At 47.5% G+C, this 68,341-nt stretch overlaps 9 protein-coding genes and 2 pseudogenes across 9 annotated transcripts in view; 4 read left to right on the top strand and 7 right to left on the bottom strand.

The window, feature by feature from the left end:
• The first annotated feature begins 12,948 nt into the window (after window positions 1–12,948).
• LOC123051711 (angio-associated migratory cell protein) lies at window positions 12,949–17,475 on the top strand. Its single transcript, XM_044474674.1, has 12 exons — window positions 12,949–13,336; window positions 13,628–13,858; window positions 13,945–13,995; window positions 14,551–14,595; window positions 14,741–14,860; window positions 15,158–15,306; window positions 15,418–15,565; window positions 15,999–16,082; window positions 16,187–16,302; window positions 16,641–16,699; window positions 16,813–16,903; window positions 16,992–17,475. The coding sequence occupies exons 2-12, from the start codon at window positions 13,759–13,761 to the stop codon at window positions 17,217–17,219; spliced, it is 1,191 nt and encodes a 396-aa protein (XP_044330609.1). The 5' UTR covers window positions 12,949–13,336; window positions 13,628–13,758; the 3' UTR covers window positions 17,220–17,475.
• A 288-nt stretch (window positions 17,476–17,763) lies between these two features.
• On the bottom strand, window positions 17,764–20,357 carry LOC123051708 (L-type lectin-domain containing receptor kinase SIT2). Its single transcript, XM_044474673.1, has 2 exons — window positions 19,579–20,357; window positions 17,764–19,352 (listed from the first exon to the last, which is right to left on the bottom strand). Exons 1-2 carry the CDS (start codon window positions 20,182–20,184, stop codon window positions 17,913–17,915), a joined length of 2,046 nt encoding a protein of 681 aa, XP_044330608.1. The 5' UTR covers window positions 20,185–20,357; the 3' UTR covers window positions 17,764–17,912.
• A 1,684-nt stretch (window positions 20,358–22,041) lies between these two features.
• LOC123051709 (L-type lectin-domain containing receptor kinase SIT2-like) lies at window positions 22,042–24,388 on the bottom strand (annotated as a pseudogene).
• Window positions 24,389–25,680: 1,292 nt separating this feature from the next.
• Window positions 25,681–27,835, bottom strand: LOC123048817 (L-type lectin-domain containing receptor kinase SIT2-like). The gene has a single exon (XM_044471845.1). It carries the CDS (start codon window positions 27,744–27,746, stop codon window positions 25,692–25,694), a length of 2,055 nt encoding a protein of 684 aa, XP_044327780.1. The 5' UTR covers window positions 27,747–27,835; the 3' UTR covers window positions 25,681–25,691.
• A 2,470-nt stretch (window positions 27,836–30,305) lies between these two features.
• LOC123048816 (L-type lectin-domain containing receptor kinase SIT2-like) lies at window positions 30,306–31,786 on the bottom strand (annotated as a pseudogene).
• Window positions 31,787–32,452: 666 nt separating this feature from the next.
• Window positions 32,453–33,140, top strand: LOC123051706 (cysteine proteinase inhibitor 8). Its single transcript, XM_044474671.1, has one exon. The coding sequence runs from the start codon at window positions 32,567–32,569 to the stop codon at window positions 32,936–32,938; it is 372 nt and encodes a 123-aa protein (XP_044330606.1). The 5' UTR covers window positions 32,453–32,566; the 3' UTR covers window positions 32,939–33,140.
• Window positions 33,141–35,353: 2,213 nt separating this feature from the next.
• On the bottom strand, window positions 35,354–36,917 carry LOC123055671 (uncharacterized). Its single transcript, XM_044479582.1, has 3 exons — window positions 36,555–36,917; window positions 36,270–36,473; window positions 35,354–36,120 (listed from the first exon to the last, which is right to left on the bottom strand). Exons 1-3 carry the CDS (start codon window positions 36,915–36,917, stop codon window positions 35,464–35,466), a joined length of 1,224 nt encoding a protein of 407 aa, XP_044335517.1. The 3' UTR covers window positions 35,354–35,463.
• Window positions 36,918–37,266: 349 nt separating this feature from the next.
• Window positions 37,267–39,489, bottom strand: LOC123051707 (uncharacterized). Its single transcript, XM_044474672.1, has 4 exons — window positions 39,332–39,489; window positions 37,888–37,927; window positions 37,715–37,806; window positions 37,267–37,619 (listed from the first exon to the last, which is right to left on the bottom strand). The coding sequence occupies exons 1-4, from the start codon at window positions 39,389–39,391 to the stop codon at window positions 37,533–37,535; spliced, it is 279 nt and encodes a 92-aa protein (XP_044330607.1). The 5' UTR covers window positions 39,392–39,489; the 3' UTR covers window positions 37,267–37,532.
• Window positions 39,490–41,252: 1,763 nt separating this feature from the next.
• On the bottom strand, window positions 41,253–44,280 carry LOC123051705 (uncharacterized). The gene is made up of 10 exons (XM_044474670.1): window positions 43,972–44,280; window positions 43,750–43,874; window positions 43,505–43,609; window positions 43,279–43,370; window positions 42,792–42,866; window positions 42,620–42,689; window positions 42,366–42,467; window positions 41,908–42,022; window positions 41,730–41,792; window positions 41,253–41,583 (listed from the first exon to the last, which is right to left on the bottom strand). The coding sequence occupies exons 1-10, from the start codon at window positions 44,132–44,134 to the stop codon at window positions 41,501–41,503; spliced, it is 993 nt and encodes a 330-aa protein (XP_044330605.1). The 5' UTR covers window positions 44,135–44,280; the 3' UTR covers window positions 41,253–41,500.
• Window positions 44,281–50,048: 5,768 nt separating this feature from the next.
• On the top strand, window positions 50,049–53,204 carry LOC123051703 (nucleolar protein 56). Its single transcript, XM_044474668.1, has 8 exons — window positions 50,049–50,336; window positions 50,449–50,663; window positions 51,056–51,213; window positions 51,543–51,730; window positions 51,816–52,068; window positions 52,194–52,342; window positions 52,427–52,573; window positions 52,666–53,204. The coding sequence occupies exons 1-8, from the start codon at window positions 50,132–50,134 to the stop codon at window positions 52,968–52,970; spliced, it is 1,620 nt and encodes a 539-aa protein (XP_044330603.1). The 5' UTR covers window positions 50,049–50,131; the 3' UTR covers window positions 52,971–53,204.
• Window positions 53,205–66,002: 12,798 nt separating this feature from the next.
• The window catches only part of LOC123051704 (nucleolar protein 56), a 3,755-nt gene continuing 1,416 nt past the window's right edge, over window positions 66,003–68,341 (top strand). Inside the window, exons 1-4 of the mRNA XM_044474669.1 lie at window positions 66,003–66,342; window positions 66,447–66,661; window positions 67,098–67,210; window positions 68,259–68,341. The exon at window positions 68,259–68,341 is cut by the window's right edge and continues 105 nt beyond it. Coding sequence (XP_044330604.1) covers window positions 66,138–66,342; window positions 66,447–66,661; window positions 67,098–67,210; window positions 68,259–68,341 — 616 coding nt within the window. The 5' untranslated portion in view covers window positions 66,003–66,137. The remainder of the gene's footprint in view (window positions 66,343–66,446; window positions 66,662–67,097; window positions 67,211–68,258) is intronic.

Genomic DNA, 68,341 nt, shown 5'->3' with positions numbered 1-68,341 from the left:
AATCTTCAAACTCTTTAAACATAGATTCAATTTCATAAGCACCCATAAAAGCAACAAATTCTTCTATTTGTTCCACATCATAGTAATCATATATACCATTAGCAGAAGAAGCTAAGGTTTTATTATCATTAAATTTGCATGAAAAGAGAAGGTGTGGAGCCTTCATCCTAGAGCAACAAGTATAATCATAACTCAGGCATACTTGCCGAGCATACCACTTCAGTATATGAATTTGATCCCATAATAGTTTCCCTTTTTGTGTCAGGTGATAATCCCTAAAGTATTCATGTTGATCCAACGTTACTCCCATTACATAGTTGAATGGGGTTTTCTCAGGATTATCAAAGTAGTACATAATATCTTTCACATAACCAGCATCGAGGGTTTTAGGAGGTTCCCCATCTCCATGAGCATCAAGTACACCTAATTTTTTTTTGGTATTTCGTGTTCCATATCCATAACTAAATATAAAGAACAACTAAGAACAACAAATAAAAATTACTTAGTGATAAAGCAAACAAGCACACATGAGAATATTCACCCCCGGCTATGACTCCCCGGCAACGGCGCCAGAAAAAGGTCTTGATAACCCACAAGTATAGGGGATCAATTGTAGCCTCTTTTGATAAGTAAGAGTGTCGAACCCAACGAGGAGCTAAAGGTAGAACAAATATTCCCTCAAGTTCTATCGACCACCGATACAACTCTACGCACACTTGACGTTCGCTTTACCGAAAACAAGTATGAAACTAGAAGTACTTTGTAGGTGTTTTTGGATAGGTTTGCAAGAATATAAAGAGCGCGTAAATAAAAGCTAGGGGCTGCTTAGATAAAGACACAACTAAATTAGTTTTAGTAAAGAGTTTGTTGTCACGAGAAAGTTATTTGTCCTTAGGCAATCGATAACTAGACCGGTAATCACTATTGCAATTTTATTTGAGGGAGACGCATAAGCTAACATACTTTCTCTACTTGGATCATATGCACTTATGATTGGAACTCTAGCAAGCGTCCACAACTACTAAAGATTCATTAAGGTAAAACCCAACCATAGAAGTAAAGTATAAAGTCCCCTTTATCCCATACTCAAACAACCTACTTACTCGGGTCTGTGTTTCTGTCACTCACGCCACCCACCATAAGCAAATCATAAACATATTGCAAACCCTACAGCGAGGATCCCTCACGCTTGCGCGACACGGAGATCACCATAGGACAACACCAATAATAAAACATGCAACTCAAACCAATCTTGATCATCAAATAACCCATAGGACAAAACGGATCTACTCAAACATCATAGGATAGCCATACATCATTGGGAAATAATATATAGCGTTGAGCACCATGTTTAAGTAGAGATTACAGCGGGTAAGAGAGAGGTTACACGGCTGCATAGAGGGGGGAAGAGTTGGTGATGATGGCGGTGAAGTTGTTGGTGAAGATTGCGGTGATGATGATGGCCACGGCGGCGTTCCGGTGCCACCGGAAGAGAAGGGGAGAGGGGGCCCCTTCGTCTTCTTCTTCTTCTTCCTTGACCTCCTCCCTAGATGGGAGAAGGGTTTCCCCTCTAGTCCTTGGCCTCCATGGCGTGGGAGGGGCGAGAGCCCCTCCGAGATTGGATCTATCTCTCTGTTTCTCTCTGTCTCTGCGTTCTGGGATTCTGCCCTGGCACCGTTTCTTTTATATCTGGAGATCCGTAACTCCGATTGGATTCAAACCTTCGCCCAGATCTTTTTCCAAAAATTAGCTTTCTTGTGGTCGAAGAAGGGCATCAACCGCCTTATGGGGGGCCCACGAGGGTCAGGGGCGCGCCTGCCTAGAGTGGGCGTGGGCCCCACCCTCGTGGCCACCTCGGGCACCGTCTCGCGTTGATTTTACTTCCCAAAAATCACAAATATTCCAAAATAATTCTCCGTCCGTTTTTATCCCGTTTGGACTCCATTTGATATGGGGTTTCTCCGAAACATAAAACATGCAACAAACAGGAACTGGCACTGGGCACTAGATCAATATGTTAGTCCCAAAAATAATATAAAAAGTTGCCAAAAGTATATGAAAGTTGAATAATATTGGCATGGAACAATCAAAAATTATAGATACGACGGAGACGTATCAGCAACTCAGGCAGAACAGCAGCCCGCCCCACCGCCTCAAAAAAACAGAGACAAAACAGCTCGGGACTATACATACGACCTTCGGCAGGACCTGGACAGTAGAGCAGGACACACCAGATCAATCTACAGATCACGAGGACATTTTTCGACTCGCAACGACGGCTACCTATTCGGACGTGACAAACCTAGTCACGCCCGGGCCGATAACCGCATGCGGACTCCATCGGAGGTGCGCCGTGACGCGGACCGATATAGAGGCGCCGCACACCCTCTTTGCTTCACAGATGAAGTAATGGATCATGAATTCCCCGAGGGGTTCAAGCCCGTCAACATTGAATCATACGACGGAACAACCGATCCCGCAGTATGGATTGAGGATTTTATTCTCCACATCCATATGGCCTGTGGAGACGACCTCTACGCCATCAAATACCTCCCACTAAAGCTCAAAGGGCCAGCTCAACACTGGTTAAACAGCCTGCCTGAAAATTCAATCGGCAGCTGGGAGGACTTGGAAGAAGCTTTTCTTGACAACTTCCAAGGTACTTATGTCCGACCACCAGACGTCGATGACTTAAGTCATATAGTTCAACAACCTAGAGAATCAGCCAAAAAAATCTGGACTAGGTTCCTAACCAAAAAGAACTGGATCGTTGACTGTCCGGATGCCGAAGCCCTAGCGGCCTTCAAACACAGCATCCGCGATGAATGGCTCGCCCGCCACCTCGGCCAAGAAAAGCCGAAATCCATGGCAGCCCTCACAGCACTCATGACCCGCTTTTGCGCGGGTGAGGATAGCTGGCTGGCTCGTAGCAAAAACACAGCCAGCGAGGCAGGCCCCTCCGAGGCCAAAAACAGCACCGGCAAGCTCCGGTGCAATAGACACAAACGCCGAAGCAATGGCGATAACACCGATGACACTACAATTAACGCTGGATTCAGTGGCTCCAAGTCCGGCCAGCGGAAAAAGCCCTATAAAAGGAACAGTGAGGGACCATCCAGCTTGGACCGCATACTCGACCGTCCGTGTCAGATACATGGCACCCCGGACAAACAAGTCAATCATACCAACAGAGATTGTTGGGTTTTTAAACAGGCTGGCAAGTTAAATGCCGAGAACGAGGAAAAGGTACCACAAAGTGAGGACGATGACGAAGAGCCCTGGCAGCCAAACACTGGGGGGCAGAAGAAATTTCCCCCTCAAGTCAAAACGGTGAACATGATATATGCTACACACATCCCCAAAAGGGAGCGCAAGCGCGCACTCAGGGACATCTATGCAGTAGAGCCAGTCGCCCCAAAATTCAATCTGTGGTCGTCATTCCTGATCACCTTTGATCGTCGAGATCATCCAACTAGTATCCGTCATGGCGGTTCGGCCGCACTGGTCCTCGACCCAATCATTGACGGATTTCACCTAACACGAGTCCTAATGGACGGTGGTAGCAGCCTCAACCTGCTCTATCAGGATACAGTGCGCAAAATGGGCATTAATCCCTCACAAATCAAGCCCACAAAGACTACCTTTAAAGGAGTCATACCAGGCATAGAGGCCCGTTGTACGGGCTCAATCACGCTGGAGGTGGTCTTCGGTTCCCCGGACAACTTCCAAAGCGAAGAGCTAATCTTCGATATCGTCCCCTTCCGCTGCGGCTACCACGCACTGCTCGGACGAACCGCGTTTGCTAGATTCAACGCGGTGCCACATTATGCTTATCTCAAGCTCAAGATGCCCGGTCCACGCGGCGTCATAACAGTCAATGGAAACACGGAACGCTCCCTCCGTACAGAGGAGCACACAGCCGCCCTAGCAGCAAAGGTACAGAGCGGCCTTTTCAAGCAGAACTATAATCCGGCTGCCGAGCCCCTGGACATCACTAAGAGGGTCCGGACCACACTGCAACAGGACAACTCGGCTCGTCAAGAGCTCGATTATCAATTCGTCCTCCGTCCCAGTCCCGATGAGGTAGTGGCATTCGTACCACGCGTACATAATTACGCACTCAAAATCCCATGGGCATCAACGGAGGCATAGCTAGCTTGTGGTCCACAGTTCGGCTACACCGATCCCGGACTCACTTGTACCTTTACTATTTCCTTTCCCCCCTTTTCAGGTCTCTTTTATACAGGCCTCCTTTGATGGCGTGATCACTGGTCCTGTCAAAGGACAAGTACACCAGATTGGCACAGAGCACAGGCATACAGGGGAAGCTCTAGAGGACAATCCAACGATTACTCTACCTGTTTTCAGGACCCAAACGCAGCTCGCCTTTGGTTACGGCATGTTAAATAGCCGGTGGCTTATCACACTATTTGTATCAATGCGCTTTAACGCATTAACCCAATTATAATGGAAACAGTTCACGGCCCAAGTTCAAGGGCCCCAGATACTACCTCTGCTCCCTTTCTGTTTTCCTTTTACCATTAATTATTTCTCTTCTAGCACCCATACACTTTGGTACGATTCATATTTGCCAGGGGCTCCCCATCGCCCCATAATACGGCAACAAAGTCCGAACACTTCTTATAGATAAGTTCGGCACCCCGAATTTAGCATTATATGCATTGGCTCCGAATCATGTCTTTGGTCAATAGTTGGGTTGCCCGGCTCCTGTGCTTGCTACCCTACCGCTACATCGGCTAGAGTAGTAAAGGGAGAACTACTGCGATTGTGCCCTGGTCTAAACCGGATGAGCACCTCAGTAGAGAAAGCCGAAAACTGACTGTCATGATGCGGCGAGAGCCGGTCAGCTGTTCGGAGGTTACAAATCGCTGGAGATTTTTTCCGCGACAGCACTCTGGTTCGTATACCAGGGGTTGCATCCATGTTTTATTATAAAACTCCTATAGCTAAGTGAGGGCGTTTAAGCCACATAGTCTGATTGCCTGGTTCGTTGCGCTAAACAACTCCTTCAAGGACCATATAATTGGATCAAGATTGTTTAGATTCCACCCCGAACACCTCCATACTACCTACGCGAGGGCAGAAGCCGACGACTGGCCAACCCTCAGATTCCATACAACACGGCCGCACAGGAGGAAACAATTAAAACATAACAAACATTATATTACAAACCGGCTTTGTTTTCATCATACAAGGCAAAGACAAACACGAATGTATTCATTCGAAAATAATGTCCTGCCCGCACCGCGTTGCTGCAAGTTGAGACCCCTCTAGGACATCTGCAAAATATCGCTCGGGTGTGCGGTGCTCCTTGCCCTCTGGCGGCCCCCTGGCCACCTCGACGGCGTCCATCTTCGCCTACCACATCTTGCAACGGGCGAAGGCCATGCGTGCACCTTCGATGCAGACTGATCGCTTGACAATGTCTAGCCGCGGACAGGCCTCCACCACCCGCTTCATGAGGCTAAAATAACTGCTGGGTATAGCTTCGGCTGGCCACAGCCGGATTATTAAATCCTTCATGGCCAGTTCGGCCACCCTGTGCAGCTCGACCAGCTGTTTCAGCTGATCGGCAAAGGGCACCGGATGTTCTGGCGCAGCATACTGCGACCAGAACAGCTTCTCCGTGGAATTCCCTTCTTTGGCTCGGAAGAACTCCGCAGCATCGGACACGCTACGTGGTAGATCCGCAAAAGTCCCTGGGCAACTCCGAATCCGGGTTAGTAAAAGGTACTTCCTCTCCGCATACTTGCTTTGCATGTTAAAAGCCTTACCCGCTGCGATCTTCTTGGCCTCCTGGATCTCCTGGAGAGCGTCCTGGGCCTCATTCCGTGCGGCCTCCGCGCTCTGGCGAGCCTTGGTAAGTTCGGTCTCTTGAACCGACGCCTCGCGCTCCAAGGCTTTGCACTTCTTCACCGCGTCCTGGAGCTCCTGCTGGACCTTGTTGACCCGGGCCTTGAGCTTCTTACGGGCGGCTTGCTGCTGGACAGCCTTCCCCTTGGCTTCGGCCAGGGCCTTTTTCAGGGCCTCGACCTCGGTCGCTGCTCCTACACATATTAAGACACTACGGTCAATATACACCATTTATTCTTCCCGAATACACAACAAGTCGTTACATACGTTGTTTCTCCTAGAGCTGAATCTTCACCTCGCCGAGCTCGTTCTCGGTCCGCTCCAGCCTTTGCTTCAGTTCAGAGACTTTGGCAGCATGCGAGGTCGCGGCCAACAGCGACGCTTGCTTATTCATACATATTAAGTTAGTCTCCCACAACAAAGGATTGATCCTCCGTCCGGTCTTTCTTTCCGAACACCGGACAGTGTCTCAGGGGCTACTGTCTGCATGGGTTTTTTCTCTTTGTATGTTGCTTACCTCAAAACCTGTCAACAGGTTGTTGCAGGCTTCGTTTAGACCGCTCTTGGCAGACTGAACCTTCTCGATCACCGTCCCCATAAGGACACGGTGCTCGTCCACAATGGAGGCGCCTTGTAGCACCTCCATCAGGTTATCCGGTGCCCCTGGTTGGACAGGGACCACCGGTGGAATTGGCGCACCCCCCTCCTTCGAAGGAGGCTGCTCACCGGATTCTGGAGCCGTATTGGTCTCCGGAATCGTATTCGGCTGAGGGCCGAACTGAATACGGCCCTCCTCGCCAGTCTCCATGGGGATTCGCTCCCCCATGTGTCCGGTAGCGGAGGTCTCGCCTTGTGGCGCCTCCTGGACAGCGTCCTGGGCCTCTCCCTGGCTCGGAGCGGTCCTCCAAGACAACACTTCGGTGTCATCCTTGGCATCGGGGGAGTGAGCGGTCGGTGGTGACACGCTGGCCATTTCCGCCTGATCCACGAACCTCCAGATGAGGATCGCTGGATGCTGCCGCGAGCCGGACTGCAATAGCACAATTAACCACTTCAACAAGATAAAGAGGAAAAGCCGGATATACTGGTATATGTGAGTCATGGTACTTACGATGCGGCCCGGGGCTTAGTACGGGGGCGTCGTTCTGGACTGCTGTCGACGTCCCACACGGTGTTGACCGCTGGGGTGCCCTTCCCCTTCTTGGGCGTTTCCGCCTCCAGATGCGCGGAAGCCGCCCTCTTCTTCTTTCCCTCCTCAGGGGGAGGGTTGTTCTCCTCCTCCTCCTCTTCCTCGTCGTCGTCCTCCTCAGGAACGGAGGAAGGGGTCTCTTCGTCTCCGGACGTCACGTCCGAAGTACCCTTGCGGCGGGGGTCTCTTTTGGCCCCCTTGGCCTTCTTCTCCAGCGCTTTATAGGGCACCGGCACCAGCATCTTCGCTAAATGCGGGATGACTGGTTCTTCAGGCAGCGGAGCCGGACACTTGATCAGCTTCGCCCTCTCCATCTAGTCCTGAAGAAGCAATTGTAAAAGCTCAGACATTATCCTCGAAACAAACAAGTAGGGGATACGTTAAAAATTACATACCTCGCTGGCGAGGTGTTTAATGTCGTGCCCACGGTCTGAATCTGTGGCCGGCGGTTTCTCGTTGCCCTTAAAGAGCAACTTCCAGGCACCTTCGTGAGTGGTTTCGAAGAGCCTCACCAGGGTCTGGTGCTTTTTCGGATTGAACTCCCACAGAGGGCGGCTTCGGTGCTGGCACGGGAGAATCCGGCGAACTAGCATCACCTGGATTACATCGACAAGCTTGACGTTCTTGCCTATCATGCTTTGAACGCGCGTCTGCAGCGCTATCAGCTCATCGGGTGAACACCAGTTCAGACTCTTCTCGACCCAGGAGGTGAGTCGCACGGGAGCGCCAGAGCGGAATTTGGCAGCTGCGACCTAGGTGGTGCCGCAGGGTTCTGTGATGTAGAACCACTGTTTCTGCCACTCCTTTATTGTATCCACAAAAGTGCCTTTCGGCCAGGAGACGTTGGACAGCTTACTCACCATGGCTCCTCCGCACTCCGCGTGCTGGCCATCCACCATCTTCGGCTTCACGTTGAAGACTTTGAGCCACAACTCGAAGTGGGGTTGGATGCGGAGGAAGGCCTCACACACGACGATAAACGCCGAGATGTTGAGGAAGGAGTTCGGGGACAGATCGTGGAAATCTATCCCGTAATAATACATCAGCCCGCGGACGAAAGGGTGGAGTGGGAACCCTAGCCCGCAAAATAAATGAGGGATGAATACCACCCTCTCGTTGGGCTTCAGCGTGGGGACGACTTGTCTCTCGGCCGGCAGACGGTGGGTGATTTCCTTCGCCAAATATCCGGCCGCCCGAAGCCCAGTAATGTCCTCCTCCTTGACGGAGGAGACCATCCACTTGCCCTGACCTCCGGATCCGGACATGGTTGAGTGCTAGATCGAGTGGAAAGGAGATGAGAACTTGGGCGCTGGAGCTCGAGATTGGAAGGGCGGAGAAAGAGAGAAGGCGTGGGAGAGGAAGGGGGAATCCTTATCCCCTTATAAAGGCAGTGAATATTGAACGCCTCCCCACTCGCCTTAGAACTCGCCTATTACCAAGGGCTGTGTAAACGGCATGGTTGGGTTACCCATACCCGTATTGACGAGAATCCTGTAATAAGGGGACACGATCTCTGCTTTGACAAGACGTGCCAATGGCAACCGTGTCTCGGAACGTGGAGCGGCGGACACAAAACGGTTCGGAATTATGACCGGTCAGACGTAATGTCGTGCTACAAAAAGTTGTCAACGGATTGGACTCGTATAAAATTATATTCTCTCTGCGGTTGTGTATGGTGTGTGTGACAGGTCCGGATACTATCATCGCGTCCGGAGATTATCTTGGAGTTCGGAAAGAAGGGAACCCGCCTTGCAATGCCGAAGACAATCTGCGCGCCGGACTCCTCATCATCGAAGCCAGGTTCAGGGGCTACTGAGAGAGTCCTGGACTAAGGGGTGCTCGGGCGTCCGGCCTGTTATCCATGGGCCGGACTGATGGGCTGTGAAGACACGAAGGCCGAAGACTGTACCCGTGTTCGGATAGGACTCTCCTTGGCGTGGAAGGCAAGCTTGGCGATCAACTATGAAGATTCCTTCCTATGTAACCGACTCTGTGTAACCCTAGATCCCCCCAGTGTCTATATAAACCGGAGGGTGTAGTCCAGAAGGGATATACTCATTACCATAGTCATATAGGCTAGACTTCTAGGGTTTAGCCATTACGATCTCGTGGTAGATCAACTCTTGTAATACTCATGTTCATCAAGATCAATCAAGCAGGAAGTAGGGTATTACCTCCATAGAGAGGGCCCGAACCTGGGTAAACATCGTGTCCCTTGTCTCCTGTTACCATCGACCTTAGACGCACATTTCGGGACCCGCTACCCGAGATCCGCCGGTTTTGACACCGACACACACGGCTAACAATCTTTGTTGTGTTTTCTAGGCTCCCCCTCCCTACGTATATATAGATGGGAGGGGGAGGGGAGCAGCAAGGGCGCGCCCAAGTAGGAGGAATCCTACTTCGGACCTTGTCCAATTCGGCCTCCCCCCTTCCAAAAGTGTTGGAGGGGGAAGGAAAGAGAGGGGGGAGAGAAGGGAAGGGGAGGCCGAATCCTCCTCTTTCCTTTCTCTCTTCCCCTCCTTCCTTCTCCTCCTATTTGGCATATATGGGGCGCACCAGCCCACTAGGGGCTGGTCTGTCCCGCCCTTGGCCCAATAAGCCCATATCTTTGCCCGGGGGGGAGGGGTGCCCGGAACCCCTTCCGGTGACCCGATACGTACCCGGTACCCCCAGAACACTTCCGGTGTCCGAATACTATCGTCCTATATATGAATCTTTACCTCTCGACCATTTCAAGACTCCTCGTCATGTCTGTGATCTCATACGGGACTCCGAACAATATTCGGTCACCAAATCACATAACTCATATAATACAAATCGTCATCAAAAGTAAAGCGTGCGGACCCTACGGGTTCGAGAACTATGTAGATATGACCGAGACACATCTCCGGTCAATAACCAACAGTGGAACCTGGATGCTCATATTGGCTCCTACATATTCTACGAAGATCTTTATCGGTCAAACCGCATAACAACATACGTTGTTCCCTTTGTCATCGGTATGTTACTTGCCCAAGATTCGATCGTCGGTATCATCATACCTAGTTCAATCTCGTTACCGGCAAGTCTCTTTACTCGTTCCGTAATGCATCATCCCGTAACTAACTCATTAGTCACATTGCTTGCAAGGCTTATAGTGATGATCATTACCGGTGGGCCCAGAGATACCTCTCCGATACACGGAGTGACAAATCCTAATCTCGATCTATGCCAACTCAACAAACACCATCGAAGACACCTGTAGAGCATCTTTATAATCACCCAGTTATGTTGTGACGTTTGATAGCACACAAGGTGTTCCTCCGGTATTCGGGAGTTGCATAATCTCATAGTCAGAGGAACATGTATAAGTCATGACGAAAGCATTAGCAATAAAACTATACGATCATTATGCTAAGCTAACGGATGGATCTTGTCCATCACATCATTCTCTAATGATGTGATCCCGTTCATCAAATGACAACACATGTCTATGGTCAGGAAACTCAACCATCTTTGATTAACGAGCTAGTCTAGTAGAGGCATACTAGGGACACTTTGTTTTGTCTATGTATTCACACATGTATCAAGTTTCCGGTTAATACAATTCTAGCATGAATAATAAACATTTATCATGATATAAGGAAATATAAATAATAACTTTATTTTTGCCTCTAGGGCATATTTCCTTCAGTTAACATTTATGCCATTCCCGCATTTTGTTAGTTGTCCCTAGTTGTTTGGACCGGAGGTCGTATTAGGGGAGATGACGCCATTATCACATTTTGTTTGCCCAACTCGATTATTACATGTTTTAAAGTACGTCACAAGATATCCGGGGATCAAGATCCCACTGAAAATCTAGACGATTTGAAAAGCTATGCCTAGCTAGCTCTTGGCCACTCTACTGGCTTCCATTTTTTTAAAGAACACAATGCATTCCATTAATATAGTAAAACGCTGGATATATCACCAAAAACAATACCTGATACAAACTTGGGAAATTGGGCTAGCCAATTTTCAGGACAACCTTCCATATACACGCCCTGGGTTGCTAAAAGTGCGAGCTGCTATATTACATTCACACTTATAGTTCACGATTGATACATCATGTGAGACCGCATGTATAAGAAATTTAACCTCCTAAAACAAAGTGCCTAGAATTGACAGGTCATATTCATCACTAACAATATAGCTTGCATCAGCACCATGCAATCTGTTTCAAACATCCCTTTTTGACAACCCTTTTGAATAGCAGTATGCACAACTTGTTGAAAAGATAAAAGTTCAGCATATAATGGGTTTGAAACATGCTCCAGGTTACCTGATCCTGTTGCCAGTAGCACGCCCAGGTCATTCTTGAGGGTGAAGCCCCATTCACCGGATTGTTTGCTTCTTTTTTGACTCGCTGTTTTTTTACTTGCAGATTGTTTGCTTCAATGAAGGCCCCATCAGTATTTTTTTAGGACTCCCGCTGGTGGCGCCTTCCACTTTTGGGATGTCTCCTTTGCTGGTGCTTGCTCACCTTCTATTTCTTTTTGTTGTACCGGCTTTCATTTGCAATGTTCAAATGTAGCATTCCTTCGTACAGATGATGTCATCCTGCAACCTTCAGAGATGTCCGCTCAATAAGTCCAGAGAGCCCCCTCAACTGCATAGTGTCAATGGCTGCCAAGGTATCAAGTTGGATAAAAACAGTTTACAAGGTGAAAATATTGTCCTAAACTTGAGATGGGTGCTCGTGTTTCCTTAGATTTATTATATGTTTTTCCGCGATGTCCATTTAGTAGGACACGACATTCCCACTGACTAGAAGGCGCATGAGACGACTTCGTGTATTTAAAGAGTTGTCAACTTAGTTTTTTGGAGGTGATCATATGATAAAGTGTGCATGTATTCGTTCATAAGGGTTAATATATGTGTGTATTTTCCCAGATATTGTGGTTTTGAGGTGAATTATTGTGACGTTCCAATACTTTTTTTAGGAGAGAAGGATTCTGTTGAAATAGTTTTAAGCACAACTCTCCTAATACCTTTATCGGGGAAAAGCGGTTTCTTAGGGCTTCTTTGATTCAAAGGAATTCCATGGAATTTTTGAAGGGTTAGAATCTTTAGGGTTTTTTCCTACATTGGTCGTTTGATTCATAGGATTGAATCATATAAGAATTTTTCCTGTGAAATCATGTGTACTAGATTTTACTAGAAATCTAGCATCCACTCCAATCTTTTTTTTTCACTTCCTTTGTTTTTCTGTGGCATCAAACACGCTGTGCTAATTTCTATGAGATTCAAGTGGGCATGGCGCTCCAATCATTTTTCTTCTATTCTTGCGTTTTGAGAATCCTACGAATCAAAGAGGTCCGGGATGCTTGTAGTACAGACCCTAACAGTGTGAAGTTCATGGACGAAGCCAAAGAAATAATACAATCAAGACTTGTGGAGCAGCAGAAGTCAGGCAAAGGAGTGTAGCAATTGTTCATTTTCCAGAGATCCACCAATCTGAGATCCCAAATTAGTGAACAAGGGCAACAGGTTGAAGCTTGACCCGGGATAACTCAACAAAGAACAATAAAGGCACACAGGCTTCAACACAAGGAATGCTGAACTGGAAAAAATCTGTTCGCCAGGCATTTCTTCTTCCAGCCACAAAAAAGAAGAAGAAACATACTCTCTACAAAGCTACCGTAGGAAGAAAAAACTTTTTTTTAGACAAGTATAGGAAGAAAAAATTCCGTATTCCACAGAGCAATGCTTTCACGCTAACGGGCTTATACGGGCCTTTTTCACGCAGGAGCAAAAACAGGGTTTAGCTGAAAGTACCCGTGGGCCGGTCCAGCAGAGCTAGGGCGATCGCGACGTGCGATTCTTCGTCCAGAGCAAAAAGAATACGAACTCCCTCCCTGTCCCTAGACAGCCGCCGCCGCCCTCCTCTCCTCCTCCTCGTCACAGCACACGCACACGCCTCCATCCCCACGCGGCCACGCGACATATCTTCCCCTCCATCCTCCTCCACTTCCTCTCTCCCCCTCTCACCGGCCTGCCGCCGCTCACCCCCTCGCCACCCACCAACGACCCGCAGCCACCCGCACGTCTCCGTCGCTTGATTCCGGCCACCGCCGTCCTATCGCCCCTCTCCCCGCACCTCCACCCGCGCCCCCCTATCTCGCCGTCGGCTCCTCCTCGCAACGTATCGGCCTACAGCGGGTCCGGCTACCGACCTCCTGTCCTACGGCGACGACAGATTTGAGCTCTGCAACACCTCCTCGCTCCTCCTCTGCACCACGCAGCAAGGTAATCTCCATCTTTCTCTTTTTTAAAAAAAAAATTTCTTTACATGAACTGATGCCATGTTTCGCTTGATATGGATGCTTGCTTGTGTATATAGAAGAAGAAATTGATAAGATGTTTGCTTGTGGTGTTTATGAATTGACGCCATCGCTGTGTATGTTTAGATGCAATTGCTGATGGGTGCCATGTTTATGCATATGAATTGATTCATGTCGTCGTACGTGCTTGTGTATGTGAGTGAGATGTTGAGCAGCATGCATCTGTTTACACGAATGTTTTCATCTGTTTACGCAGCCCAACCGAACACCCTCTTAATCTCGAACGCCTCCGCGCCGCAGAGAAGCGCGGCAGGAAGTGAGGACCCGCTACCGTTCTCTCCGGCCACGCTCGCAGCAGCCAAGACGCCCGCGGCACCACCGGCGGCCATGAGTATCTCAGGCGAGGTCCCCGACGAAGGCTCTGACGGCGAGGAGGTCTTCATCGACGAGCAGGACATCATCCAGGAGATACACCTCGACGAGGAAGGTCAGCAATTCTCCTCATCCTGCCTAGCGGCTAGCAGGCTCTTCCTCCCTTTTGCTTGCTCTGTGCTTACTGCTGTCCTTGTTCAGATCTCCCCGACCATGACGATGATGATGACGATGAGGAAGACCAAGAGATGGGTATGTGGCAGCTGATACTGGCGTTTCTGTCTACCGTTGAACTTGCTAGGACTGGTTATGTTCAGGGCGTGCTAGCCCAATTGTTAGCCTTCGCTCATGGGTCATGGGGTTTTGATCCTCCACAAAACAATGATATTAATTAGACTATTTCCCTGCTACTTCTGGCCTAGAAAATTATACACCGTACCAAACTTCACCCTCTGTAGTATCTTATTCAGGATTCACCTGGTTTAGTATTGTCATACTGTTCACAAGGCTAACATATTTCGATTGCGTTTGTTCTTACTGGAATAAGATAATGTCTTTTAGCAATGACGAAAGGATATGTCCTTTTCACTAAATCTTTTTGTAAGTGAGCTCAGCCATGACTCTTCTTCCAGGAGTACCTCACATTTTCATTTTGATAAACGTTGGTGCCATGCTACTAGTTATTTGCTTACTTTACATTAAGCTCACTCCGAATAATCTGAAATACTTGCACTGTGAGATTTAAATGTGCCAGTAATTCAAAATGTGCTAGTAATTCAAGTTTCATTTTGTTCTTTGTTGTTTCAGATGAGGTGGAGGATCATTCAACTTATGCATTTCATGGGCATACAGGCAAGACCTCATCGAGCAAATTAACTTACTACATCTTGTGATGATTCGTTGCTTTCCACTATAAGTTAGTTAGATTCACCATGCAGAGTACGCGTGCACTGAAAAACAATTCTGGTAATAGTTGGTCTTCATATCTTGTATACAGATGAGGTCTTTGCTGCTGCGTGCAGTCCTACAGATGCATCACTTGTTGTGTCTGGAGGTAAAGATGACAGAGGGTTTCTTTGGAGGATTGGATCTGCACAGGATTTTCAGGAGCTGACTGGTACGGTTAGCTCATCTTCAGTAGTCTAGTGAGGTTTCCGTACTTGATTTTTCTGTGCAAACGTTTCTTGGAACTTTCTCTATGCTTCATCACCTATCACTGCGCTTAAAATGCCTGTTTCTATTTCTGATATCTATATAAATACAAAAGTATATTTGATATCTCTTAGCAATCTTTTCATGATTTTTTTGCGGCAAAGCTTTATTTTTCTGTTTACTTCGCATCGATATGTACCTTAATGTGTCAGTATATGCCTAGAATTGTCTACCAAGCTTACAATACCTATTGCCGATACAGGACATGGAGACACGGTGTGCACTGTGGCTTTTAGTTCAGATGGGAAATTGGTGGCTTGTGGAAGTATGGATGGACAGATAAATGTATGGAATACAGCTACACGGACACTTCAGGGAACCCTCGAGGGTTCCTCAGGATCAGGCTTTGAGGTGAGATGATCCTGGTCTATTTCATTTGGCTGACTATATATCCATAGCCGTTTCCATTGCGGTAATCGATGATTAGTTACGCGGTGTAACTATATGTCTTTTGTTTTGTAGTGGCTCAGATGGCATCCACGTGGTAATTTGATAATTGCAGGATCAGAAGACTGTAACGTATGGATGTGGAATGCTGACCACAATGCCTTTCTGAATACGTTTGCTGGTCACAGTAGCACAGTGACATGTGGTGATTTTACCCCTGATGGTACTGAGCAATTTCTTCCAGTTTTATTTATATCATGCATTGTTAATGTTGTTAAGCAACCTCTGAATAAGGTTTAATATACCACCCAAATCTGGACTTTATTTGTCCTGCTTCTGGAATGCCCCGGCATGAAAATGTACCCTTGTTTGTGACAATCTGTTTTTAGTTATCAACACAGAGCTTCTTCATATCAGTTCAAACTTCAGAGAAACATATGGATCATGGGGTATTTAACATTTCTTCTGCTAAGTTGTGTTCTAAGCTAATTTCTGTTGAACTAGAAGTGATGATAAAAAAAATAGCAAGGGCAAATAACAGAATGACCTGTATGATGCTTTAACATTTTAGTTCATTTTTACTTGCTTACTTTAGAAGTTCATATCTCCGATGTAGTATATTCATTTTTAGCTAATTCACGTGTTTCATTATGAAGGTAAGCTTATATGTAGTGGATCTGATGATGCAACATTGAGGATATGGGAACCCAAAAGCGCACAATGCAGACATGTTGTTCGGGGTAAATAATTTTCTATGTTGTAATTATCATATATTCATATGGTTGTTTCTGTACGTTCTCTGTCAACCCTGAACTTTACCATCCAATCCTTTACCTTATTCTAGGTCATGGCTATCATACTCAAGGATTGACATGCTTAGCCATTACTCCGGACTCCCAATCAATTGTTAGTGGCTCGGAGGATAATTCTGTGCACATTGTGAGCATAAACTCAGGCCAGGTGGGTGCATTTTATGGTTCAAGTGTTTCCTTTTCTTTCCATATTCTTTCTCCGTTCAAATAGAAAAAAGGTTGATAAATCTTCTAATGCAAGTTGGCTTACTTGATGCAACTTGTGGTTCTGACTATTGGTTTGTTTTGTATGGTAGATTATGTAAGAATATTTTGATTATTGATTACCTTGTTTTGGTTGTAGCAATTCTGTAGGGTTTTTGTTCCTAAGATAAACTCCTGGTTTTGTTTTCTTAGGAAATTTACTTGTACCCTGTTGGTAGTTCTTGAACTTTTAGAAATATGTGCTGGTGGATCTTTGTGTAAGAAGTGTCGCTTGTTCTGCAGGTTGTTGGTTCATTAGTTGGCCACACCAATTCCATCGAGTGCATTGGCATCTCATCGAGGTACTGTTTGGTGATATGTTCTTGGATCGTTGGAGTCTGTATGGTAAATCTGTTGCACAATGCACATTGCCTTGCTATTGACCTAAGCTAGCTGGTGCCCCTGTTATCTGCAGGTACAACTGGGTGGCTACAGGGAGCATTGATAGAACTCTGATTATCTGGGACCTCGCCCGTCAAGCAATTCGATCTACTTGCGAGCATGATGTGAGTGTAGAAATCAATCTACATTTTTGCTTTATAATATCTCCATGTTTCTGTGAACTTACCGTTATTGGTGGTGTTTGACAAGCAGGAAGGCGTGACATGCCTGGCGTGGCTGGGTTCGTCGAGGTATGTGGCGTCGGGGTGCATCGACGGCATGGTGCGCATCTGGGACAGCCTCTCCGGGGACTTGGCTCACACCTTCAGCGGGCACAGGGACGTCGTGCAGTCGCTGGCTGTCTCTGCCGACGGCAACTCCATAGTCTCGGTCTCCACTGATAAATCAGCACGCGTCTTCGACGTCTCCATGTTCAAGTGAGAAAAGAAGCATAGTAGCAACAGCTTGATTGATTTGGTTGGTCAGCCAAGATTGGGGTTTATTCAGCTTGTATGGTCAGGGATTATACTTACAGGCTTGCAGCCATCACGGGGGCACTCAAACTTGGTACTTGTTCTTGAAATGTGGTGAGTGGCGCAAGTGGTACAAGAGTCACAACTCACAAGACCCTCCTAAGTTGAGGGTAGTCAGTCGTGTACAAGCACTTTTATTTACCTAACGGTGGGATTTTGCTTGACATTCTGCTGCATTTCCTCCTTGCTGCTGCTACCGATGGAAGGAAGCAACTTGTTCTTGTTGGTACTGCTGCTGGCAATGGGCTTGCTGCTAGTTATATGTTGCGCCCATACTCCGTGCTGGATGAAGTTGTTAATTCTCCATGGTTGATTTTGTCGATTCCGTTTATATATTGGCTTAAATATCAACCTAATTGCTTAAAAACGCAACGTATATTGGCTAAAGATCACCTGGAAATGGCGGTTACCACTATTTTTCCTTACCAAAAGTGTTACGGACTACTGAAATTCATGCACGAGGAGAATTTTCACTATGAAAACTCGGTGTCATACAATAGCAAAGGATCTCCCCTTGGGATACTTGGACAAACGCAGATCAAACATGGCACTTACAGGAACATTGCGAGAAGAATAAAAGAGAGGATTCAGTTACAAGCTTTCACCTCCCCTCTTGCGGAATCTCCACTGAAGACTCGACAGGTACAATGCTGATACTCGTGTTCGACGGAGGACACGACATTATGTACGAATCGAACCCCTCATTCTGCATCATTGCTATCGTGCTGTAACTCGCGTATGTTGGAGATAGGTCAGGAATTGACTGGTCACGGTCTAGGTATTGCATGACCTTCCGCATGCTAGGCCTTCCAGTGGGCGATGGGTAGGCACATAATAAACCTAATTTGAGAAGGATGCTGGCTTCCTCTGTGTTAAAATTCCCCATGAGACATGGATCCACCGCATCGAGAATTGAGCCACTGCGGTGATGTTCAAGCACCCAGTCAACCAACACTACTTGTGTGATGTCCTTGCTACTTCCAATTGGCCTACGCCCACAGGCGACCTCTAAGAGAAACACGCCAAATGCGAACACGTCGGTTAAGGGTGTTGCCTTTCCTGTGCGTATAAGTTCTGGTGCAAGGTACCCCATGGTGCCCACCACATGTGTTGTTGTAGTAACCGTCCCATGGTCATATAACCTTGCTAGACCAAAATCACCAAGCCGTCCAATCATTCGACTGTCCAAGAGCACATTACTAGCCTTTATATCTCGATGGATGACGATTTGCTCCCATTCCTCATGAAGATACAACAAACTTGATGCAACATCTCTGATGATCCGATACCTCTCGGATAAATGTAGAGCTGGCTTATTTTTATTGTACAAGTACTTGTCAAGACTACCATTTTCCATGTACTCATAAACCAATAGAAGTTCACCCTTTCGCCGACAGTAGCCTAGTAACTGAGCGAGATTACGGTGGCGGAGACGACCAATGCTCACCACCTCTGCGATGAACTCCCTTATTCCTTGTTTTGAATCATGTGACACTCTCTTCACCGCAACCTCCAAATTGGACGCATAAAGCACTCCTCTATACACTCTTCCAAATCCTCCCACACCAAGTAAATTCATACCGGAAAACCCCTCAGTGGCATGAAATAGATCCTTGTACGCGAAACGGTGTGGGCCGAACTCGTCCTCCCAATCTTCTCGAACCTCAGCAAATCGACGCCGATGCCACAAGAAGAAGAAGATGGCAGCTAGCATTGCAATGACAAGCAATGTCGCGGCTAGTGGCAACACGACATCCAAGATCTTCGACTGAGGCTTGGGACCCAGGCGTGGTAGGACAGGAAGCTTGGAGAAGTCTAGCGGCGGGGCAGGTCCGTCCAAGCTGAAGCTCCATCCAAGGACATAGTGGTGCGTACCTACGCCCCAACCTCCGGAAGCCGAAAAGCCGACATACATCTTGTCCGCCATGATTAAGGAGAGATCAATGAGTTCGGAGAGTAGAGGAATCTTGGGCTTTGGTAGCTGCACGGGCGCTAAAGTCACATTGAGTCGTCTGACCTGTGCATCATAGTCTACCCACACCTGCACATGGTTTTGAATTTCAGTTTTAGAAATATTTAAGCCATATCTGAAATCAGTGATTTAGGTTTTTATTTCGGACAGAGGACGGAAATTTTCACTTGAATTTGATTGAGATCCAACCAAATATTTTTCAAATCCAAAAGGTTAGTTTGAAAATAATTTGAATTTATGTGTACTGCTATAACTGCTGACATGATGAAATTACAGTGAAAGTGAAAACCATGACCTGCATCGGTTGGCGGCTGTTCAGCCTCAGCTCTTGAAAGGCGCCGTTCTCGTCGCTGTAGTACCCAGCCTGCTTGGCCTGGCGTGAGATGAGGCTGTTGACGTCGATGCCGACGTGGTTGCTGTTGATGTCGCGGAACTCGACGTCCATGATGGTGTCGAGCTCGACCGCCAAGATGGGATCGCTCGCCGTGCCATTTGTCCCGTTGAGGAGGCCCAGGTACCGCCCACTCTCGGCAGCTGAGAGGTTGGAGGTCGGCGCGACGACGAACGCAAGCCCGTAGCTGGTCAGGCCGTCGTATCTGGACCTAATGGCGAACACGAAGGACACGGAGAAGGACCGCGCCATGGCGGCGGCGCTGTTCGTCGTCGTGGTGGAGCTCTCGAGGAAGCGGAGTGGTGCAGGGTGGAAGGCATGGCCTGTTGTCTGGTACTCCGTGTCGGTGAGCAGCAGGAGGCCGTTGGGCGTGACGGCGGCGACGCCGTCTAGCGTGAGGTTCGCGGCGGCGAAGCCTTGGTAGGCGAACCGGCCGTCTTCCGCCGCCACGGCCACACCTCCATCGAGCCTCAGCAGCAGGAGCAGACCAAGGGCTAGCAGAGACTGCATGGTTCCTTGACAAGCTTGCGCAGCGCTTCCTTCTCCACATTTATATAGAGCAAAGATTCAGCGGCTGGGAACTCTAGGTAGACCGTGAACGAATGAAGCAAACCACACACCACCCAGGCCTGCATTAGGAGCTTGCTCACAGGAAGCTGCGAGGCACCCACACACAGCTCACAGCTCAAGCAAGCAAAATATCTCACGAAGACTCGGACTCGCACATAGCTCCAAGCTCATACAAGCAAGACGCCGGGCAGAAAACTACACGGGATAACGGGCGTGTCCGGCAAGTAACAATCCGAGCCTTGCAGTGAGTAGCGCTGCTTTCTTTTTGCGAGTAGAGTATCTTTCGCAGTAGTCTAGTCACTCGTTGGCTGGGTAAGCTGTGCAAGAACGTTAATTTGTCATTGCACGTGGAAGAAGGCAGGAAAATAAGCATGTCTGAATGAGATATCCATGGACTTCTTGGGCATCTCTGACAGTACTGTCGCATATCTAGTTCATCCCGGACCAGCCATGACAGTGTCTCATCAACTCTTTGATTCCGATCGACCCTTCGATGCAAAATGACTTCTTTTTTCACTAGTTGGTTGGCGTCACAGTTATAGTTTGGTACCGCCATGTGAATGTTTGCTTCAGTGAGTACTTGTAAATTTATTCACCGCTTGCTTCGGGCCGGGGATGGGACATTAGGAACATTGCTGATTTGTCTTCCTCTGAGCATCCATGATCCATCATCCTCTGCATATGTCTGTAAGGAAAATTGTACACGTGGTGCCTGCGCCTGCGCTTTGGGACGAGAACTAAGCTAAATCACAACTGTAAAGATTGCTACGTACTACTACATGTGCCGGACTGCGGGTCCTCGCACATGTTCAAATTTGTCCACATTTAGACCTGTTCAATTGACGGACAATAATGCATCGAGTAGTCTTACTAGTTTCGCTGGGACTTTATGTCTACTTGATAGACTATGTTATGAGTGGGTGCAATGTCTATATCATGTTATATAATTGTGAACTATTGGTCTTAATTAATACTCTTCACAAATAGTGTAAGATATTTTCGGTATTTTAATATGGACTACATACGGACCAAAATGAGTGAACAAACACATAAAATTGCGTCTATATACATCCAAATCAGAAAAAAGTTAGAACATCTTATAATAGTGAACGGAGAAAGTATATTGCTATTTTTTTAGCAAAGGCCGTGCGGATTTTTTGTTCATCAAGTCTCTAGCCGGCTTGTCGAGCTTCACGAGCTTGACTGAAGGTTTGGACTTGGCTTGTTGGACCTTCGACCCGAGTCGAACCCAACCAAACCTCGATCCCGAACTTCCTGTCCAGACCTACAACAATGCGACCATGTACCCTCACCCTATGTACCGCCGCGTGCTCCCTTGGGATGTATTCTGTGCCGACAGCTGATGCTCTGTCCTGACCCAAGGTGCCAATTGACATGTCATATAGTCGTGCACTGAGGGGCCTCTTTGGCCCACTATGGAAATGTGCAAGTCTAGTAGCAACAAAGCACCAGCACTAGAGATTGATACTCCCTTCGATCCATGTTAATTGTCGTTGATTTAGTACAAAGTTGTATTAAATCGGCAACAATTAATATGAAATGAAGGGAGTACAATTGATTACTTTACATCCGTAGTGTTACTGGTTACTAAAATTGATGCTCGAGACATAATTATTTCACTATGAAAACATGGTTTCATACATACACAAGTAAAAGAGCTTCCACCAGCATACTCGGATCACATGATATTAAAAGGGAAACTCATGTCACGGTTTGATTATAAGCGCTTGAAAATAGCTAAAGGAGAATAAAACGAGAAGATTCAATTGCAAGCATTCATCTCCCCTCTTGTAGAACGGTCACTGAAGACTCACCAGATACAGAGCAAATGCTAAGTATTCGACAAAGTGCATGCCATTTTGTACGAACCGGACCCTTCGTTATGCATCATCGCTATCATGTTGTAACTCACATAGGTTGGAGACATGTCAGGAATTAACTGACCACGGTCCAGGTATTGCACGACCTTTCGCATGCTAGGCCTTGCACTTGGTGATGGGTAGGAGCACAATAATCCTAAGTTGAGCACGAGGGTGGCTTCCTCTATGTTGAAATTGCCCATGAGCCGTGGATCTACCACATCGATAACTAATCCATTGCGGTGATGTTCAAGCACCCATTCAATCAACATTGTTTGTGTGTTGTCCTTCCTGCAGCTGATTGGTCTACACCCACATGCAACCTCTAGGAGAAACACGCCAAATGCGAACACATCGGTCAAGGGTGTTGCCTTCCCGGTGCGTATAAGTTCCGGTGCAAGGTATCCCATGGTTCCCACCACATGTGTTGTTTTAGCAACCGTGCCATGGTCGTATAACCTTGCTAGACCAAAATCATCCAGCCGTCCATTCATCTGACCGTCCAAGAGCACATTGCTCGCCTTTATATCTCGATGGATGACGATTTGTTCCCACTCCACATGAAGATACAACAAACTTGATGCAACACCTTTGATGATCTTATACCTCTGAGGCCAGTGTAGTGTTGGCTTATTTTTATCGTACAAGTACCTGTCAAGACTACCATTTTCCATGTACTCATAAACTAAGAGAAGTTCACCCTTTCGATGGCAGTAGCCTAGTAACCGTGCGAGATTCCGGTGGTGGAGACGGCCAATGCTCACCACCTCTGCAATGAACTCACTTATTCCTTGTTTAGAATCATGTGACACCCTCTTCACCGCAACCTCCAGATTGGACGGAGAAAGCAATCCTCTGTACACTCTTCCAAATCCTCCTACACCAAGTAAATTCCTACTTGAAAACCCCTCGGTGGCATGAAACAAATCCTTGTATCGGAAACAATGTGGGCCAAACTCATCCTCCCAATCTTCTCTCACCTCGGCAAATCAGCGTCGATACCACAAAATGAAGAAGACAACACCTAGCACTGCGATGACAAGCAATGACGAAGCCAGTGGCAGCACGACGTTCAAGATCTTAGACCGAGGCTTGGGACCCACATGTGGCAGAGCAGGGAGTTTGGAGAAGTCGAGAGGCGGGGCAGGCCCGTCCAAGCTGAAGCTCCATCCAAGGACATAGTGGTGCGTGGAGTCGATTCCTGACGAAGACGAGAAGGCAACGTACATCTTGTCCGCCATGACCGTGGAGAGATCAATGACTTGGGAGAGCAAAGTATTCTTGGGCTTTGGTACGTCGAGTCGCCTGGCCATGGCGTCGTAGTCAACCCACACCTGCATCGGCCTGCGGCTGTTCAGCCTCAGATCTTGAAAGGCGCCGTCCTCGTCGCGGTAGTACCCAGCCCGCTTGGCCTGCCGTGAGATGAGGCTGTTTACGTCGATGCCCACGTGGTTGCTGTCGACGTCGTGGAACTTGGCGTCCATGATGGTGTCGAGCTCGACCGCCAAAATGGGGTCGCTCGCCGTGCCGTTTGTCGCGTTGAGGAGGCCGGTATTGCTGGCCGTTCGCCGTTGAGAGGTTGGAGGTCGGAGCTACCACGAAAGCAAGCCCGTGGCTGGACATGATGGCAAAGACGAAGGACGTAGAGAAGGACCGCGCCATGGCGGTGGTGTTTTTCACCGTCGTCGTCGTCGTCGTGGAACCTGTGCGGAAGCGGAGCGGCGAAGGGTGGAAGGCGTGGTCTTTCGTCGGGTGATCCGAGTTGGTGAGAGTGGCGGTGCTAGGGGTGTTCTGGGTAGTCGTTGACTACACAGGATTAAGGCCAAATCAGTAGAAAACGTCCCAAAAATAATATAGAATTAATCTAAATACAACTACTTGACATCATAATTTTGAATTGACATCACAACTTTGAACTCCTGGCTTCGCCACGGAGGAGGCCGCCGGGCGTGACGGTGGCGAGGCCATCCCGCGCAAGGTTCGCCGTGGTAGGCGAACTCGCCGTCTTCCGCCGCCAGAGCCACCTCTCCGTCGAGGCTCACGCTCAGCAGGAGGAGCAGACCAAGCGCAAGCACAGACTCGGAAAGCATGGCGCCTCGTCACACTTGCAAGGAGCAGACCAAGCCTCTCCTTTTGACGTTGTGGATGGGTGATTGCTTTGACGGTGAAGAGGAGACGCCGGGCTGTGGAAACTACACGAAGAAGGACGTGTGTTGACAAGGAATACCATTTTTCGGATCTGGAGTATCTTTCGCAGTGTGACTCGTTAGCTGGGTAATTAAGCACCGTGCCGTGCGGGGCAAGGCAGAGAGCGTAGTCGTTGCACGTGGAAGGAAGCAGGAAAGTAGTGCCCCCGTCCTTGTTTATTAGTCCTTCTCGTACTTAGGTTCATATTTTGACTATGATTTGAGCTAATAAATATATATTATATATAGTAAAAGTAATATTATCGAAAACTATGTTTAAATATGAATTCAACGATATAATTTGTTTTGACATGCATTAAGTTTTTGTTACTTAAATTTACGGTCAAAGTTTGACATAAAATACAAAAAGGGACAATAAATCAGGACAGAGGTAGTAAGGGGGAGGGTACCTCATGGACACAGCGACGACTGATGCTGAAAATGATTTTCAGTGTGCTGAAATGTTGAATTCAAAGTAATACGCCTGCCTCGTAGAATATGATAGGCCCGTGACACTAATGGCTATCTGCTTCCACAGAGTCCATGGTCTCAAACTCGTCGTCTATGTATGTCTTCTACCTCAATATGTATGTCCTCAGGTGAAAGTTGGTAGAAAGAACCGGATACTTAAAGGGTGTGAATAGGTCTCAGTCAACTGAAACTTAACCAAACCGCAACAGTTCATGTTGTGCACGTACTTTGTGCTAGATTATTAAGTTGCTAATTCTCCTGAAACTCGCTTCGGTCCAAACTGCAACAGTTTATAGCTACATCGCCATATGCTCGTACAAATTCAACAGAAACTGGTTTCGGTCCAAACCATACACAAAATTATTGATTGGTTCATAGAGCTTGATGCCTAGGCAGCATAAATTCCCCATATTTTAGGGGGGGATTAGGGGAGGTTTAGCGGAGAGATTAGGGGAGACCGTAGCCAAATTCCCCGTAATCACAGGTTTTTGTTTGAATTATGTATGCAATGTTGGAGTGGAGAACAGCGGCTGAGGAGGGCAAAAATTTTGGGCATCACTTTTACCACATCTGTTAAAGCAGCAACCGTGGCGGTGATGAATTCTCTCTCTCTTCTGCCCTATATTGTTTTCACGACACCAATTTTTCATCATCTGTTTGAGATGCTCTTAGGATATCGATAAGCAAATCCATAACTAAGCTTACACCTCGCCAGGGACTACTAGTGGACTCCGGAGTCTCGGCAAATGGCGGTTACCTCTATTTCCTTACCAAAAGTGTTACTGATTACTGAAACTCATGCATGAGATAGAACTAGTTCACTTAGACAAACTCAGATCCAATATGGATTACAGGTTCTTAAAGGAACATTGAGAGAAGAATAAAAAAGAGAGGTGTTAATTAAAAGCATTCACCTTCCCTCTTCAAGAATCGACACCGAAGACTCACCAGATACAACACAAATATTCGTATTCGATGAAGGGTACGACATTACGTATGAATCGAACCCTTCATTCTGCATCATTGCTATCCTGTTGTAACTCATGTAGGCGGACAGGTCAGGAATTGACTGGTCGCGGTTCAGGTATTGCATGACCTTTCGCATGCTAGGTCTTGCATTGGCCGATGGGTAGGAGCATAACAAACCTAATTTGAGCAGGAGGGTGGCTTCCTCTGTGTTGAAATTCCCCATAAGACGTGGATCGACCACGTCGAGAATTGAGCCGTTGTGGTGATGTTCAAGCACCCAATCGACCAACACTAACTCTGTGATATCCTTGCTACTGTTGATTGGTCTAGGCCCACATGCGACCTCAAGGATAAACACACCAAATGCGAACACATCGGTTAAGGGTGTTGCCTTCCCGGTGCGTATAAGTTCCGGTGCAAGGTACCCCATGGTGCCCACCACATGTGTTGTTTTAGAAACTGTGCCATGGTCGTATAACCTTGCTAGACCAAAATCACCGAGCCGTCCATTCATCTGACTGTCCAAGAGCACATTGCTAGCCTTTATATCTCGATGGATGACAATTTGCTCCCATTCCTCATGAAGATACAACAAGCTTGATGCGACACCTTTGATGATCCGAAACCTCTCAGGCCAATGTAGAGCTGGCTTATTTTGAGTATGTAAGTACTTGTCAAGACTACCATTTTCCATGTACTCATAAACCAAGAGAAGTTCACCCTTCCGACGGCAGTAGCCTAGTAACCGTGCGAGATTCCGGTGTTGGAGACGGCCAATGCTCACCACCTCCGCAATGAACTCCCTTAGTCCTTGTTTAGAATCATGTGACACCCTCTTCACCGCAACCTCCAAATTGAACGCAGAAAGCAATCCTCTGTACACTCTTCCAAATCCTCCTACTCCAAGTAAATTCCTACCCGAAAACCCCTCAGTGGCATGAAATAAATCCTTGTATGCGAAACGGTGTGGGCCGAACTCATCCTCCCAATCTTCTCTCACCTCGGCAAATCGGCGCCGATGCCACAAGAAGAAGAAGACGGCAGCTAGCACGGCAATGACAAGCGATACCGTGGCCGGTGGCAACACGACGTCCAAGATCTTGGACCGAGGCTTGGGACCTAGGCGTGGCAGGGCGGGAAGCTTGAAGAAGTCTAGCGCCGGGGCAGGTCCGTCGAAGCTGAAACTCCATCCAAGGACAGAGTGGTGATTGTCACCGGGAGTACCGCTAGAAGCAGAAAAGCCGACGTACATTTCGTCCACCATGACCGTGGAGAGATCAATAACCTCGGAGAGTAGAGGATTCCTGGGCTTTGGTACCTGCACAGGTGCTAATGTCACATTGATTCGCCTGGCTTGGGCGTCATAGTCCACCCACACCTGCATCGGTTTGCGGCTGTTCAACCTCAGATCTTGGAAGGCGCCGTTCTCGTTGCTGTAGTACCCAGCCGGCTTGGCCTGCCGTGAGACTAGGCTGTTGACGTCGATGCCGACGTGGTTGCTGTCGATGTCGCGGAACGCGACGTCCATGATGGTGTCGAGCTCGACCGCCAGGATGCGGTGGCTCGCCGTGCCGTTTGTCGCGTTGAGGAGGCCCATGTACCGCCCGCCGTTCGCAGTCGAGAGGTTCGAGGTCGGAGCGACCACGAACGCAAGCCCGTAGCTGGTCAGGCCATCGTACCTGGACGAAATGGCAAACACGAAGGTCGTGGAGAAGGACCGCGCCATGGTGGTGCTGCTCGTCGTCGTGGTGGAACTTTCGAGGAGGAACTGGAGTGGCGCGGGGTGGAAGGCATGGCCCGTGTTCGAGGACTCCGTGTCGGTGAGCAGCAGGAGGCCGTTGGGCATGACGGTGGCGAGGCCATCCAGCGTAAGGTTCGCCGTGGCGAATCCTTGGTAGGCGAACTCGCCGTCTTCCGCCGCTAGAGCCACCTCTCCGTCGAGGCTCAGGCTCAGCAGGAGGAGCAAACCAAGCGCGAGCAGAGACTGAGAAAGCATGGCGCCTTGTCACACTTGCAAGGAGGAGCTAGCAGACCAAGGTTCTTCTTCTGACGTTGTGGATGGGTGATTGGAGCCTTGCAGGCTTGGTTTTCTAGCTTTGGGCTGTGGAAACTACACTGAGGAGGACGTATTTTGACAAGGAATACCATTTTTCTTGAGTATCTTTCGCAGTGACCCTTTCGCGGGGCAAGGCAAGGAGCGTTCGTCGTTGCACGTGGAAGAAAGCAGGAAAATGAGGGGGAGGGTACCTCCTGTGGCCGATACCGGAAATGATTTTCTGTGTGCTGAAACGTTGAATTCAACGCAATACGTCTGCCTCGTACTACTATGAATTTCAACGCAATACGTCTGCCTCGTACTACTACGAATGATAGATAGGCCTGCTACAGTTAATGGCTATCTGCTCCCATGGAGTCCTTGTTCTCGACCTCGTCGTCTATGTATGCCTTCTACCTCAATAGGCTGAAGCGCGTGTCAGGTGGAAGTTGGTGCTAGCAATAGTTGGGAGTATACCTAGCCATGCGCAGCCCGGCCCGCTGACCCGACGCGGACCAAAAGAGGCCGACCCGACCTTGCCCATGGGCTAGGCCTAGGCCTAGATTTTGAGCCTGATGGCTGGGCTTGGCCGGGCTCGAGCTTGTCGTATTTGCAATTTAAGGAAGAGGCCTAGCCTGAGGCCCAATGGGCTTTTTGTCTGATAGGCCGGGCTTGGGCCTGAAAACTAGGCCACACAGCCGGGACGGGCCTAGGTTTTCTGCTTCGGTCTTTGTTAGGCCTGGCCTGAAGCTCGGTCCGGCCCAAGTTATGCCCAGGTATAGTTGGGAGGAGGGAAACGGGGAGTAATGCTAGACCTACGTAAAGTTTGGTACGTGATTTACGTAAGAAGTACCCTGGAGGATTATTATTGGATCACTAGGAGGGAAGATCGGGCCCGTTTTCTATTTACGTAAGAAGTACGTGATCTACGTATTTTGACGTAAGGGGCCCACCCCGGTGAAAATCGGGGGGCGAAAAGATTAGTTTGGTATTTTAGCGGGCCATAATAGAAACATATGAGTTTGGAGTCTCGATCCACACGTACGAAGATGAGCGCAACAGCTATCGGTCGCCCGAACCGACTCCTAACAGGAATTGCCTACGGGCTACCACTAGTGGGCTGGCGCTTTTAGCGCGGTAGTCGCTGGCGCTCATAGCGGTCGCTGCAGGTTCGTTCAGTCCATTTTTCCTTATTTGTTATCTCTTATTTGTTGTTTTTATTGTCTTTCACATTTTTTTTCATTTTATCCTCATATTACATTGGTTTTCTTTGTTTTCTCATTGTTAGCATATGAATTTGGAGTCTCGATCTGTTTTCGCAGTGACTGGTTAGCTGGGTAATCAAGCACCGTGCCACGCAGGGCAAGGCAAGGAGCGTTCGCCGTTGCATGTGGAAGGAAGCAGGAAAATAAGGGGAATGATTTTCAGTGTGCTGAAACGTTGAATTCAGCGTAATACGTCTGCCTCGTACTAGGAATGATAGGCCCGCTAGAGTTAGTGGCTATCTGCTCACATGGAGACATGGAGTCCACGGTCTCGAGCTCGTCGTCTATGTATTCAAAAGATAACAAAAACACTCACTTTGCCCAATATCAAGAAGCTGCAAGGAAAAATGTGAAAAGAGCCTTCAATGTGCTTCAGAAGCGCTTTGCAATTGTTCGTGACCCTGCCGAGTACTGTAACTCCAAGGTTCTATGGCGAATCATGACTTGTTGCATCATATTGCATAACATAATCCTTGAAGACGAGAGAGATATGCCTTAGAACTTTCGGTACATCACCAATCGGATTCCGGTTGAGCCACAGTATGATACAAACAAGATCTTGACATTCCTTGAAGGGCATCGCAAGATCGAGAACTGTCAAGTTCATACTCAGCTCCAACAAGATCTTGTTGAGCATCATTGGCAACGTCTAAGCGCGTCCTAGTTGTTCTATGAAATGCTATTTGCTACATTCAACCATTCAGCGTGTTTAAGTTCGGTTTGTAAACTATATTCGTAATTTGGTTGAACATTTAAATTTATGTTTAGTTTATATATGTGTGCCATATGTAGTTGCAATTTATACTAGAATTGCAAAGTTTAGAAAAACAAAATTTACTCCGTTAGTCCGTTATATTTAGGGGATCGGCTAGGTCCAGCCAAAACTTAGTGAAGTATATATACTCCACTAAGCCCTTCATTAAGCCTTTTACTCCGCTAAATTTTAGGGGATCGGTTAGAAATGCTCTAACTAGCATAGAGTAAGCGTACCTAGGTGAACCATTTAATTTGGGAGAACTGTGCATGGGTGCAGATCGACTTGCTAGAGACTGTCACTGGAAAGTTGAGGTAATATCACTAATGACCACTAAACTGATGTACAAAATAGAAATATCACTATGAAAACTCGGTTTGGTCCCCCAGCATACCTGGTTCACAAGATATTCAAAGGAAAGCTCACATCAGAAGTGGATTACAAGCACTTAAAGGAACAATGAGACAAGAAACAAAAAAAAGAGGCGTCAATTGCAAGCCTTCACCTCCCCTCCTGCAGAATTGTCACCGAAGACTGACCACACACAGTGCTATTCGACGAATTGGACGGTATTATGTACGAATCGAACCCTTCACGCTGCATCATTGGACCGTTGTATCGATGTTGTTGCTTTGTAATACAAAGCGGGGGGAAACCCTTTTTCGGTAACTCACGTAGGTTGGAGACAGGCCAGGAACTGATTGGCCACGGTCCAGGTATTGCACGATCTTCCGCATGCTAGGCCTTGCACTGGATGATGGGTAGGAGCATAATAAACCTATAATTTAAGCACGAGAGTGACTTCCTCTATGTTGAAATTCCCCACGAGTCGTGGATCTACCACGTCGTGAATTGAGCTGTTGCGGTGACGTTCATGCACCCAGTCGACCAACACTATTTGTGTGACATCCTTACTGATGTTAATTGGCCTACGTCCACATGCGACCTCTAGGAGAAACACGCCAAATGCGAACACATCGGTTAAGGGTGTTGCCTTCCCGGTGCGTATAAGTTAGGGTGCAAGGTATCCCATGGTGCCCACCACATGTGTTGTTTTAGCAACCGTGCCATGGTCGTACAACCTTGCTAGACCAAAATCACCTAGCCGTCCATTCAACTGACTGTCCAAGAGCACATTAATTGCTAGCCTTTATATCTCTATGGATGACGATTTGCTCCCATTCCTCATGAAGATACAACAAACTTGATGCAACACCTTTGATGATTTGGTACCTCTCAGACCATTGTAGAGTTGGCATATTTCTATTGTACAAGTATTTGTCAAGACTATCATTTTCCATGTAGTCATAAACCAAGAGAAGTTCACCCTTTCGCTGGCAATAGCCTAGTAACTGCGCAAGATTCCGGTGGCGGAGACGACCAATGCTCACCACCTCAGCAATGAACTCTCTTAGTCCTTGTTTCGAATCATGTGCCACTCTCTTCAGTGCAACCTCCAGATTGGAGGCAGAAAGCACCCCATTGTACACTCTTCCAAATCCTCCTACACCAAGTAAATTCCTACCTGGAAACCCCTCAGTGGCATGAAATAGATCCTTGTATGCAAAACGATGTGGACTGAACTCGTCCTCCCAATCTTCTCGCACCTCCGCAAATTGGCGCCGACGCCACAAGAAGAAGACCATGGCTAGCACTGCAATGACAAGCAAAGCCGCGACCAGTGGCAACACGACATCCATCATCTTGGAGCGAGACTTGGGACCCATGTGTGGCAGGGTGGGCAGCTTGGAGATGTCTAGCAGCGGGGCAACCCCGTCCATGCTGAAGCTCCATCCAAGGAGATAGTGGCGTGTGCCTACGCCATAACCTCCAGAAGCCGAAAAACCAACGTACATCTTGTCCGCCATGACAGTGGAGAGATCAATGACTTCAGAGAGTAAAGGATTCCTGGGCTTTGGTACTTGGACAAGTGCTAATGTCACGTTGAGTCGGCTAGACTGGGCATCATAGTCGGCCCGGCTCTGTAGCGACGCGGCTCGAGGAACAGGAGAAGACGATCGCGCGGGGACTGGACCGCTGAGCCGGTTCGGTGGCAAGGCCCGAGGGGCAGGGCGAATCCCTTTTTACATCGTCCTTTTGGTTTTTCAATGTATTCTAATATGTTTCTCCTTTTTTTAACACCGTTTTCTATTTATTCTTATCAACTAAATGATCTCTACTTCTAATGTCTCAGTTGCTAGTCTCCGTTCCGGGTTTATTTTCGTCCCACCTCCCGAGTGAGGGAAAGGAGGAGAGAGAGTGAGGAAGAGGGAGGAAGAGGGTGTGTGTGAGAATTTGATGGTAAAAAAAAGTCGTCAATGTCACTTAATATGTATGAGAATATTTAATATAATATTAACATAATTGATATTGAATTTTTAAAGTTAATGTGCCCGTTGCAATGCACGGGCGTTTTTCTAGTAATAATAAAGAAACTGAAAACCGCCGAAAAAACCGTTGGCGCACTCTGGAATGTGCCGAGGGGCCCTATGAGGCCACTGAGGCCGAATGAGATGCTTTGGAAGTCTTCACCGCACACAGCAGCGTTCACGTTCACGTGCATTGTTTGGGTCAAAAAAGTCATTCGTTCTCCTATCGCCACTTCGCATGGGCCCTTTGGCTCCGAGACCGTCCAATAAATTCGCCATCACAACCCATGCGCACCCAAACCAAACCGCCTTCACGCAATCACTTCCGTCGACGCTTCGAGCAGATCCACCACCGCTCCCAATTCCCAACCCCCAACACCAGCCATCTCCTCCATGGCGCGGGCACCCGTCCTCCTCCTGCTCGCCCTCCTCGCCGCGGCCCTCGCCGCGGCCACCCCGGCGGCGGCGCTGGGCGGCCGCGGCGCGCGGGTCGGCGGGTGGGGCCCCATCCCGGACGTGAGGGACGCGCACATCCAGGAGCTGGGCGGGTGGGCGGTGGAGCAGCACGCGAGGCTGGCCAGCGACGGGCTGCGGTTCCGCCGGGTCACGCGCGGCGAGCAGCAGGTGGTCTCCGGCATGAACTACCGCCTCTTCGTCGACGCGGCCGACGGCTCCGGCAGGAGCGCGCCCTACCTCGCCGAGGTCTACGAGCAGTCCTGGACCAAGACCCGCCAGCTCACCTCCTTCAAGCCGGCGGCCAACTGATCCGCTCCCCCTCCGGCGCGCGTCGATCCGCGGCCGGCGACCGCGTCCGCTCCGGTTAATCTCGTCCGCCCGTCCTTTGTAGTAGTACCACTAGTGCTGCCAATAAATGAGTCGCGTGGTTTGGCCGTCACTCCTGCAGTTCATCATCCTGACTACCACTACTAGTATACTTATTTGGCAAATAAAATCGTGAGTACTCTGAGATTGTTGTGATCCCTGGCTGCCATCCATTGCTGATGCTTGCTTCCGAAGGAAGAGGGGTGGTTTCACTGCACGCTCACGCGCACTGTTTTGCTTCTGGCGATGATTGTCTTGTCCGTCAAGTTTCTGGAACGCAAAAGGTTGTGCCAAAACCCCGTGAGCGTGAGGAGATCTGCTTTGCCCTGGAAGCTTGTGTACTTTACTCTTTTATTTCTTAGAATTCTGGAGGCTTGTGTAAAGTCATGCAAGCCGCCGATCCTACTTGAAAGGTTACTTTCGTGTAGTAGTTCTGAATTTCAATCACTATCGTCTATGGGCTCACGTGAGGGCAAGTCTTTGTCAATGAACCAGTGGGCAGCCTGTTTTCAGTAGAAAAACCATTGGACAGCCGTTGATCACCTGATTATTCGGGAGGTGCTTTGCAGTTTCGTGTATACGGCCGGGCGCCCTAAATCCGTCTCAAACGCAACCTCATCTCCTTGAAGCCGGCGGCCAACTGATCCGTTCGGCGCATGTCGATCTGCAGCCGGCGACCGCGTCCGATCTGGTTAATCTCAACTGCTCGTCGTCGTGTCTGTAGTGCCGCTAATAAATGAGTCGTGTGGTTTGGTCGTCACGCGCTGCAGTTCATCATCCTGACTACTAGTAGTATATTTCTATTAATGCTGTGGTGGGTGCTTCATTCGTGTCTCATCTGCGCCCATTGCTTGATTCCGAAGGAAGAGGGGCAAAGGTTTCACTGCACGATCACGTGCACTGCTTCGCTTAAGGCTATGATTATCTTATCTATGAAGTGTCTGGAACCAAATGCTGTGCCAAAAACCCGTGGGGATCCGCTTTTGGAGGCTTGTGTAAAGTCATCATGCAATGCATGTCGGCAATGCTAGTTGCAGCTGCAAATATCTCTCTGCATCGTAGGGTAAAATTACAGTCACAATTGTGGGAGGGATAAAAGGTGGGATTCGCTCCCTTCTTTTTCTGCAACTCTGGTCGTGCGGATAAAATCTGAGTTTGTGAGAATGTCTGAATCTCGGTCGCCGACTCACTGTGGGCCCACGTCAGGGCAGGTCTTTATCGACGAACCGGTGGGTGGGCGGTCTTTGTTTTCCACAGGAAAACTAGCAAAGAGTCGTTGGTCGCCGACTTGCCGTGGTTATTCCAGAGTCTCGCGTGCTGCGCGGTGCGCGCTTGTCGATGAAGCGCACATGGAGCACAATAATATAAAAGCGTTTTTGACATTAGTATAGTATTTCTTATATTATGAAATAGAGGGAGTATTTTCTTCTTTGGTTGGAAGCACGAGTCGCGTCCCAGAAAGAGTTTGTAGAGATCTATCATAGTGAGATATAGTTTTAAAGATATCGACGCGGAATTTGATTGTTTGGCTTAAGAGATAATTTTATTGGTCTTTCTTGGCGATGTGTTTTCTCTTTTCCCCTCCAGGCTTCGCCGGGTAGCCCATGGATTCACCTTTCAGCTGTCTGCCGCTCCGGTGGCCAGTGGTGGGGAGGGAGTCCTAGTGCCTTCTCTCCAACTAGTAGTTTAGTTTAGTATTTGTGCGGCGTAGAGATGAATAGTGGCACTTTTTTTTGAGTTTGTCTTTCAGTCTTGATCATTCTCGAGTTCATCCATCTGGACGTAGTCATCAAAGGTCCGGCGTAGACTCATGCCATTCCTTGCGGCGGCAAGGTTAGGGTTTCTCTGCGTGACGGCGAGGTTCGATGTCAGTTGCTTCAGATTTATTGAAGGATTCGGCGGTGACGACTACGGCTTCAGACCACTGGACCTTAAGGGCACATGGACAAAGACTTTTCGGTTGTCATTGGCAAGTTCAAGCCGGCTCCGATAGGTGGGCGGCGACGGTGGCGCATCGATGGCTCGTTCTGATGGTGATATTGGTCGTTCGGTGATCTACAGACCTCGATGCAACTTTTATTATGTTTGACAAGTTTTGTAATCCTGGCAAATTTTAGAATAATTGATATGTATCTTTTTCGCCAAAAAAGGAAAGAGCTAACCAGATCTAGCACAGATACCATATAAAGAACCTGCCCTCTCTTTGTTTAATTAAAAATTTTATATGGTTGTCTGCACCGTCACGGTGCATAAACTGAGGGTATTTTCCTCTTCTTGAAAAAAAATAACTGCACAAGCTTAATGAAATTATACATTTAGTAAAATTGAAATTGTTATTTCAACACAAAACGTCAAGCATGTACACGGGCAGAGGCTGCCATGCCTTCGTTACATCCCAAGAGGAAAACAGAGCAACATATAGCTGTAATATCCTAACAAGCATCCTTCACCTGTTGAGGCACAGATCATCAGAAAAGCAATGGTCTCAGAGGAACAGAGCTCCATCTTTTGTCAACATCCGTGCCAAACGGCCCTTCCAGAATGGCTGTCCAGGTAACCTCCACCTGAAGCTCATAGGCGCCATGAACGCAAACCTTCTCCTCCTGAGGGTATTGTAGAGTGACACAGGTGCACTCACCATCACCATCACGGGAAGTAAAACAAACACTGACCGCGATTTCTTCATACTCATCATCATACAAGGAACTAGGCACATGGACGGCCACCAAATCACGGCTTAACGCGATCGAACCGCCGTCTCCGGTCAATCTACGACCGCCCATCGCTCTGTGTTCTTGTTCATCATATAGAATGATATGGCTCTCGGTGTCTCCGGCGGTCCAGGCGGTTATCTTGCCACTGAAAGGGGCGTCGCAGGGTCCATTCAGAATCCTGACTTTAACTGTAGCTGCCACGGCAAACGGAACGGGCGCTAGTACCAGTTCTACCGTGCTCAGCCAGCTAGATAGCAGCTCAGCCTTGGGTCCCTTCTCCAAGGGAACAGGGTAGTGTTCTATGACACCTTTGCTGAAATCTCTGTCGCCGGTGGTTCCGTCGATCTTCAGGTTGAACTCGAAGAAGATGGTGTCTGGCACGACGAGCCCTGTCAAAGTCAGCATGTCCTCCTGCACAAGGGTTTAGGAAAAGATGATCAACGTCAAAATGTCTTCGGATAGTTAGCTAAGATGGTGTATATATGTCCAGTTAATTGCAGACACGAGAGGTTAACGTGGATATCTTTTTTAGGGTTTATTATGGAGGAACAGATAGATACCGGCGACTCGATGAACTGGGGATCATCCCTGTCGCGGCGGAACAAGTAGACGCATCTGTAGTCGGCGTCGTCCCTCGCGAGCACGGTGCCGAACACACTGATCGGGTAGCCCACGTCGGAGTCGGCCACCTTGAGGGAAATGACGTTGACCGATGATTGCACGGCGGAGCTCTGCTGAGAAGAGGTGAGCTCCTGAAGGCGCTGCTGTAAAAGAATTCATTCATGTCAGCCAATCAGCTATTAAACGAGATTATTAATTAGTTAGTAGGAGAGATGGTTGTGAACGGTGGTATACTGACACTCTTGGTCGAGGTCGAAGAGGGCTATGTTGAAGCTGGAGAAGCGGGTGCAGACGTCGGCGTTGGACTTGGGGTCGTGCTCGGTGAGCTCTCGGCAGCAGACGATGTGGAGCGCCCGCAGCGCCTTCTCCTCGTCCGTCAGCTCCGGGTCCGGCTCCAGCAGCCGCAGCATCTCCTCCCGTGTCAGCTCCGGCACGCTGCTGTCCGTGTCCGTCGTGTCTGACCCCGTCTCTGCCCCCGATGCGTCCGTGTCCGTCGCGTGAGACTCCGCCTCCGTCGTGTCAGTGTCCGTCGCCTCCGTGTCCGCCAGAGACTCTGTCTCCGTCGTGCACGTCTCCGGCTCAGCCATCTCGCTTTCCCACCGAGGAGCGTACCGTGTTTCGACTAGCGCGTCGTGTTCAAAAAAAGAAGAGAACTCCGAGCTAGCGATCGTGGATTTTGAGAGGGACTGACTCGACTCGATGGCCAGGGTGCGTCCTACATATATACCACCAGCCACGAGGCTTTTGCACGCTGGTTCCGATTCTGAGAGGGACTCGGAAGGGATGAGAAGGTACCCTACCCCCTGCCTTATGCTAACCGGGAGAGAATACCCCTACAGTCGAATCACATCCTAACTCCTGAATTCTCAAATCAATCCCCAACTAGCATTCCACCCTAGCACCCAGCAAATAACACCACTCTACCCGGGAACAAGCTTGCACACGTAGAATATCTTTCTTCTTCATCTTTTGCTGCGATAGCAACACGCTGCTCAATGTTCGTCGACACGAATAATCGATCTGACCAATACATCACTACTAGCTCACACGTACCAGACACATTTCATCAACCTCGGAATGACAGTTTAAACCAACTCCAACAGTCGTCAAGACGGAGCACATAGACAGGTTTGCGAGATGAACGTCTCTCTCGAATCCAAAATAGGACTAGGTTTACGAGCTCCAACTTATCAGAGGCTTCTCTATCTTGACTCCGCCTCTTTGATTGTCCGGATGAGATGGGAGACACGATACTGGAGCTTCTCGTTCTCCACGGTCAGCTTCCGGTTCTGCAAGGTTCGGTAATCAAGAGGAGAATGCGGTTACACTAGGATCAGCAGACAGCAGCATGGTGGTGACGGTTAGTTTCAGGTAAATCGGATACCTGTTCCTTCTCAGCGAGACATTCTTTGGTGGCCGCGTCAAGCTTTGACTCAAGATCTCTCATGGCAGATGAACTTGCCTCGGATGGGCCATCTAGTGAACAAGGAGGGAATGTGAGGTGTCTCTTTCACAAACATGCTCCTTCGGAATACCCAAAACCTTATTTAAGATTACCTTCGTTCAGCAGCAGGGCTTCCAGCTTCGCTAACCGTGCCTGCAAAATATGAAGGATTCCACCATAAAATAGACAGAAAACATTTAGGGGACACATGTATGGGTGTAGTATGAGTACTCATGTACTATCTATTAAGATATCCGTGCAATAGATTTTAATTAAGCATGATAAGTGTGCCTTCGCATTCCATGTGGATGGTCAAATACATCAACACACTTTGAGTTGTTCACCATCAATAAAGAAACAAAACGGGAAGCATCGCTGCAGGATTGCTAAAAATAGTACTACTCCGTCCCATAATATAAAAACGTTTTTTTAGCTAAAACAGTTTGAAAAACGTTCTTATATTATGGGACGGAGGGAGTACTACTTATTCATACAGCATAGCCGTTGGTACAGATAGTAGAGCAACACCCCAAGATTAGTTCAATTAGGCAAGAACAGCTTTTAAAATGTGTGGAACTGCCAAATAAGACCGTGTCTCCTAAAAGAGATTGAAACTTGTATGTTAAAAATGTTGTAGCGTTACACGGTATAGCCCGTTTAAAAAAATTGCGTCTATACCCACCCTGTCAAATCAATATGTTAGGACACCAGTGGTTTGATGGATCGTATTTCTGCAGGCAACTGGACAGGCAACAGATAATATGCATCTAAACATCTGTTACGACAGTTGGTTGCTCGCTGACCGACATCGATTTCAATTTGCTCCAAATCAAGCACAACATAACACATGCACAAACCGACTCCAGTAAGTTTTCCATTGCTTCCATGTGGCAGATCATTTTGAACGTCAGGTGTCAACAAAACAAACATAACAGGCCTCATTGCTCAAAGAACAGCTAAAATTAGTTATACATGCATCATAGCCAGTGGCGGACAATAGATCAGCATGACAAGTTGCTTGGGTTAGTCATTTGGAAATAGTGTCGGTTGGAAAGCACAAAGCAGTGAACCTCCATCTGTGAATTTGTGGAATTAGATTATCTGCCCTGTCCTGTAATAACAAACTAAAATTCAGAGCTTCAAATGTGGCAAAAATTATACCATCCCTTCCCTGATAATCAATACGACAAATGCATTGATGAGCCGGCGCCTTGGCTAAAGAGAAGCAAAAGTGACAAGGCCTGGATTCTGGAACATCTGTCTGGGAATTGCATAACTGAAGTTCTGTTCCAGCAGCCGGGTGGTCTCGCGGACTACATACAATTCTTGCAGGCAAGTAACAAAAGTAGTCGTCTAGAAGCTGCTGAGGTCGTACTGAGTTGGATCTGCTCGAAATCAAGCCCACCACGCACGCACAAACCCACACCGCTATGCCCTAATTCGATAATCCATGAACAAATCGATAGCCTTAGCGCACCAGACTTCTAAACTAGGGCTACAGTCTCGAACGGAGCAGAGATGGTCAGGGGGGCAGGGGAGGAGACAGACGGAGCGAACCTCGGCATCGGAAGCTCTCTCCTCGAAGGATTTCAGGGCTGCCGCCGGCCCCGCCGCCATCCTCGCCGCCCGTGCCCTCGGAGTCGGAGGGGAGTTGACAAGTGGGAAGAGCTGGATGGGAAGAGGCTTCAGGTTTGTGGCCCAGGATAAGAACAAAGGCCCGTTATTAAGCAAGGACAGCAAGGTTGCAAGCTTAGACCAACCTTTTTTTTTCCTTTTCTTTCTCTTAGGCCAGAAATAATAATAAAAAAATACTCCAAATCTGTAGACCACCTAGCGACGACTACAAGTACTGAAGTGAGTCGAAGGCGCACCGCCGTCATCGCCCCTCCCTCGCCGGAGCTAGGCAAAACTTGTTGTAGTAGAAAGTCGGGAAATCGCCCATAGGACCAGCGCACCAGAACAACAACCGCCGTCAATAAAGCGTAGCATAGATCGGAAAGATCCAACTTTAAGACACATGAATGTAGACGAATGACGACCAAATCGAAACAGATCCACCAAAGACAGATCCACCGAAGACACATCTCCACGCTTCCACCGATGATGCTAAACGCACCACCTGAACGGGTGCTACTAGCTAGGTGGGAAGAATGTTATTTGATCTTCAGAGAGCCGCCGTTGTCTCACCTTCCTAAGCAGGACATAAAGCCTAACAAAACTCAAAGAAACAGCTAAAAAAGGGAGCCCTCTCGCCGGCATGTGCGGGAATCCATCACGCCTCCTGGCTCTAAAGCCACCGGAGATGAGGCGGACCGCCGCCAGCAACGGCGGCAAGAGGTAGAGGAACCCTGAGCTTCTTTTTATGAGGTGCATGCAAACTTCTGAATGAAACTAGCAAAATGCTTCTTTCGTTGCATTTTTTCCAACCTTGCCGAATTTATGAAGTATGAAAAAACAAAATTCATCATTGAATCGTGTCGAGCAGTAAACATCACTATTCAAAATGTATGCGTTTATGTTCAACTTTCTTATTACATGTTCTACATTTTTTTGTATACATCATGAAAACAATTTATACACATTTAACTTTTTTAAAGATGATTACATTTTTTCCAAATGCTTGATTAACATTCTTAAATACATGATCAACTTGTTTTTTCATACACATAGAAGAAAAGGAATTAAATGAGGTTGTGGCCTCCCACGAGCTGGGCCGGCCCGGTCTCGCGCTCCCTCACGCGAGGCTGTCCTGCGTCTCCTGTCAAGCCAGACATAGGCGCGCCCATGAGGATCTAAAAAAAAGGCGCGCCCATGAACTGTGGCGTCATGGTCTCCAACCTTTCTCCCTCTAATTAGTTTATAGTAAAGTAGTATATTTTTGCATGCCTCCCACCACTGTTGCACCATCTTCGATCCAGTAGCAGTAGGCTAGACATGAGACCTCCGCCAGAGCCACTGTGCTGCACGTGCCGTAGCAGGCAACACCTTCGGGGTGATTGCTTTTGTTCATTGCTTTGTCATAGGTTGCCTTTTCCACGACTTCAATGACGACTTGCGCTCCGGTGAAAACACGAGATCTATGATCAAGCCATGTTGACGCGCGCCTGCGCCATGTCCTTGCTGAAGCTGATGGATTGAAGCTTAACTTTGGGGATGAGAATCCGAAGTTAAACCTTGTGTTGACTCGCCATAGTCTAGGAGTTGTGTATTTTTCGCTTTGATATCGTGTTGTAACATAAGGTTAGTGGTTATTTGGTCGAGTTACTATCGCGAGGCATAGGGCCTCGGATTTTCTTTTCGCTTTACTCTGGGTTGATGTTTTTCGGCTGCTAGATTTTGCATTCATAATAATTTATCGTTGCATGCATGGTCGTGATGCAGAGGACGGGGTTATCCTTCTTTTCAAAAAAAATAAAAAAATCACAAAGGTATTGCTACGTATGCTTGGTCTACTAAACTGACTAAATGATTTCCTTGCTTGTACAATCTGCTGCAAGCAGAAATATTTTCTTTTGCGGGATGATCCAATAATATTTCTAATTTGATATAAGGATACACATGCCTTGTACATCTTGGAGAGAGATATATAAAGTACCACAATACATGATGTTTGGACAAAATGTAAAAGCATCGATCATTATTTCGTTGGACACTGGGACTTCATATCAACCTGGTCCCTTTATTCTGGAATCCTTATTCGGGGAGCATGTGATCACAAGATGCGCCTTAGTTTTTGTAGTTAGCTAGGAGAGACTCAATAGCTGCATTTTTGGCCTGTACATCTTCATACCGGATTCGATAGCCATGCCCTGGGGAAAGATAACTCACAAATTAGTTCAAGTTACAGAAACGCAATTGAACCGAATATCTTACGGGATGGGTTGCAAATCCAGGTATCAAACTGAATTTGGGTAATATATATATATTTTGTATGCAATAATGAAGGGATGCTCACCAGGTAAATACCACTCAAAATCTAGGTCCAGTAACTTCCTCATACTATCCAGTTGCAAATTCACTGCGCAACAGATATATATACATTGATCAGGATTTAAATTTAACTCTGGTACAGTTGAATATTGGTCTCGATCACTTGAGATAGGAAATCTATGGAGAAGGGTGGATTGTACTACCTGATTGCTTGCTGTACATCCGAAAGAGATTCAGTTCGTCTGAATATTCTGATTTTGCGACATGGTCGCCAGTGAATAGCGCCTTTAGCGGTTTGTACAACAAGCAGACCGAGCCCTACATAAAATGTTTTCATTTTCATGAGTGAATCTTACCTTAGATGTGTAGGAGAAGATCAGTATGGTGCAACATAATTATTGCTAAAATGACCACGAATTAATGACATCATTACCATCCATCCATCCATCTTGTCTATCCAAAGAACAATATACAAGCATAGTTCTCTGAAGTTTAAGAAAAACTGGAGAGGATGGGGTTGATAATCTTATACTATATTTATAACCTTATAGTGCAGCCAGCTAGCCAGAAGCCCAACTCCTCTTTAATCCATAAACTTCTCCATAACAAAAGTCTAGAAGTATATTCAATGTAATTCTATTCAATGAGTTGAGTTTCTTACTTCGGTATGGCCTGGAGTATGGATAAGTTCAAAATCATTCCCAATGTTCCAGGGACCACTTCCAGTAAGTTTCCACTCGACATCAGCAGTAATGTCCACTACCTGTGTCAGCAAGGTTATTGCAGCAGATAGTCAGGGCAAACATCATAAAGCAAATTACAATTTTAGAATATATGAATTGTAATACGACTTCGAATATCCTTCTAAACATCATGAAGATATTCCAGTAAGTTTCTTTCTACGGGTGTTCTTACATCTCCTGAATGGATGATTCTCTCGCATTTCAACCGCTCGGCCCACTTCCGATGATCCGCTACATCATCACTGTTTGGTAATTGGTTAGATACTCTTCAATCTCCTTAATAAAAAGGTCCACAAATGCACAAATGAATAGATAAATGTAGAACTGTGCAAGTCTGAACATACATGTGGGTCAAAAACATGTAGCGCGCTCCACCGAGCTTCTCAATCTTGTCCACCAGTCTCGGCGTATACCTTGGACTTAAACATTAAGAGGTTATCAGAACAACTACAGCAAATATATTCGGTTGCTATTTGTCCATCTACGGGGAAAAACAGAGTACTATAACAGGTAAATATATCACTATATATCCATCAAGCATTCAAGGTTCCGACCAAAAATCAATTAACGAACAACGGTAAACTACACATATGTGTTACAGGGACCTATTACTTACTTCCTTCATGTCACATTGCTATGCAAATTGTTTCAATACTACTCCCTCCGTACCAAAATATAAGACGTTTTTTCAGTTTAAATTGAACTGCAAAAACGTCTTATATTTTAGTGCAGAGGTAGTACTACTTTGTGCTTAAACTGAACTTTTATCAGAAACATATGCAGCATTGTAGCCGAGGGGAGACTTCATAGTTTTGCTTGGCATGTAATTACCTGTCAACCATTATGTTTCCTTCTGGGTGAACTATGAGATAAGATGTTGCTCCATATGAGGACTCGGAATGGTAACCGCAAAGGTAAACACCCTGAAACACATCACGTATATAGGGTAAAAAATGATTAACCAACACGGTAAAAAACAAGCACACAACTTTTTGGTGCTGAATTTCGTATTTACTGGAGGAAGTTAAAGAGGGAGCATATATGAAATTGTTCATACAGGAAGATCGTCGTCGATGGGGAGCGGGAACGTGTTCTGCACTTGGAGAATGTCCTTCGCGGGCTTGTCGGTGTGGATCGAGGCTGTTGGACAAGAGAGCAAAGCCTGCAGAAATGTACAGAGATAACATGAACTCCATTGTTCAGTAACTATTCTTGAAAGCAAAACGGAAATTTTGTCGGCCTTCAGTGTTGCGCATCTAAATCGCACTGATTAGTTGCAGCTAGAAGCAGGAATGATGTTACCTGCAGTGCCTTGGTCCTCTGCTCCTCGGAGCTGGGCTGCGCCGCCACGGCGGACATGCCGTCCACCCTCTTGAACACCTCCGGCGCCATCCACCGGCAGGTGGCGCAGTCGATGCACCGGTGGTCTGCTCACGCACGCGCGTCAAGCTAGATCAGGCGCAAAGTAGTACAGTACTACATAACACAGTTATACTGAATCTGAGGTCGGACAAGGGAGCTCACCGACGAAGAACTCGCCGGAGACGTTCTGCTCTCGCCGCCGGTTCCGTTTGTCGAGCGCCGCAGGGGACGCGGCGGCGCGGACCACCGAGGCGGGGCGTCGGCGGGGACGTGCGCCTGACGGCGGAGAGGCGAGGGACGCGGCGGCCCGAAGGCTGAGCGCCATGGCAGTGAGCCGGTGACTCGACTGAAAGGAGATAGCTAGCGAGTGACGGGTGAGCTCTTCCGTCTCTGCACTGCAGCCACGTACCTGTGAAGCTGAACTGAGCTGAGCTGAGCTTGAGCTCGTTCGATAAGTACATATTGCTGTCTCTGAGTACTGAGTAGTGCACTTAATAGGAGCATGGGAGTATGGAACCATGTGTGAATGGCTCGAGATTCTTCAGACAGTGACGCCATTGCTGACCGCACGTCTGAGTTTGCATGATATATCCACATGATTGGGAGAAGAAACAAGCACACGTATTATCAGTTTATATCACTTCTGTAGATGGAAAACAGTGTACTGCCTACTTGTGGCAAGCAATTACCCAATTTGCTTCGTGCGGGTACCAGGATCATCACAGGATCTTTTGTCTGGAAAAGATGAGGATTAGGGCTGTTGAATTTGACTTCAGTCCAGGCAATGTGAACACAGCTGCAGACACGGGCAGGCAAGCAGATTCCCCTTTGCCACCTCCTCCTTCTCGCACGTTTTAAGCTCATTTGCGCCTTCGAACGGTTTGATTAATCTTCTCTCTCTCAAAAAGAAGGTAAGGGCAACACCAACTCGGATCATCTAAGAGCATCTCCAGCCGCACCCCCACAAAGGCCTTCCCAGGCGATTTTTTCACACCGGCGCCAAAAAAACGGCCCAGTCGCGCCTTCAGGAGCCCGATTTTCGCCGGCCTGGGCCGAAATCAGCGCCGGCGGACCCAGGCCGAACCCGGCGCGTTGGGGGGCGCCCGGGGCGAGCGGTTTTTGCACGAAAGAGCCGCGGGCCAGCCGCGTTAGCGACACCGCGCCTCGGTTTTCCGCGGGGAATCAATGGCAAGGCTGCCGCCGGTCAGCCTTGCCATTGATTCCTCACGGGCGGCGCGCCGACGTCTCCCCTCCCTCGCACGCGTACACACGGGCGCGGCGCGGCTATATAAGCCGGTGGCCTCGCTCGCCTCTGGCCACACCAGCCCCGCCCTAGCCGCCGAGCTCTACCTCTCCCAAGCGCCGTCGCCGAGCCCTCCCTCTCCCTCTCCCGTGAGCCGCCGTCGAGCCCTCCCTCTCCCGTGAGCCGCCGTCGAGCCCTCCCTCTCCCTCTCCCGTGAGCCGCCGTCGAGCCCTCCCTCTCCCTTCCCCTCTCCCCATGGCCGAGCGTTTCCCCGGAGACGAGGCGGCGGCCAACGGCTTCGGCCGCCGCACGCTCCGCGAACAAGAGTCGTGGCTCCTGTTCCAGGCGAACATCCCGGCGCCGCCGCCGCCGGACATGCGTGCCGGGCCGACGGGGTGGAGGCTCAGCAACGGGGGAATGGGCTCCCCCGTTGCCCGACGCCGTGGCGCGCCCCTCCTACTTCGCCGACGAGGTAGAGATCGTGCGCGCCTCCCTCACCGACGCCCAGCTCGCCCTCCCCCAGTACTTCCAGCGCCGTCAGCAGCAGAGGCTGGCGTCGACGAACGGCTCGCCGGTGGTGGGCGGCCTGAAGAACAGCGAGGGGCGCCACCTGTGGTGGGGCGTCCCCGGCCGCACGCTCGAGGGCGTGCTGACGCACCTCGAGGGCGGCAACAACCCGCTGTTGGCATACCCCCGGGCGAGGGCGGCCGCCCCGGCGCATCGCCGACGCGACGGGCAATGGATGCCAAGGAGGTTCGACTCCTCCTCTTCTTCCTCCTCGCGCTCTTCCTCCCACTCCTCCGGCTCTCCGACGCTGCTCGGTGTCAAGGCCGAGCCCGCGGCGGAGACGCCGCTCGGCCGGCGCACTCGCAGCGCCGGCATCGTCATCAACGAGGGCGGCCGGCGCGCCTCCTCGTCAGCTCCTCCTCCGCGTTTCGTCAAGCCAAAGACGGAGTCGGGGCTCACGCCGGTGAAGACGGAGCCGGGTCTCCCTGCCGTGAAGACGGAGCACGGCGACGTGGAGCTCGACGACGACGCGGCCCTGGAATGGGCACGCCAGGACTCCCTGAAGATGGCGAGGGAGCGCCAGTGCGCCGCCCTGCGGCGCTTCGCGCAGCGCCGCCGGGGCCGCGACGAAGGAGTAGTCGTCGTCATCGACGACAGCGACGACGACGACGCGCCGCCGCCGCCACCAGTCCGCCATGGCGAGGCCGGGCAGGGGTCCGGCAGGGACGCCCGCGTCAAGGAGGAAAAGGCCGACGATGGCGACGGCGGTGAGGATGGCGGCGACGACGGCGACTACTCGGCGTTCAGCCAGTTTCTTTTTTAGATTAGTTTATATATTTGCTATGTAATGAAAATCCGCGAACATGTCTAATATATGCCCAAATTTGCCGAAATTTAGTCGTGTTTAGCCGAACTTTGCCGAAATTTGCTATATTTTTTTTAACGCGCCTGGGGGCGGCCCTGGGGCCGGCGGCTGGGGACCAACTCGCCCCCAGGGCGATTTTTTGCACCGGCTCACCCCCAGGCGGCGATTTTAGTCGTCCCCTGGGGGGCCAACAGCTGGAGATGCTCTAAGCGCCTTCAAATATTCGGACCGGATGCACCACGCCCTTTTGATCATCCAAACGACGGTCATCAAATCTGTTTGAACGGATTCAGACGTCTGAAAATCCTGTGAATCGGCATCAAACTAGGGGAGGTTTCAAGGACTTTGGACATCCACCATGTTGGACTTTTGGGACCTGCCCTAGCCACAAAACCCACCCGAAGCCCTCTTTTTTTTCAACAATCGGACATCCTATTTGTGCTTTGTATCCATTCTCCCTGAGTCTGCCGCCGCCGTTGTACCATCCCGGACACCTCCCAGACCTTGTTGGACCTCTGCCACTCCACCTAGGTGCTCGTGAAGCTTTGCCTACGCCGCCCTTCCACCCCATATCCGCCCGCCGCCCAGCTACCCTTTGTCCCTGCCAACGTTGTCCATGGCGGACACCATGCCAGACATGGACAAATGCCACAGTCAATTTTTTTTACGTTCTCGTTGTTTACTTTGAAGCAAACACGATGGATTCTGATGAGGAGTACTTCTACGCCGTGTTTACGGATTCATCTTTGTTGGAGAAGGATGGTGAGGATAATTCTTGAAGACGCCGAGTGTGCAGAGGAGCATGTTCTCAACTACAAGGGCTCAATAATAAAGGGACATCAAGTGTGGAGTCGGTGGAAGGCAAAGGGGCATATGATGTTGTACGACGACTACTACCCCCGATGCGCTATTCAAACCCTATTTACGTCATCAATTTCGGATGCAGCGACATGTGTTCCAACGCGTCTATCAAGATTTCAGGGCCTATGATGATTTCTTCAAGCTAAAGAAGGATGCCGTTGGCTGCATGTTATCTGGTTACCAGGAGTTCATGGCTGCTATGAGGATAATTGCTCATGAGTTATGACTCGACCGCAGATTCGTGAAATGAGTACCTCCAAATGTCTGAAAGCACATGTCTCGAAGCCATGATCAGATTTGCTACTTCATTGGTTAAGGTGCTGGACTAGGGTACATGAGAGAACCAAATGTCATAGGCACCGCAAGACTAATATCACTTGGAGAACCAAGAGGGTTTTAGGTATGCTTGGATTCTTGGATTGCACGCACTGGATATGAGAATTGCCCATATCCTCAACAAGGGGAATACCAGGGCCATTGTAAAAAGCTCATCATTCTTCTTGAAGCAGTTGCATCACAAAGACCTCTAGATTTTTTTTAACATGGTAGGATCCTGAACGACCCTACAATTTCATTAATTTTGCAACAACGATGGTATAAAGCTCACAACAAGACACAAAAAGGTAAAAATACAACTAGGCTCTAGAACATCCAGGGGGACCCTGATACAAGATCTAGGATCGTTATTGAGTCCAAACGACTGTCGTAGAGATACGATCTGATCATCACCAAGAATGAACTCCTTGGGATAGAAAGGTCGCTAGCACATCATATCCAACATGAGCCAATGCTAAAATAGGAAAAGGTGGACTCCATGCCGCCATGGATCAACGGCCGAAGGTAGAGGAGGAATAAGGGGGAGGCAAAGGGAAAGAGGGACTCGGTGGCGACATTGAAGGTATGGAATGTAGACGGGGAGTGGAGCGATGGATTATAACGACCAACATACAAAACAACACCGACCGGCGAAAAAAGGGTAAGATATAAGCAGACTATACAAATGGGTCAAACACAATTGTTTGTGAGCGAATACCTTCAGTCCATTTTGATCATCGTGACACTCGGTCAATTTTGGACCGGATTGTGCTAACCGACACCTTCGGGGAGGCTGCTCAATGTTAAGGCTCATCACTCACGCGTGGTCAGGGCCGGTCAATGACGAGGGGTGAGTGCTATTTGGATATGTAGGCGCAGCTTTTTTGGGCGATTCTCCCAGAATCTTGAGAATCAATCCTCCATCCAGCTTCTTACAGAATCTTATACCCATAACTTTTTCTACAATCCTAACTAGTTAGGATGTAAACATCCAGGTTTGTAAAAAAATATGGGTTCAAGATTCTGGGAGAAACTGAGTGGAGGGTCGATTCTCAAGATTATGGGAGAATCGGACAAAAGAACTGAGTCGTAGTAGTGTATGACATTATTTCATAATATAAGGTGAGTGTCGCGCGGTAGGCCTAGTGAGCATCTTCAAATCATTTAAATAGTTAAAAAAAGTAATAAAAGGCCAGCAGGAAATTCATACAATTGTAACAAAAACATCACTTGCGTGCAGAAGAATGCAACCACCGTCTGCATCTACATCACGACAACCTCTTGCTTTAGACCGAGATTGCTAGACTCACGAACAAGTGTTTTCGGGCGATGATTTACGGTACAACCCTCACCCCCTCCGCGAACCAACCTGTGGTTGGATGGTTAGAGGGAGGTGCTCGCATTATTCCTGAATTTATTTCAGGATTTCCGGCGATGTGCTTTCAGTGGGAGGAGACGTTCCCGTCGACGACGAGGCGCCTACAGTGACTTCGTAAATTTCAAGATGACATGCCGGCTCAGTCTCTCGGAAGTGCTCATAGGGTTAGGGTGTGCGTGTGTGCGTTCATAGGGATGAGTATATGCGCGTATGTATGAGCGCTTGCGTTTGTACTGATGTTCAAAAAAAACCCACCCCCTCCCCCATTTGAATTCCAACCAGCCAACCACATGATGCCATATATGCCTGTAGATAGCAATAATCGACTTTAGACTAATTTTCCCATTTTAGGGAAGTGCTATATATCACGAAAACCTCAATATTAGATTGCGGTCTGCAGCCGGCTATCAGTCCCCGTAAAGTGACGATGTATATATAATGTTTGATGCTCACTTGGTAATTATTTTTATTATAAGCTATACAACTTCTTTACACGTGACCATCTTTATTTGGCACCGACTGACATGACTCCAAATTCACAAAAAATTACTCCCCTATCTCAAAATCTTATATTATGGGACGGAGGGAGTAATGAATAGGCCCATGAATACCCCATCCGGCTTGAAAATAAGAGACATATTACACACACAACCAAGTTTTATTTTTTCGACCACTAATATGGCATGTAGGAATAATTCCATTATGTCTATCTTACTATAACATTTCAATAATTTTTTGTAATATACTGGCCTTTTAGACATGTAGTAAAAACATACTAGTAAAAAACGCGCATTGGAGTTTTTTTTAGACATGCACACCAGAAAATATAAAAGGTCAAAACGCACACAAACCTTATGTTTTGAGATAATCACAACCCTGCAAAAATAGAATCACGAGTTTTTTTCCACATCTTTCACGCATGGCACAAATCATCGCCATTGTTTGTGGTTCACGCCTTTTTGAAATTAGTTTAGTTTAAAGAAAGATGGTTTTGATATGGACCATCGATCCAATCGAACGGCCCAGGCATCAACGAGAGCCCACCATAAATAAGCCCCCCGCGAATAGCATTCCCCTCTCCCTAAAACCCTAACCCCTCCCCCGCCTCCCCCTACCAAACCCCTCAGCCGCCGCCGGCGAAGCGCGCGGCGAGATGGCGCTCTACCTGCTCTTCGAGTCCGCGTCCGGGTACGCGCTCTTCCACGCGCACGGCATCGACGAGATTGGGCAGAGCGTGGACGCCGTCCGCTCCACCGTGCTGGACCTCAAGCGGTTCAGCAAGGCCGTCAAGCTCGCCGGGTTCACCCCCTTCCTCTCCGCCGTCGACGCCCTCAACCAGTGCAATGCCATCTCCGAAGGTATCGTGTCCTCCCGCCGCCTCTCCCGGTGGAGCCCTCGTGTCAAGTCCACTGCTTTTGGTCTCCCTTGACGGCCCAATGATGTGTGTGGGTGCTGATTTTGTTGGTTCAGGGATCATGACTGACGAGCTTAGGAACTTCCTGGAGCTCAACCTGCCCAAGGTGAAGGAGGGGAAGAAGGCCAAGTTCACCGTCGGCGTCATGGAGCCCAAGGTCGGGTCCCACATCACCGAGGCCACCGGAATCCCTTGCCAGTCCAACGACTATGTCCAGGAACTGCTTCGTGCAGTGCGGCTGCATTTTGATCAATTCATTGAGCAACTCAAGGTGATGGATTTACTAGTGCGCCTATTTCTGTTGTATGTTTGATAGGGAGTTCAGACTGTACTAGGGTCAATGGTATCTTGCTTGCTCTGTTGCTCTGGGATGTTTTAACAGTTAGCACCGGTAAACTGGTTGTTTATCAGAGGTTTCCTTAGCAGTGGTAAAATTAATAGTCCTGGTTAAACGACAATCATGGAAATTAAAAATCTGGTCTTGTCAGTAAAGAGCGGATGGCATCTATGCAGATTTGTATATAGCTGATGGTATACTAAAGTTGTAGCAGGGCTGTTCATTAGCCTGCAACTATTTTGTGTGCACCATAGATGTATCGACAGTGTTAATTTCATTCTTGTTTGTTTATTTATTTATTTATTCCTTTGATTTTTTGGTTGCAGCCATCTGACCTGGAGAAGGCCCAGCTAGGTCTGGGACATAGCTATAGCAGGGCCAAGGTGAAGTTCAATGTGAATCGTGTGGATAATATGGTGATTCAAGCTATCTTTCTGTTGGATACACTTGATAAGGATGTCAATTCCTTCTCTATGAGAGTGAGGTTGGTTCCTCACCCTTTCTGTTATTTAACTTGTTCTATGCTTCAGTTTAGATGTTGTGTCAGCACTTGGAATCACCTTGATTTCGTTTCAATGTGTATCTAGCATAAGTATTTGTAATATTCAAGGCATTGGTGTTTCAATCCATGTTTGTTCATTACACTTTCGGTTCATGTATATTTGTAGTATTCACTTCCCTTGTCATCTAAAATATGTGCCAATGTGAGATGCCCTTCTCTCCCCTTCCACACACCTATATATAACTTACCTTCCATCATGGATGATGGTGGCAGTTGTGCAGATATTAAACGGCTGTTAATCTATGATGCAGGGAGTGGTATGGATGGCATTTTCCTGAGCTGGTCAAGATTGTGAATGACAACTACCTCTATGCTAAGCTTGCCAAGTTTGTGGTAAACAAATCTGACTTGTCAGAGAAGGACATTCCAGCTTTAGCGGATCTAATTGGAGATGAAGACAAGGCAAAAGAAATTGTTGAGGCAGCAAAGGCATCTATGGGTAACAACTATGTCCACAATTACTTTTGCTTCTCGGTAGTTGGGTGGTGACATTGTGGCTTACTCAATCTCCTTTGTATTTTTAGGCCAGGATCTTTCACCTGTTGATTTGATCAATGTCCAACAGTTTGCTCAGAGGGTCATGAATCTATCTGAGTACCGTAAAAATCTCTATGAGTATCTGGTGACAAAGATGAATGATATTGCACCAAACCTGACATCATTGATTGGTGAAATGGTTGGAGCTCGGCTAATCTCTCATGCTGGCAGTCTTTCAAATCTTGCAAAATGCCCTGCCTCTACTCTGCAGATACTGGGTGCTGAAAAGGCACTCTTTAGGTACTTGATACTTGGACTGCTTATGTATTCGAGCACCTTATTTACTGTTCTTCAAGTATTCGAAGACAGTCCTTTATGCTTCTGAAACCTTGTGATTCATTTCCTATTTCCTAATTGTACCTCAGAGCTCTGAAAACACGTGGAAACACACCAAAGTATGGCCTCATATTCCACTCATCTTTTATTGGTCGTGCATCAACCAAGAACAAGGGAAGGATGGCTCGTTACCTTGCAAACAAATGTTCCATTGCTTCACGAATTGACTGCTATTCAGGTTAGTTGAAGAGCTTTGTTTGCTAATGTTACACATTCTGATCCCCTTTTCTGATTGGTTTTCTCACGGGGTTATGAATTCCAGATATGAGTAGCTCCATTTTTGGTGAGAAGCTGCGTGAACAGGTTGAGGAGAGGCTAGATTTCTACGATAAGGGTGTTGCACCCCGCAAGAACCTTGATGTGATGAAAGCTGCTATTGATGGCTTGACAAACACAGAGGATGATGACGGTAAGGATAGATTGGTTCTTTCATTAGTCTCCCGGTTGCTTACTTTATTTTATCAATCCAACATAATTGTCTATCCAAAAATTCATTCACAGGCAAAGAGAATGGTGACACATCTGTGAAGAAAAGCAAGAAGAAGAAGTCCAAAGCTGAGGCTAACGGTGACGCGATGGACGTTGAGAATGCTGCAACAGAAGCTGAAACTGGAACCGAGAAGAAGAAGAAGAAGAAGCACAAGCTTGAGGAGCCGCAGGATGAGGAGATGCAAGCCAATGGCGATGACGAGACCCCTAAGAAGAAGAAAAAGAAGAACCGCGACGCCGAGTCTGTTGATCCTAAGACTGGCACCGAGGGGAAATCCAAGAAAAAGAAGAAGAAATCCAAGACTGACGACGAGTAGTAGATTAGTACCTTAGTACCTAGCAGCGAGTGTTGAAGCCGATTGAGGATGAAATTTTTGTACCGACTGTTTAAGTGTGTACACTTTGAGCCTCTTTGAGCCCTTGATGAGGTCTGTAATGTAGCGTGGCATGGACTGAAGCGGCGAATCTGTATTACATTTGATGTTGCAGTATGGCGTTTATTGGGGATGGCTTAAGCTTTCCTAGTTATAAATGGGATGACATTGCTGGCACTGGCAGTAGCTGAATGATCAATGATCACATTAGTAGCGGGACCAATGAATTTGAAACCACTGCTTATATACATGCTATTGGCGCCATAGTATTAGTGAGAGGAAGGATAGACGTGAAAGAAAAAGAAGAGGAAGAGTTATAATTTACCTGATGTGAGATACAGTCCTCGACGACCGTTCCACGTGGTTGAATTTTGAGAGTTCCTCAAAAAATTCTCATCTTTCCCTATATGGTGGGAGAGTTGACCTACCCTCAACATGCTCCCCAATAACCAGGGAGGGTTGAGATTATTGGGGATCTGCTAAAGCGTCCATCCGCAATAACAACGGAGGGCTGGACTACTCTCTTGGCATAAAAATCAAAGAATCGTCAGCAAAGAGGAGACACAAAACCGATGAGGCTTTGAAATCAGTCCTAGACGTCTATTGTGCCGCCATCTTATGGTGAGTATTGAAAAATCTAGCATCTTTTTTAGCCCCAACACAAAAGTGGAAGACAAGGCGTAAATTTGCCTGCCAACGTGGGTATGGACAAAAGCGAGTGTTTTCAATTCCTGGAGAGAAAAATTGTTATCCGTTGGAGGGAAGGAAATTTTGCTTAAATCTATTGTACAATCTATCCCCACCTATGCCATGTCCGTCTTCAAAATTCCTAACTTTTTTGCAAAGGAATCCTTGACATGATGTCGCAATTTTGATGTGAAGACGAGGACAATCAAAAGAGGATGCATTGGATGGCTTGGTGGAAGATGTGTGTTCCAAAAAATTAAGGAGGTATGGGATTCCGGGATATTCATTGTTTCAATCCTAAACAAGCGCGGTGTCTCCTTGATAATCCGGATTCTCTATGTGCCTTTCTCTTGAGAGCTAAATATTTTCCTGTTGACGATTTGATGAATGCAAGCTTAAAAAGGGGCTCTCTTTTTTTTACATGGGAAAGCATTATGGCTGGAGTTAACTCATTGAAAAATGGTTATATCCGGCGAGTTTGAAATGGACGGAATATCGATATTTGGAAAGATGCATGGATCCCAAATTGTGCAAATAGGAAAATTATTACTTCTAGAGGAGGGCACCTTATGTCCAAGGTTTCAGATCTTATTGATCCAGTGACGAATTTCTGGGATGAAGATTTGGTGAGGCAAACATTGTTGCCAATTGATGCTCAAAGAGTTCTATCTATTCCTCTCTCTATGCATAATATGTCGGATTTCATTGCTTGGAGCTATACAAGAAATGGTTTGTTCATTGTTCGATATGCTTACTTGGCGGAATGGGATCATCAACATGGGAGAAACTTACAATATATAAATGGTATGGGTAGAACCAATGTTAACCCTATCTGGTGTAAGATTTGGAAACTTTAATGTCCAGCAAAGGTCAAGATTTTTGTTTGGCATACGTTGCATGGAACTCTCCCGTGCCGTGTTACGCTTGCAAATAGACACATGGAAGTTTCGCCAATCTGCCCATCATGTTTGAATGGGCCAAAAGATACAAAGCACATTCTGTTTCTTTGTCAGAATGCGAAGGATGCTTGGGATAAGTTGGGGATGAATGATGTGATTAAAACATATTGTGCTATTGATCGTGCGGGTGAGGCTGTACTTGAATTCTTACTCCTTATGCTAGACCAGGACTTATCTAATTTGGGATTCCAGAATGTACATGAAATGATTGCTATAACCGCGTGGTATCTATGGTGGGACAGATGTAAGCTGGTCCATGAGGGAAAGTTCAAAGATGCATACCACACATCCATGGGGTCCGGGCTATAACGAATAATTTTAATGCAACCAGTAAACGAGGGGGGGGGGGTGGAATAAACCTTCTATGGGTTTTGTTAAGCTGAATGTTCATGCATCTTTTGATCATGACCAACACAGGGGCACAACGGGAGTTTGTCTTTAGAGATGATAAAGGAAATTTCATCGTCTGTGAAAATTGGAAGATTGATTGGTGTGTGGATGTTTTCACAACATAAGCTTTGGCTCTAAGGTTTGGCTTATCTCTGGCATAAAAGGCGGGATGCAATCGCCTGGTAATAAACTCTCATAATATGGAAGTCATAGACATAATGAAGAATGGAGGACAATTTGCCGGAGCGCTGACGACAGTTTTCGATGACTATTATCTTTTGGCTTGTGATTTCCTCTCACTAGTTGTGAACACTGTAATAGGAAAGCGAACATGGTTGCGCATGAACAAGCTAGGTTAGCGAGAGTTTCCGCGACAAATGAGTGGTTGAGGAACCTATGGGCGATATTGTACCTTTTCTTATAGACGATGTAACCGTCATTTCCAATTAATAAAGTTGTCAATTTTCAAAAAGAGGGTGTTAATGGGAAGCCCCAATAAATGCTCATGAGTTCTTTTGTGAGTTGTTAGAGATGATCTCAACATTGTCAGAACGGCCACCGTTCACTCCTGTCCTGGACTCGCCTCCAAGGCCGGTGGTTTGCTCGATGAGTCAACAATGATGCAAGGACCCATCCGGTCGTCTGCCTAGGGTGACTTTGCCGCCCTTGCAGATGTCAATCTACTGCCCCCTCGGCCATCCTTCTAGGTCCAAGGGCCTTTCTTCTTCTCCGACGTCGACACACCTCCTTCTAGAACCCTAAGGGCCCCGCCCTATTGCTATCACGATTGTTGGTCCACTGCCTCCTTGGCCATCCTTCTAAGTCTAGGGGTCTTTCTTCTCCTCTGACGTCGACATGCCTCCCCCTGGAACCCTAAGGGCCCTGGCCCCGCTGCCATCGCAATTGTTTGTCCACTTTCTCCTCGCCCGTCCTTCTAGGTCTAGGGTCGACTTTGTTCTTCTCCAGCATCGACACACCTTCACCCAGACCTCTAAGGTTCTTCCTCGGTGTTAGAATAAATCCGAGGCACCTAGATGATCATCCGAGGACCAAGCAATCACACGAGACATGACACCGGATTTGTTAACGAGGTTCACCGATATGGCTACATCCCCGGGGCCTGACTATGGGCGCTCCTCCCATGATACCGCTACAATACCGCACCCGGTCGCCCTGGACGCCGGCACATGCCGTCGGCTCAGTGGCGGAGGCAGGGGGACCAGCAGGGGCCCTGGCCCCCCTAACATTCTTGACTTAAGGCTAATATCCAGCTTAGTAGTGCTTAATTGATGTATAAAATGACGTATTTTGATAGGCCGGCCCTCCCAGCAAGACATTAGAACACTCGGCCACCCTCATATGATTTTCCTGGCTCCGCCACTGCGTCGGCTTCCCTTTGCGTTCATGTGCTATTATGTTAGTATAGGTTACATCGTATGTCTTCCCCCGCTATATAAGAGAGGCCTAGGATACAAGTGGCCTACTAGGACACGACTCCATACCCTGTAAACACAATACAACTACAAATCCAACTGTAACCTACCTTATACACAATATTCGACACAACTCTAACACTCAGTGCCGCTTTCAGCTTGGTTCATTCTTACCTTCTTGTGTGCCTCCAGCTCTGGCTCGGGGGACGTCGCCGGCATCGTTTCTCATGGCGAACTGAACCTGTAGGAAGAGCGGTATGTGCGAGTCGCCGTACAAAAACTCATACTTTAGACGGTTCTTTCACCATCCAATTCATTTGATTAAACCAAAGGCAAGATGTCTCTTCGGAATAGAACGCCACACTTGCGATGGTGCCGATCCCAACGTGGCGTCCAAGAGATGACAGTCAGGATAGCACACGAGCGCTCAGAGAATCGGGCTCCTGCACAAATCCAATCGAATGGCCGAGACTCGCCAGCGTAGCGCGGACGCAAACCCCACCATAATAAGTAAGGGAGTAAATAGCATAAAACTACCACTTTTCGTGCTAGGGTTCCAAAAAACCACCACTTTTTTGTTTGTGACTGATACCTACCACTTTTCTCGTCGGCTGTCTCAAAAAACCCAAATCGCCCGTTGCTAGCGTTTTGAACCGTTTTCTGACGGTCCGGGCCCGCCTGTCAGGCCACGTCAGCCGCGCGTGATGGCGAGGCCGTTAACGACCGTTACTCGGACCGAGCCGGTGCGGTCGGACCACACCCGCTCGCTCGCTGCCTTTCTCTCTCTGTCAGCAACATCTCTCTCTCGCTCCTCCTTTCCCCCGTGCTCTCTGTCTCTCCCGACGATGGCGGCGGCGAAGAAGAAGGACGGCGGCGAGCCTGGGGCGACAACCAGTGGCGAGGGCGGTGCTCACTCCGAGGTCAACAAGTGGCTAGGCAGCGCAAGTTTCCCGACCCAGCGCTCGTCTGGGCCACCGACGCAGGAGGTCCAGATCTCGCCGGCGTTCCGCGCGGCCAGGGCAGTGGCCAAATGCATCCACACGGATCCAGAAGGCGGGCACCAGTGGGCCTCCTCACTTGGTGGCGTGGAGTAAGTTATGAATTGCTTGAATTATTTTTCTTATTTTATTTATGAACTAGGGTTATGATTTGTTTCTTAGATTGTTAATGAATTAGTTTCTTTGGTATATTATTATGTATACATTGTAAGCAATATATGAATTAGGGTTTAGGTTTGGATGATATGTTGTGCAAGTGAAACTGTTGCATACTTTTTAACTTGAAAATCTGAAGAAATCTGAATGTGTTGTTTCTTTTTTTTTGCATAGTTTGGATGATGAAGTATGGGAATTGAGGCTGCATTTTCAGGGTAGAGACAACATGGAAAGGAAGTTTTCCTTATCAGAAATGAATTACCTGTTATTGTTAGCACTTATTGAACTTGAGGGCTATGGGTTGGATGCCTATCTGTCATATGTTAAGGATGAGGGTAAGGGGCTGGAGGGGATTGAGGTTTTGGACAGTGATGAGAAGGTGGAGGAGATGCTAGATTTGTTTGCTGAGAAGAAAATATTGAACATAACAGTGAGAGAGGCTAGTGACCCAAATCCAGCAGATGCAAACATGGACCACACCTTGCTTGAAGAGCAGATTCCAATGAGTCAAGTTGGTGATCCCATTGTTTATAGTGTTTCCCAAGAAGGTGTCCTTTTCCCTGTCTCAAATTCTTCACAGCCTCCACTTGTGCCTGTTGATCCATATTTTAACACACAGCAGAGCTGTAATTTCAACAAGGGAAAAGAGGGAGTGGAAATTGAAGGCATTGAAGCAGAAGATCAAGATGAAGATGAGTTGGACAAATCCTCTTCAGATTTTGAGTTTTTCAGGGGTGATTACAGAGGGAAGAAAATTTCATACAAGTCTTGGGCTAGGGGAGAAGATGAAGGTGGTGAAGGAACAAGTCAGCACTACAGGGAAGAGGAAGAGGCTGAGCATTATTTTGGGGCAGCTTCTGAACCCTCAGAGTTTTGGCAGGAGCCAAATGGTTCTGAAGATGATGAAGAAGAAGCTTCAGATCATGTGAAAACTGTGGCACAGAAGATACCTGTGAGGAAACAAGGCCCAACAAGCAGATCACACAGTGAGCCAGATCACAGAAAGTTTGAAGATTTCATGCCAAAAGCTGATGAGTTCTGCTTTCCAGGTGATGAAGGCATTTCTGATGAAGAAGGTGATGCACCTAGGTTGCCTTGTGGCAGGAAGAGAAAATTGAAGAAGAAGAAGGAGAGAATATGGTATGATTCCTCTAGGCCTGATGCACATGAACAGTTTAGGATTCATTTTGTGCTTTCTGAATGTGGTAGAGTTCAGAGTGTTGGAAATATGCCCTAGAGGCAATAATAAATGGTTATTATTATATTTCTTTGTTCATGGTAATTGTCTATTATTCATGCTATAATTGTATTGTCCGGAAATCGTAATACATGTGTGAATACATAGACCACAATGTGTCCCTAGTAAGCCTCTAGTTGACTAGCTCGTTGATCAACAGATAGTCATGGTTTCCTGACTATGGACATTGGATGTCATTGATAACGGGATCACATCATTAGGAGAATGATGTGATGGACAAGACCCAATCCTAAGCATAGCATAAAAGATCGTGTAGTTTCGTTTGCTAGAGCTTTTCCAATGTCAAGTATCTTTTCCTTAGACCATGAGATCGTGCAACTCCCGGATACCGTAGGAGTGCTTTGGGTGTGCCAAACGTCACAACGTAACTGGGTGACTATAAAGGTGCACTACGGGTATCTCCGAAAGTGTCTGTTGGGTTGGCATGGATCGAGACTGGGATTTGTCACTCCGTGTGACGGAGAGGTATCTCTGGGCCCACTCGGTAATGCATCATCATAATGAGCTCAATGTGACTAAGGCGTTAGTCACGGGATCATGCATTGCGGTACGAGTAAAGAGACTTGCCGGTAACGAGATTGAACAAGGTATTGGGATACCGACGATCGAATCTCGGGCAAGTAACATACCGAATGACAAAGGGAATTGCATACGGATTGATTGAATCCTCGACACCGTGGTTCATCCGATGAGATCATCGTGGAACATGTGGGAGCCAACATGGGTATCCAGATCCCGCTGTTGGTTATTGACCGGAGAGGCGTCTCGGTCATGTCTGCATGTCTCCCGAACCCGTAGGGTCTACACACTTAAGGTTCGGTGACGCTAGGGTTGTAGAGATATATGTATGCGGAAACCCGAAAGTTGTTTGGAGTCCCGGATGAGATCCAGGACGTCACGAGAGGTTCCAGAATGGTCCGGAGGTAAAGAATTATATATAGAAAGTCCAGTTTCGGCCACCGGGAAAGTTTCGGGGGTTACCGGTATTGTACCGGGACCACCGGAAGGGTCCCGGGGGTCCACCGGGTGGGGCCACCTATCCCGGAGGGCCCCGTGGGCTGAAAGTGGAAGGGAACCAGCCCTTAGTGGGCTGGGGCGCCCCCCTTGGGCCTCCCACCATGCGCCTAGGGTTGGGAACCCTAGGGGGGGAGTTCCCCCTTGCCTTGGGGGGCAAGGCAACCCCTTCCCCCCCTTGTGGCCGCCGGCCCCCCTTGAGATCCCATCTCTTGGGGCCGGCGCCCCCCCCAGGGGCCTATGTAAAGGGGGGAGGGAGGGCAGCACACAACAGCCTTGGGCGCCTCCCTCCTCCCCTGTTACACCTCTCCGTCTCGCAGAAGCTCGGCGTAGCCCTGCCAGAGACCCGCTACATCCACCACCACGCCGTCGTGCTGCTGGATCTCCATCAACCTCTCCTTCCCCCTTGCTGGATCAAGAAGGAGGAGACGTCGCTGCACCGTACGTGTGTTGAACGCGGAGGTGCCGTCCGTTCGGCACTCGGTCATCGGTGATTTGGATCACGGCGAGTACGACTCCGTCATCCACGTTCATTGGAATGCTTCCGCTCGCGATCTACAAGGGTATGTAGATGCACTCCTTTCCCCTCGTTGCTAGTAGACTCCATAGATGCATCTTGGTGAGCGTAGGAAAATTTTAAATTATGCTACGATTCCCAACACAGAGAAGCATTGAGAAACTACCATGTTAGGACACTTAGGAACTTTGAGTACCATAGGAATGATCCAAGTAGGATCATAGCCTGGTGCTCAAATAGAAAGCATGGTTGTGAGTTTTATATTACTGCTTCTAAGATTACCCATGAGTCAACCTTTAGCATCAAGAAGATGAATCTTGATCACACCTGTGGAGCAAGTGGAGAGAACACAAAGGTTACCATGAAGTGGGTTGCAAAGGCTGTTGAGGATACTGTAAGATCCAATCCTGGTGCAGGTGTTGAGACTATAATGAGTTATACAAAAAATAAATTTGGAGTACATGTTCCAAAAAGTTTGGCCTACAGGGCAAGGAGGAAAGCAGTTGATGTTGTGCAAGGGGATCACAAGACACAATACTACAGGTTAAGAGACTATCTGCAGTGTGTTTTGGACACAAACCCTGGTAGTAGGTGTGTTGTGACAACAAAGGAATTTGAACTCCACCCAGCACCTACCCCAAGGTTTCATTACATGTTTTACTGTCTGTTTTCTTGTAAGGAGGGGTTCCTAAATGGTTGCAGGCCTTTCATAGGTAAATCTAGTCTGTATAGTGCTTAAATAGGGATTGCATTACATGTTTACTAAGCACTAATGGCTTAAAATGCAGGTCTTGATGGATGCTTCATCAAACTAAGCACTGGGCAGCAAATCCTGGCAGCAACAGGGAGGGATGGCAACAACAACATCTTCCCTATTGCATTTGGTGTTGTTGACAAGGAGGAGACAGATAGTTGGACTTGGTTTCTTACACAGTTAAGGACAATAATTGGTAGTGGCAACAAGTTTGGGCCCTACACAATTATGTCAGACAGGCAAAAGGTACAACTACTCTTCATGATTTAACTGCTTTTCCTTGCACTATGTAATGCTTTCTCTACTTCACTAGTTATTAATACAAAATCAATGAACAGGGTCTGCTCAATGCAATAGAGGATGTATTTCCTGATTCCCCTCAAAGATTTTGTTTAAGACACATATATGCCAACTTCCAATCAGCTGGGTTTAGAGGGGATGAATTGAAAACACATCTAGACCAGGCTGCATATTCTTTCACTAAGCATGGGCATGATCTGGGCATGGAAGCATTGAAGAAAGAGAGTGAGGAGGCATGGAAGTGGTTGTCCAACATACCAGTCCATACTTGGGACAGGCATAGAATGGATACTATATGCAAGACAGACCTTGTTGTAAACAATCTTAGTGAAGTTTTCAATAGGATGATTCTGGATGTTAGGAACAAGCCCATAAGGACAATGCTTGAAGGAATGAGGACAAAACTCATGATCAAGTTTCAGAAGATTAGGGAGAAGACAGAGGCATGTAGGTGGGATATCACACCCACTTACTCTGAGATATTGGAGGAGGCCAAGAAGTGGGCAAAATATTGTGATGCATATATGGCTGGACCAGGCATTTGGCAAGTTACAAGTAGTTCAGAAAAGACCTACTGTGTAAACCTAAACAACTACACTTGTGACTGCAGGAGGTGGGATATGACAGCTGTTCAATGTAGTCATGCTATAGCAGCAATGCAGAAGGTGAAGCTACACCCTGAAGATTTTGTCCATGAGTTCTTCAAGAAGCCCCTCTACTGTGAAACCTACAAGCATATTATATACCCTGTTCCAGGCCCTGATTGTTGGCCACACACCATGGGGGATGACATATCTCCTCCAGTATTCAAAGAAAAGAAGGGTAAAAAGCAGACAGCTAGGAGGAAAGGACATTTTGAGGTGCCTGCCAAGAAGGATACATCAAGAATTGGGACAGTGACTTGTAGCAATTGCAATAAGCAAGGTCACAGATATACCACATGTGGTGTTCCACTGAAACCCAAACTGCAGATGAGAAAGAATAATCACCAGGTATGCTTATTAATAAAGAAATTTCTGTTTCATTGGCTAGGTGGTTTAATTCTAATTTGCTTTGTTAAATGTGCAGGAGAATAGGTCAGACTACTCTTCATCTACCATGGCTACTACAGGTGTGGTTGCACCACCACCACCATCAGCACCATCAGCACCAGCCATAGCTAGGAAGAGGCCTGCAACAGCCACAGCTACTCCAGGACCAACAAAGAGGAACAAGGCAGCTGCGTCTGCTACTCCAGCACCTGCCACATCAGCACCTGCCAAGAAGACCAAAGCAACCAAGAAGACAAGGGCTCCTAGCACATCTTCACCAGCCAAGAACACAAGGTCATCCATTGCCTCTCCAGCAAAGAACACCAGAGCATCAACAGCCAGCAGAGGAGGGGGGTACACAGGTTTCAATGCTCCAAGGCAAGCTGCTCACTCTGAGATGGAGATTGGGTCCAAGAGGGTTAGGAAGCCAACTGGAAAGTGGAAGGCATATTTCACTGCTAGTGGTAACTATTGAGTGCTGGAAAGTTGTCTTGTTTGCACTGTATGAGTGCTGAAACCTAAGTATTTGCTTGCTGAAACCTATGTATTTGTTAGCTGGAACTTGAGTGTTTGCTTCCTAAAACCTATGTATTTGCTTCCTGAAACCTGAGTATTTGGTTCCTGAAACCTATGTATTTGCTTGCATTATGAAACCTGAGTGTTTGTGACTTCTGGGTTGCACTTCCTGAAACTTATGAGCTTTGCAACTGATGCACAGATTGATAGAAACATTCTTTCAAAGAATCAAACATTCTTTCAAATAATCAAACATTCATAGATTCCACCATGCAAACATTCTTTCATAGAAAGAGTTGTACAGAAAGTGGAAGGGATACATAGCTCATACTCTTATTCATAATAAAAATAACTACTAACAACTCTCAATCGTAACGATCGAAGAAACGGCGCCACTTTGCTCTGGTAGAAGGGTGAGGAGCGATTACTGCCTGTGCCCTAGCCCACCTGATGATCTTCCCTGAGCTCTTGCGCCTGCCGCCAGGGACAAGAACTGTGAACTCATCTGAGTTGCACTTCTCCAAGATCTTCTCTGCCAGCCTCCTCTTGAACTCCAGCTCCCACTCTAGCTCCCAAGCTGATGGCATGGGCACCGCAGGGCGAGCCCTTTGCCTCCTCACATCCACTGCATGCACTGCCTCCTCTTCCTCATCTGTCACCTCCCCAAGCTCTGGATCCATCTAGGGTTTCAAGAGGTGGGGTGTGGCGGCTGTGTTCTGGAGGGAGGAGGGTGGGTGGAGTAGGCTATTTATGAGCAGTGGAGGGTGGGTGGAGTAGGCCTAGGTTTGTAAATATAACTGGGCCACAAAGCCCAGGTACAAAACACTAATAAACATAACTACCTTTTAAACATAAAAAAACACATAGCATAGTCCAACAGTGCTTATCACTGACTCCATAACATAGCATAAGAGGTTCAAATACAGGAGAACATTCATTACAACTTAGTTCATAACTTAGCATTAAAGGTTCTAGCAGCATAAACTACAGTTCTTAACATTGGCATAGGCATAGACTAGATTAGCTTCACATTCCCCAAAATGTACACCCCATATCTTCACATCAGATTGTTAGGCCACATACTTATAAAGGCCTTGGATGTACTTCACCATCTCCAGAACACACTTCATGAATCAAGGATGGCCTTGATTTTCTCAAGTTTCTCCTTGCTTGCATGCCCATCCTTCAGCAACTCATTTACCACATGCTCAAGCTTGGCCTTCTCTATCTTAAGCAAATCTCTCTCCTGTTCAACCTTCTTTTTTGCCTTCCTGGTATTCTTGATAATGTCAGCTTGACTCTGTAAAATGCACCTTTGTTCCTTGGCAAGTTTGAGCTTCTCCATCTGAACCTCCAACACTCTCTTCTACCTCTTTCTTCTTCTTCTCAAATTCTTCCTCCTCAACTGCCTTCTGGTAATCCATGTGGTCTACCCTACCATCCTGCCAATCAAACATCTTGGATACATCTTGGACAAGCTTTGTGTACTCAATGCACAGCCTGTCATTTTCAGTCTTAAGCTTGGCCAAATGCTTCTCATACTTCTGCTTATCAACTACCCTGCCACAATTCTGTTCATGGTACATGTCCCACAGCCTGGACAAGCAATTCTGAAGAATTAGATGCCAGGGCTTGTCAACCCACTCAGTAACACCACAGTTAACACCTTCAATCTGCATTTGGAAATTGAAATATACATCACTAAGTGCACTCAATTTCATAACAACAAATCATATCAGACTAAGAAATTGAAGGTGAGGCTTAAGTAAACTGAATATGTTGTTTAATATAACTCAAACTATAACTGGAACCCAACCTGCTTGTACAAGTACATTCACAAATATATGCTTCCTATACATAAGCATTTTTGATAGTAACCATATCCCTCAATACCTTAATACAAGGCATATTGCAGTTCGTCCTAAATAATACAGTGCAGGTTCAGAAGAGCAACTTGTCAACATAATATTGTGTGGGTTCAGAAAAGCAACTTGGCATCCTTGTAAATACATGTGTGGGTTCAGAAGAAAATGATTCCAATTAAGGTACTATACCTGCGGCACTGGACAACCATAGAAACGCCTTCCAGTTAAGGTTCCTTCAAATGCCACACACTTAATTGGCCTCATGTGGTGCATCATGCAGGTGGGTTCAGAAAGCTCCAGCTGGCCACAGAAAAGAGGCTCCACGGTGGTGTCAGGGGTCTCCTGCATGAACACAACAACAAAATCACCTTAGCTCACAGAACCAGACATAGATCACAAATTAATTCCCAAATCCAGCAAGAATCCTAACCCTAGTTTTCAAGCATACATAAACATAGCTCAAACAACAACCATAACCCTGCCTACTAAATAACAGTAACCAAAGCTTACCCTAGCTCACCAAGTTGAACAATAACCTAATCTAGCTCCTAGATGAACCCTAACACTAGCTCAGCAGATCGAAAAACTTACCCAAAGAGCCATGTCCATGCTTGTGATGTCGCACTCATCCTCTGAGCTCGTATCCCCGTCATTCCAGGAAGGCATGGCAGTGGTGGAGCTTCCACAGCGCAAGTCGCCGCCGGCGTCCAAGAGCAGAGAGGAGAGGAGAGTGAGAGCGAGAGAGAGATGAGTGTGGGCCGGGGAGCAGAGTGAGAGCAGAGTGAGAGGGAGGGAAACGACTTAATGAGCGAGCGAGCGAGCGGGTGCGGTCCGACCGCACCGGCTCGGTCCGAGTAACGGCCGTTAACGGCCTCGCCGTCACGCGCGGCGCTGACGTGGCCTGACAGGCGAGCCCAGACCGCCAGAAAACGGTTCAAAACGCTAGCAACGGGTGATTTGGGTTTTTTGAGACAGTCGACGAGAAAAGTGGTAGGTATCAGTCACAAACAAAAAAAAAGTGATGGTTTTTTGGAACCCTAGCACCAAAAGTGAAAAGTGGTAGTTTTATGCTATTTACTCTAAGTAATGCCCCGGCGTCCAACTCGAGAAAAAAAAAAAGTAAGGCCCCGGCGAAGCTTAAGCCCACATCCCTCCGCCTAAACCCTAGCCTCTTCCCCGCCCCCGCCTCCCAAACCCCTCGGCCGTCGTCGCCGGCGAAGCGCGCGGGCGAGATGGCGCTCTATCTGCTCTTCGAGTCCGCGTCGGGGTACGCGCTCTTCCACGCCTCCGGCATCCGCAAGATCGGGCAGACCGTGGACGCCGTCCGCCCCACCCTGCTGGACCTCAAGCGGTTCAGCAAGGCCGTCAAGCTCGCCAGGTTCACCCCCTTCCTCTCCGCCGTCGACGCCACCAACCAGTGCAACGCCGTCTCCGAAGGTATCGTGTCCTCCCCCGGTGGAATCCTCGTGTCAAGCCTCCCTGCTTTAATTATGGCTCCCGTGACGAGCGAATTGCGTGTGGGTGCTCTTTTGGTGGCTCAGGGATCACGACCGACGAGTTGGTAAACTTCCTGGTGCTCAACCTGCCCAAGGTCAAGGAGTGGAAGAAGGGCAAGTTCACCGTTGGCGTCGCCCAGCCCAAGGTCGGGTCCCGCATCACCGAGGCCACCGGAATCCCTTGCCAGTCGGACGACTATATCCAGGAACTGCTTGGTGCGGTGCGGCTGCACTTCGGTCAGTTGTTTGACCAACTCAAGGTAATGGATTTTGTATTTGCGTCTAGTTTCGATGTTTTACATTGTCCATACAACCCGTAGAAGATGCCTTGTAAAGCTGTAAGGTGCAGCAGGACAAAACACAGTGTGGTCTGAGTTGTGGGTTGTGGCTGGTGTATTTGATTTTAGAGGATTCTACAGCAGTGGATTTTTTTAATGCTCTGGTCTGGTGGTATTGAACTATGATTTTGCATGAAGTGGGTGCAGAGAGTTGGACAATTACTACCTTTTTGTGGTTGACACATCACTTTCACTAGTTGTTAAGTTTACATAGATCATACAGTGAATTGCCTGGAAGTTTACAAATTGGTTGCTGACATGTTAATCATTCTTCAAGGGTTTTATTCCATCTGTAGGCTAATAATAGTGTTTTCTGGTTCTTGTTTGTAAACTCTGTTCCGTTGGTTTTTCATTGCAGCCATATGACCTGGAGAACTATAGCAGGGCAAGTGCGGATAACATGGTGACTCAAACTATCCTTCTGTTGGATACACTTGATAAGGGTGTCAATTTCTTTACCATGAGAGTGAGGTTGGTCCCTCATCTTATTCTTAATTTGCTTAATTTAACTATCTGGTTCTTTGTTTTGGCTGTTGGGATGAGACTTGGATTATCTCAAAATAGATAAGCTGATGGCGACATAGAAGTCCTGATAGAGTCGACATTTGTTCATCATGTTTCCAGTTTAGCTGTCAGTATATTGGTTGTGCCACCCTTTTTTTATTACATGAGTTTAAAAAAAGCTGAAATTTGATTAATTTCATCTGTATGACCAGATTTTTTATACATCAGTGGCATCAATCATATGGTCTATATGCTACTACTCCTTTCCCGTTTATAGGTCCTGTGTGTGCTTCTAGGTTGTCAATTTTACCAATGCAATATGAATTATATATCACAAAAGTTATATCATTAGAAATACAACACTTGGAAGTTTCTAATGGTATAATTTTATAATATATAACTAGTATTTTGTTGGTCAAATTGTCGATCTAGGGGTACGCGTGGGCTTAATAAACAGGAAAAGAGGTAGTATAATTAGAAACCCTAAGCCCAAGTCTCTAGTTATACTATGTGCATTCAGTTGCATATTGTGTCGAAGTCTTGATAAATTTCCTCAATTCACGTGATCTCAAATACTTTATGTTAGTTGCATGTCCAGTCAGGTCACTGTCAGGCTGACAGTGACACAAGCTCTTACTCCCTCCGTTCCTAAATATAAGTCTTTGTAGAGATTTCACTATGGATCATATACGGATGTATATAGATGCATTTTAGAATGGAGATTCACTCATTTTGTTCCGTATGTAGTCCATAGTGGAATGTCTACAAAGACTTATATTTAGGAACGGAGGGAGTACAATATATCCTATGGTAATGAAAGTCAATTTTAACTAACAGTTATCCTACACCATGTATGCTTTCTTTTCTTTGCGGGGAACACTAAAGGCTTTAGGTGGGTGTAATGACATTTTTTTTCTTTTTAGACTTATTGACACTGTAACTAATTTTGAACATTTGTCGCTGTTGTTGTGTTAGTTGCATGGTTGTATTAAATTGTTGCTTAACCATGATGCAGGGAGTGGTATGGATGGCATTTTCCTGAGCTGGTCAAAATCGTGAATGACAACTACCTTTATGCTAAGCTTGCCAAATTTGTAG

This window comes from Triticum aestivum, chromosome 2D (genome assembly GCF_018294505.1).
Source record: "Triticum aestivum cultivar Chinese Spring chromosome 2D, IWGSC CS RefSeq v2.1, whole genome shotgun sequence".
NCBI lineage: Eukaryota > Viridiplantae > Streptophyta > Magnoliopsida > Poales > Poaceae > Triticum > Triticum aestivum.
This window is presented reverse-complemented; position numbering and strand designations above follow the sequence as displayed.

Excerpts from the sequence above, each read along its gene's own strand:
- LOC123051711 (XM_044474674.1), top strand. The coding sequence starts at position 13,759 with ATGAGTATCTCAGGCGAGGTCCCCGACGAAGGCTCTGACGGCGAGGAG. Across the intron at positions 14,861-15,157 it reads GGATTTTCAGGAGCTGACTG|GACATGGAGACACGGTGTGC; the intron begins GTACGGTTAGCT and ends TTGCCGATACAG. Across the intron at positions 16,303-16,640 it reads TGAGCATAAACTCAGGCCAG|GTTGTTGGTTCATTAGTTGG; the intron begins GTGGGTGCATTT and ends CTTGTTCTGCAG.
- LOC123051708 (XM_044474673.1), bottom strand. The coding sequence starts at position 20,184 with ATGCAGTCTCTGCTAGCCCTTGGTCTGCTCCTGCTGCTGAGGCTCGAT. Across the intron at positions 19,353-19,578 it reads ACAGCCGCCAACCGATGCAG|GTGTGGGTAGACTATGATGC; the intron begins GTCATGGTTTTC and ends AACCATGTGCAG.
- LOC123048817 (XM_044471845.1), bottom strand. The coding sequence starts at position 27,746 with ATGCTTTCTCAGTCTCTGCTCGCGCTTGGTTTGCTCCTCCTGCTGAGC.
- LOC123051706 (XM_044474671.1), top strand. The coding sequence starts at position 32,567 with ATGGCGCGGGCACCCGTCCTCCTCCTGCTCGCCCTCCTCGCCGCGGCC.
- LOC123055671 (XM_044479582.1), bottom strand. The coding sequence starts at position 36,917 with ATGGCTGAGCCGGAGACGTGCACGACGGAGACAGAGTCTCTGGCGGAC. Across the intron at positions 36,474-36,554 it reads AAGAGTGTCAGTATACCACC|CAGCGCCTTCAGGAGCTCAC; the intron begins GTTCACAACCAT and ends ATTCTTTTACAG. Across the intron at positions 36,121-36,269 it reads CCCAGTTCATCGAGTCGCCG|GAGGACATGCTGACTTTGAC; the intron begins GTATCTATCTGT and ends ACCCTTGTGCAG.
- LOC123051707 (XM_044474672.1), bottom strand. The coding sequence starts at position 39,391 with ATGGCGGCGGGGCCGGCGGCAGCCCTGAAATCCTTCGAGGAGAGAGCT. Across the intron at positions 37,807-37,887 it reads AGCCCTGCTGCTGAACGAAG|ATGGCCCATCCGAGGCAAGT; the intron begins GTAATCTTAAAT and ends CTTGTTCACTAG. Across the intron at positions 37,620-37,714 it reads GTCTCGCTGAGAAGGAACAG|AACCGGAAGCTGACCGTGGA; the intron begins GTATCCGATTTA and ends CGAACCTTGCAG.
- LOC123051705 (XM_044474670.1), bottom strand. The coding sequence starts at position 44,134 with ATGGCGCTCAGCCTTCGGGCCGCCGCGTCCCTCGCCTCTCCGCCGTCA. Across the intron at positions 42,690-42,791 it reads TACATGTTTTTGACCCACAT|TGATGATGTAGCGGATCATC; the intron begins GTATGTTCAGAC and ends ATTACCAAACAG. Across the intron at positions 41,793-41,907 it reads GATGTACAGCAAGCAATCAG|TGAATTTGCAACTGGATAGT; the intron begins GTAGTACAATCC and ends TCTGTTGCGCAG.
- LOC123051703 (XM_044474668.1), top strand. The coding sequence starts at position 50,132 with ATGGCGCTCTACCTGCTCTTCGAGTCCGCGTCCGGGTACGCGCTCTTC. Across the intron at positions 52,069-52,193 it reads GCTGAAAAGGCACTCTTTAG|AGCTCTGAAAACACGTGGAA; the intron begins GTACTTGATACT and ends ATTGTACCTCAG. Across the intron at positions 52,343-52,426 it reads ACGAATTGACTGCTATTCAG|ATATGAGTAGCTCCATTTTT; the intron begins GTTAGTTGAAGA and ends TATGAATTCCAG.